This window comes from Rhopilema esculentum, chromosome 9, assembly GCF_057945365.1.
Source record: "Rhopilema esculentum isolate cy_ngs chromosome 9, ASM5794536v1, whole genome shotgun sequence".
Taxonomy (NCBI): Eukaryota; Metazoa; Cnidaria; class Scyphozoa; order Rhizostomeae; family Rhizostomatidae; genus Rhopilema; species Rhopilema esculentum.
The window spans coordinates 11,156,287-11,227,584 of NC_142823.1; the positions used below are offsets into that span (position 1 = coordinate 11,156,287).

At 36.5% G+C, this 71,298-nt stretch overlaps 5 protein-coding genes, 1 long non-coding RNA gene and 1 other non-coding gene across 10 annotated transcripts; 1 reads left to right on the forward strand and 6 right to left on the reverse strand.

Moving 5' to 3' along the window:
• Positions 1 to 3,588: 3,588 nt before the first annotated feature.
• LOC148959647 (uncharacterized) lies at positions 3,589 to 4,850 on the reverse strand. Its single transcript, XM_089110210.1, has 2 exons — positions 4,630 to 4,850; positions 3,589 to 4,482 (listed from the first exon to the last, which is right to left on the reverse strand). Exons 1-2 carry the CDS (start codon positions 4,848 to 4,850, stop codon positions 3,756 to 3,758), a joined length of 948 nt encoding a protein of 315 aa, XP_088966336.1. The 3' UTR covers positions 3,589 to 3,755.
• Positions 4,851 to 12,852: 8,002 nt separating this feature from the next.
• Positions 12,853 to 22,074, reverse strand: LOC135685025 (uncharacterized). Of its 4 annotated transcripts, XM_089110247.1 has the most exons (8): positions 19,502 to 19,625; positions 19,073 to 19,129; positions 18,856 to 18,903; positions 18,055 to 18,094; positions 17,861 to 17,916; positions 17,496 to 17,615; positions 14,607 to 14,655; positions 12,853 to 12,978 (listed from the first exon to the last, which is right to left on the reverse strand). In XM_089110247.1, exons 1-7 carry the CDS (start codon positions 19,520 to 19,522, stop codon positions 14,626 to 14,628), a joined length of 372 nt encoding a protein of 123 aa, XP_088966373.1. In that variant the 5' UTR covers positions 19,523 to 19,625; the 3' UTR covers positions 12,853 to 12,978; positions 14,607 to 14,625. The 4 variants fall into 4 exon arrangements, with proteins under 4 accessions (XP_088966373.1, XP_088966372.1, XP_088966371.1 ...); XM_089110246.1 differs by lacking the exon at positions 14,607 to 14,655 and having other exon boundaries at positions 12,863 to 12,978; XM_089110245.1 differs by lacking the exons at positions 12,853 to 12,978; positions 14,607 to 14,655 and adding an exon at positions 21,958 to 22,074 and having other exon boundaries at positions 15,565 to 17,615; positions 19,502 to 19,601.
• A 735-nt stretch (positions 22,075 to 22,809) lies between these two features.
• Positions 22,810 to 26,536, reverse strand: LOC148959648 (uncharacterized). Its single transcript, XM_089110144.1, has 4 exons — positions 26,437 to 26,536; positions 24,288 to 24,370; positions 23,300 to 23,506; positions 22,810 to 23,172 (listed from the first exon to the last, which is right to left on the reverse strand). The coding sequence occupies exons 1-4, from the start codon at positions 26,534 to 26,536 to the stop codon at positions 22,810 to 22,812; spliced, it is 753 nt and encodes a 250-aa protein (XP_088966270.1).
• A 2,564-nt stretch (positions 26,537 to 29,100) lies between these two features.
• On the reverse strand, positions 29,101 to 30,843 carry LOC135685022 (uncharacterized). Its single transcript, XM_089110252.1, has 4 exons — positions 30,704 to 30,843; positions 29,903 to 29,942; positions 29,709 to 29,764; positions 29,101 to 29,463 (listed from the first exon to the last, which is right to left on the reverse strand). Exons 1-4 carry the CDS (start codon positions 30,776 to 30,778, stop codon positions 29,101 to 29,103), a joined length of 534 nt encoding a protein of 177 aa, XP_088966378.1. The 5' UTR covers positions 30,779 to 30,843.
• An 85-nt stretch (positions 30,844 to 30,928) lies between these two features.
• LOC148959649 (uncharacterized) lies at positions 30,929 to 31,397 on the reverse strand. Its single transcript, XR_016144084.1, has 3 exons — positions 31,295 to 31,397; positions 31,083 to 31,195; positions 30,929 to 30,960 (listed from the first exon to the last, which is right to left on the reverse strand). It is a non-coding gene; the product is annotated as an uncharacterized LOC148959649 (long non-coding RNA).
• A 29,707-nt stretch (positions 31,398 to 61,104) lies between these two features.
• LOC148959650 (uncharacterized) lies at positions 61,105 to 61,485 on the forward strand. Its single transcript, XM_089110265.1, has one exon. The coding sequence runs from the start codon at positions 61,105 to 61,107 to the stop codon at positions 61,483 to 61,485; it is 381 nt and encodes a 126-aa protein (XP_088966391.1).
• Positions 61,486 to 61,854: 369 nt separating this feature from the next.
• On the reverse strand, positions 61,855 to 62,429 carry LOC135690404 (uncharacterized). Its single transcript, XR_016144065.1, has one exon. It is a non-coding gene; the product is annotated as an uncharacterized LOC135690404 (transcript).
• Positions 62,430 to 71,298: the final 8,869 nt, after the last annotated feature.

The window sequence follows — 71,298 nt, forward strand, 5'->3', positions numbered from 1 at the left end:
GAAGTTGTGGCTTCCCTGGGAATTCCCATGACTCAATCATTTTGCAATCAACCTCTTTGTGGAAGAAGATAAAAGATGGAAAAATGATTCCAGAGATCTGCCAACAAATAGATGCTGTTAAAATCCCCCCTCTTATTCTTGGAGATTCTGCCTTCCCCTTTGAATCATTTTTAATGAAACCTTACACCAATGCTGTTTTGACAAAAGAACAACGCTATTTCAACTACAGACTGAGTCGTGCCCATATGGTCATTGAGGGAGCATTTGGCCAGCTTAAAGGAAGATGGCGGTTCTTGTTGCGAAAGTCTGAGGGCAATGTCTACGAAATCAAAGTTGCTACCTTAGCCTGTTTAGTTTTACATAATATTTGCCTTGATTGTGGAGACACTCTGCCTTCAAAGCTTGATGTATCAATTGACCCACAAAGCAGTCAAAGAAGAGACAGAGCAACAATCCGTGATTATTCTCATGAGTACCAGCAGAAAGATTTTTGATGCACGTGATAACAAGGCAGTTCAAATAAGGAAGACTCTTGAGTCCAAATTGGCAAAAGAATTAGCTGAGACTTCTAAGCAATGATCATAGATGAAAACACAGAGTTGAACACAGTGACTTTTCATTATTCTTTGTTAACAGTTATGGTTCCAATTTGACTTTTAAGATATTAACCTTTAAGATATTAACTTTTAAGAGTATTTTGTTAGATAATAAAGTTTTCATAACTCAACATCACAATTTCGTGAAAGTTTTCTCAGATGTCTCATTGACACTACACGCTTTTTTTTTATAAGGAACCGTTTATAAGGAACCTACATGTAGAAGGTCAAAAAACTTAAGGAACTTTTACTACTAAAGGCCAAATCCCTAAGGAACTTTTTAATTTTGAATATATTTATATTTCCGCACAATTTACAATTAGGAAGCCGGTTCCATTGATTTTCAGTAAAACCGGCCATGCTCATGGGGCCAAGAATCAACATGAGAAATTTCCGTTTTAACTCACCTCACATGCAGCTGTGCTTTGTTGTGAATTCACACTTTAGGTGTTTTAGTTTTAGTCAAATAGGTTAGTCACAACAAAATAGAATTCTTATTCTGTGTGTGTGGCTGAGTATTACAGTAGTTGCAATATGGGAGATAAGAAAAAGCAGTCAACGTTGTTCAAGTTCGGTTTTTCTAAAAAGATACCTCATCGAAATGAGTTACAAGAAGTCCCTGGTCGTTCGTTTGTTGAGGATGATGATGTAAGTTTGTATCGTTGTGACACATGCAACAAGCATTTCAAAAGTAAGTCTGGCCTTACGATGCACGTGTCTTGGTGCACTTCGAAAAAAGACAGTGAGAGAGAAAAAGAACAACCAACTAAAAAAATCGATGAAATTCCATTGATCTTGGAAAGTAGCACCGAGGCTGTTGAGCCACAAAAAGAACCAACTGCTATTGATGTGGATGAGAACATCGAAGAAACTGTAGAGGAATGTCAAGAGATAGAGAAAAGTGCTAGAGCGTCAGAAGCAGGAGAAAGCAGTCAGCACCATCGAGAGAAGAAGAACAGACTATCTTATGACACCGAATTTAAGCTAAAAGTTATCGAGGAAGCAAAGAAAAACCAAAAGAATGACGTTGCATTCAAATACAACATCTCTAAATCGATGCTATCGACCTGGGTTAAAAATGAGAAGAAAATTACTGATGCAGCCGCCGATAGCCACAGGAAAATGATGAAAAAGATCAGACCCAGCACAAGGCATAAGCAAGTCTTCGTGATGCTTCACGAAAAGTTCCTACAAGCAAGATCAAAGGGGATGCGAATATCTTTTGCATGGCTGTACGCAAATGCTAGGAAGATTAACCCCGAATTCGACCAAAGTGCCCAATCAGATATTAAAGCTATCCCGAAATCTGCAGTCTTCAACTTTATCAGGAAGTACAAAATCAAGTTGAGGAGAATTCAGCGTAAGAAAAGGGCTGAGAAAACGAGCTTCTTGCCAGGCATGATTGGTTGGCACACAACTTTGCGCGAAGGCTTGATCAAGACAGGAAACGCAAAGCCTTCCTATGACAGCAAATGGGGGAGATTCCGACCATCTAAACGCTTCAACGTTGACCAAGTTCCTATGCCGTTTGCGGTCGATTGTAAAACAACATACGAAAAACACTTTCCGCGCGGAGAACAAAGAAACCATCGAACCTGGGTCAGGTAAACCGCTTTCTGCTTTTTGTTTAAACTCTTTCCAGACCGGGCCTTTTAAAAAATTAATTTGGAAATATTATAAAAATTGGGGGGCTGCTCATTTGTCCACTCCTTCTAAAATTGCTATCTTTAATTCTTTTTCAGCACACCGGGACTGGGGCTTGATAAGCGGCAGTGCACGTTACAAATCTGCTTTGCAGCCGAAGGACTGCCAGTCAAAATTGCAATTATTTTCCGTGGAACAGGGAAAAGAATCAGCCAGGATGAAATACAGGCATACCACAAAGACGTGGATGTTTACTGGCAGACAAACGCCTGGGCAGACATCAATTTCAGCATCGACTGGGTGAAGAGAACTCTGAAACCAGCTGTCCAAAATTCTTCCGAAACAGGTGAAAATGAAGAATTCGTTTTTTTCTGCGACAACTTAAGTGCGCAAACTAATGATCTGTTTCTGAGTGAGGTCAGAAAATTAAATGGTGTTGTTTGGTTCGGTTTGGCCGGTGCGACAGACATCTGGCAACCTGTAGATTGTGGCTTTGGAAACATGCTGAAGTCTTTGGTTCGAACCCTCCAAGATGAGTGGCTGCAAAGTGACGAAAATATAGATCTTTGGCTTGGGAACAGTGTTGAAAAACTGGATGTCAAGAAGCGAAGAATTCTAATTACACACTGGGTTGGTGAGGCATACAATAGGCTTTCCAGTGAGAGCTATGCCTCATCACGGTACAGATGCTTTGAAAAGACAGGCTGCTTAATAACGGCTGATGGGTCGTAGGACAAGAAAATTCAGCCTGAAGGTCTGATTGGGTACTCAATACCACCACCATTGCCTGTGACTGGCCCCGAAAATCCACTGTCTGTACAAATACCAGAGGCCTCAGCAGCCTGTGAGGAAGATGTAAGTGATGAAGAAGATGAAGGGGATGAAGAACTTGAGCCTGACGAGCTTGAGCATGAAAGAGTAGACCATGTAAAAGATCGTGTCTACGAACATGAGTTGATTAATAAAAAAATACGCGCATTCTACGACGAATGGCACACTGGACAAGTGAAGTGGTTCAACACCAAGCTGGGAGAGTTTAGAGTTCTTTTCGAAGACGGTACTGAAGACTACATTGTGTCAGACGACATCAATGGAGTGGATATGCAACTTCTTTAATGACTATTATTATTAATTTTATATTATATGAAGCTTCTTTGTGTTTTAACTTGTTATCTTTTCTTAAGTTTATAGCAAAACGCTGAATTTGATTGTTTTTCTTGCGTCTGTACTAATTATTGTCCACTAAATGCCAACTTAAAATTAAGGAACTATTAAGGAACTTTTAGAACTACAAAGTGGTCAAAACAGGTCTCAAAATAAGGAATTTAAAGAACTAGGCCCGAGCTAGGTTCCTTATAAAAAAAAGCGTGTATTCAGTTCTTGCATGAAGCTGTTATAAGCAGAACTGCTGCCAGCCATGTGATTCATGGTATTATGATCATAAGGATGTTGCTGGGTGACTGGATTCATGTTGCTGTAATTCAGAAATTGCTGCTGCTGTGGTGGCATCGTTTGTTAGTTCATGATCAAAGAAATCACTGCAAGTTCGTGTTTCCTTTCTCTTTCCTCTTGTTCCCTCATGAATTTCAAAAAATCACTCATTGGGTCTTTTTCAGCAATGTTTTTCATAAGGCCCAGCATCTCCTTGAATTGCTGTTCCTTGGGGGGACTCTTTTTGGTGCCCTTCATGACTGGGATGAAAAATTCTGGTGTTGATTCAGCTGGAGCAACACACTCACTTGTGGAATCAAAAGATCGCTCACTTGGTTCGATGGCTTGTTCCGGCTGGCAGCTTTCTCTTGTTTTCACCAGCTCTAGCAGCTGATTGAACCAAACTCCGTAATTCTTTTCTTCTTGGAATCTCTTTATTCCACTTGCAGTTTTCATTACAAGTGCTGCTTTCTTGCACTCCCCAACTACCTTCTTAAATTTATTACGGAGCTGGATTACAGTGTAGTTGCAATTCTCATTTCTAGCATGAACACGCTTTTTAAGTTCTTTTAAAATGTTCTCATATATTTCACCATTTTTTTGATTTTTGACATTCTGGAAAATTAGTTTTTTCTTGAAATATTCATTGGATACAATGATATCAATAAAGTCAGCAAGTAAAGTGTCAGGCCAACTTGTCTTTCTGCCAGATTTCTTTTCTTTCTTTCTTTTTTTTAATGGTGGCCCATCAGCATTACTCTCATTCCCACTTTCAAAATCTGCTTCCTCATCTTCTTTGTTACTGTTAGGACTAAAAGCAGAAAAATAAAAGTGGTAGGCAAGCAAAGTAGTAGTAATTTTTAATGATAAGCTTGTAATTTGGCCTATTCAAGAATAAGAACCAGGAACCCACTAAACTAATATTTATTCAGAAAAGGCTTGAATATGAAATACATACCTTGATGGTGATATCAATTCAACTTTTGATGACTCAAACTGTTGCACCTTACAAACAGAACAGTAGCCTACACTCCGGCATGGAATCCAGCCTTGGGTTTCTTCATCTAACTCCTCCAAACAACAAACTGTACAGACTGGTACCCCGCAAGTTATGCAGATATATTTAGTCTGCTTCATACATGATTCGCAATTGTCTATGTTTCGTGAATTTGATGCCATGATCGTTATACTGAATATGAATTGAATAAACTTCTAAATTTTCAAGAACACGAGTGAAAGTGAAGTGAACGATGACTCGTCGGAATGGCGTAAGTTTGTCGTTGGCGCATTTTTCCTATCTCATCTGCGCATGCCTAACCTCGTTTTAACGTTCAAAATAATCAAAAATAATTTATGCGTTAGGTTTGGCACATGAGAAGCACGACGTTTAACTTGGTGTCGTGCTACTGCCGTGCGGCACGGCAGAACAAGTCGAGCCAAAGACATTCTGTCGAACTTAATCGATTCTGTCGAACTTAATTAAGTTAAACGTCAAGCTTCTCATGTACTTAATTCAGCAATTAGGTTCGGCGCATGAGAAGCACGACGTTTAACCTGGGCCTAATTGCTTAAAATAAATATCGACCACACAATGTTTACAACAATTAGAAGAAAATAGTAAATCACTAATAATACGAATATTTCAACAGGATAAAAGCTTCAACCAAAATTTTGCTGATTTCAATGCCTGTCTTTCTTAAAAGAAAAGAAATGTTAAAAATCTAACTTACAATTTTATAACTATGAAAAAATATTACGTTGAAAGTCCTTGTTTATTATTAAAAAGGCTAATTTATCAGAACATTTCCATTTTTAAAATTAAGTTGAGTTTTTCTTTAAATTCCTTTTATTTTCGGCATTTCTTACGTCTGAATCCTATGTTTCATACACACCTCTTTGCAGTAGCCCTTCATCCAATTCTAGCATACCTGCATATTCTCGACAAAACTACCAAAGGGGGCCATTTCAAGTGCCCGTGTTTTGGGAGCAGAGCTGTGAAAAAAGGGATATTCTTTCTAAAATGAGCAAATGGAAAATATCACCAAAATTTTGCGTTGAACCACAAATGTTACAAATTATATATATATTACCGACCAGCTTTCCTGAATGCATTCAGTTTAGAAGTTGAACTCTCTATGAAATCTTTAGGAGTTGAACACTGTTGTAAACACAATTTACAGCAACTCCGCACATCTTCTAAGGGACATTGATCAATCTTACCTATCCCCAGCAAATCTTAAATTGCATGCAGATGCCATCCATGCAAAAGGGGCAGCCTTAGAAAATTGCTGAGGTTTTGTAGATGGCACTGTCAGGTCAATGGGCACAAAAGAGTCCATGCATTGAAGTTTCAATCAGTTGTGGTTAGGAATGGCCTTATTGCAAACTTTTTGGGCCCGTTGAAGGATGCAGGCACGACAGTCGTATGCTCACTATGTCAAGGTATAAGGCCAACTTGAACAGCACTTTTTCACTGAAGAAGGACAGCCCCTTTGTATATATGGTGATCCTGCCTATCAGGGGCTGGTCCAGACAAAAATTTGACATTCTCAAAACTCATTACAGTCAACTCTCACCTTACGGACACCCCAATATAACAGACACCCCCCTTTTACGGACACAAAAAAAATCCCCGACTGAAATACAAAGAAATGACTGAACATAATTCTCACTATAACGGACTCTCGCTATTACGGAAATGCGGACACTACATGTGGTCCCATTTGAACATTTGAAATATTTAACTCTGGATAGAACGGACATATGCTGAACATAACTGTCAGATTAAGTGTTAATTAAGAATATTGTTAATTAAGTGTCGATCTTAAGCATCCATTGTACAATCTTTTTCCGCGGAATTTTAGCCTTGTGTTGATTTTTAGCAACAGATTTGCGTTTTCCAGGTGGTCGTTTCAATGACTCCTTGCTTGATATCCCTTCTGATTCTAAACGTAACGCCTTTTTTGCAGTCTCACTGCTCTTGACCAGGATATCGAGTCTCTTTAAGAAATCTGCTTTCCCATAAAATTTAAACATAACTGGAATCTCGAGTCCCAATCCAGCCCCTCTGTTGACTCGCTTGCCACAAATAACTGCAACCCCACTGTTGCATTCTCCTTTCAAAAAAGAAGAAACAATTTGAGATAATCCAAAGGGGATGTGCCCAACAATTCGCCCATTTTCTTCAATAATTGCCACAGCATTTCTGTCTCTACCATTTTCTGGTTCTCGTTGAAGTACTAATGGTTCTTTAGGAATAAGAAAATTAGCCGAGAAATACATGTGTGGAAAGACGCAAATAAGTAACATCATCAAAAACAAGGTATCAGTAAGAGAACAATATGAAAAAGGACTTCCTCAAGGAAAGAAACGAAACCGTACTTCTCAGTTTTCAGATTTAAACGATGCTGTCTGGGAGTGGTATAAAAACAAGAATGATCAACTAATTCCAGTTGATGGTCCAATGATCCAGGAATTTGCATCTCAAGTTGCCGAAAAGCTAGGTTACATTGATTTCAAAGCCTCAAGTGGTTGGTTGACAAGATTCAAAGAACGACACAATCTTTCACAACACAAAGTTTGCGGATAATCTGCTGATGTTGCAGTAGATACAGTGAAGTCTTGGAAAGAGCGGCTTGGCTCAATCATTTCTGGTTATGAAATGCAAGACATTTGGAACTTAGATGAGACTGGCCTCATCTATCGTGCTCTTCCAGACAAATGCCTTTTTGCCAAATCAAAGAAATGTAAAGGTGGTAAGAAATCCAAAGAACGTCTGACTGTTGCCCTGATGACCTCTGCAACTGGAGAAAAGAAGAAACCAAGTTATCGGAAAGTATGCCAATCCAAGGTGCTTGAAAAATGTCCACAGAGAGGACCTTCCTTGTCAATATTACAGCCAAAAAAATGCATGGATGACCTCCGACATTCTGCATAAGATCTTGAGTCAATTTAACAGGGAATGTAAAGCGAAAAAAAGATCAATTTTGTTGTTTCTCGACTCAGCTGGTTGCCATCCGTATGATTTGAAGGGACGCTACTCGAACGTCAAGCTCGTGTTTTTTCCTGTAAATTGCACATCTGAGTTGCAACCTCTTGATCTCGGCATTATTCAAACTTCAAAGTTCATTATAGAAAGCTTTTGCTACGCTTCATCATCGCAATGACCTCAAGTGAAAGGAATGCCTCAGAGATCAGCAAATCACTCAACGTATTACAGGCAATGAATTGGGTGGGAGAAGCATGGCAAAATGTTAAGGTGACAACCATCAGTAAGTGTTTCAATTCTGGGGGAATTTCCAGCAATACACTGATAGAAGACGAGGAGGCAGATCCCTTCAGTGACCTCGATGAAGATCTCGAAAATCTAATTAAAGAAGTTTCACCCGAAACCACCATCACTCCATTTACATACCTGCTATCAGATACCGAGCTGCCTATATGCTACTGCATGGATAATGAAAAGGAACTGCTAGATTGTTTAGTGATAAATGGGCAAGTGGAAGTGGTTATATCAGATGATAATGATGATGATGATGATGATAATGATGATAATGAAAGTGAATTCGCATGCCTCAGTAGTAAAGTTGCAGCACATGCACTGAAAAAGCAATCACACCAGACGACACTTGAAGAGTACTTTTTACAACAATAAAACTACAAACTACAAAATGATACAAAATTTATAAACTCCAGCACTACAAATCTCTGTTAACAAAATTACACGATTTGCTATTGATTAAAAAAACTTAATAATTTTTCAACCAATAAATTAGTGATTTTTTTCTCATCCCGCTATTACGAACTCTCGTTATTGCGGACGCAACATTTTGGTCCTGATGGTGTCCGTCTGACCGTATAACCGACTGACCATGCCCATGACCATGCGTATAACCGACAGACTGTATAACCGACTGACCATGCCCATTTCCCGGAAATGTCCAAGAAATTGTTTTCTTTCTTTGATGGATGCAATGATTAAAATTATTGTAATTTTAAAAGGAGAAATAAAAACAAACAATAACAAGTGGCAGACACCCAGAGAGGATGAAGGGGGGCAGTTGTCCCCCAACATTTTGGGAAGACAGGGGTCTTTTATTCTAAAAAGAATGGACAAATGTGATGTCACCTTGTCAAAACAATAGGCTTGCCCCCTCATAATATTGCCCAAAAAACAACAATGATGCAACATTAAAGAATTTCTCAATAAGCATAGCAACACTAGCAAAATAACACAAAGATCAAGACAAAATGTGTGTGGCAAATGGTGCTTGGTTTTCTAATGGTTTAACATGTGGAATTTTATAGAAAGAAGGCATATGATGATTGCATCAAATCTTTAGGCATATGATAATTGCACTGCACATCCAAATTATTGATAAAAATTTAAGGGCACAAGACTCATCATAGAAGAGAATTATTAATAAAAGTTGACCAATTGGGTAAATAAAGAATTGGGAAAAAACCCTTTTTAGTAACAAAAATAGACTGCTGAGGCTAGTCAACTTCTTTCTGGATGCTAACTATCTTAAACGCATCAAATCTTTAGGCATATGATAATTGCACTGCTTTAGAGTAAAATATTTCTGCATCAAAGTCAAAGTCTGCATATCTGTTTTAGATTTGTTGTTCATCATTTGGAAATACACGGAAGAAGAATTTCTTTGGGATGACTGTCTATTCAGTAGATCCATCAAATTTAAATTTGAATCTTCTGAGGCCTGACACTTTATACTAAACTTCCCTTTGCTTAGCTTTCAGAGGCACTTTCTTACGCCAAAGAAAATGAATATAATTTTTTGGCTTCATAATCTTTCATTCCACAGGAATGTTAACCAAAGTTAGCTACTCCATTACTTCAACTCCTGTCATACTACATTACATCATACCAATTACTGCATTTTGACATGCATTAAAAACAGATTCTATCTGCTTTTACTGTCTGTACTAACTTAATGTAAAACATACTTTTTTGGACAGCATTTTCAGTTCCTAGTACCATCTTGTTCAAATAAATATATCTCAAGATTTTGACTTCTGGTTTTGCATTCTCAATAAACCTTGTTCGTCTTTGGCTTAGTATCAATAAAACAAAAAAGGAGATGCATCTCCAAAACAAAAGTGCAGTGTATGACAAAAGAGCCCATGTAGCTCATATGATTAACCACATAAAATTTCCAAAGATGCAACAAGTCAAATGTGTTTCAAAATAGAACACAATAGACCACCATAACACAAAACCTTTCACCAAAGGCTGTCACAACAAATCCTATTCTACTTGGTAACAATATCAGTAACAAGATTGTAAGAAAGTAATGACTCCTCTAACTGTTAAAACCTCTCTTATCTCTTTTACAGTTAGTTCTTTAAATTAAATTACAGCAAAAGTGAAATTCAACTTGCAAATAAATAATATGTTATCTAAAACAAATTAAATAGCTATTCAAACAAACTAAAATGCATCCATAAACATTATATTACAAAGATAGGCAACCATTGAATCATTGAATGAATATTTTAGTTCTAGTAAAATTCAGAACAATGTAACTTTTGTGAATTCTACATTTAAATCACATTACACAAAAACAGAAAGAAAATGGTCTTTTTACCACACCTGAGTCGCTACGCCCAGTAACAGCAGCACAAAAAGAACCCCTATTGTCAGCACAAAATTTATCAGCAGTACCTTAAAGTCTGACCCTCTCTCTTTCAGCACGGTTCAGTTAGCAAAATGAAACAATTCTTTTGCCACAATAAATGTCGAAGGTTGTGTGTTACGATCTGGTTCTGGCCCCTAGGCTCTCCTGGCAGACTTGTAAGTAACCATTCTCTAGTCAGGGAGAAAAAAATACGCTTCGATTGTATCCAAAGCACAATTGATCAATAACTGTTTCAATCTTTCCAATACACGCATACTTGCAATGGGTTCTTGTGAAATTATTCTCATACTTTAATAATTGTTTCAGAAGTAAATTATATTTTATATAAATAAACAGTTTTAAATAAATAGTTTTAAATAAACAAAGATGATGCATTTTGGAAATTTTTTATTATTGTCATCATCATCATCATCAGAATTGCACAAGCGCAAAATAAAGTTTTTCTTTTATTTGCCGTGAGCAAGTCGAAAAATTTCTCCGCAGTAATCCAAGGGATCTGTTTGCTTTCCCAACTACCAGATCAACTGTCTTATTCCAATGCATATGGTTACAAATATATACACCCAGATACTTGTAAGACTGTAATCACCATGAGTTTTCTTTATAATATGTTTCACTTATGAGCTTTAAATTTAACAGGATCAAGGTAGTTGCCAGACCTTTTTGCTCGTTTGAAGAGCCTCTCCTTTTTAAGGAATCTCCTTGCGAGAATAAATTAAAATTAAATAAATTAAAATAGATTAAATTAGATTAAATTAAAAAGAATAAATTAATAAGTTTAAAGAACTAATAATTACTAAGGAAATAAATTAAGAAATTGGTTGTCGCTAAATTGATGGCTCCATATGAATTCAGAAAGGTAATCTTCCACCATTTCTCGGTTTGTTGAACCGTACATTGCCTTGAACTTCGCTTTGGCCCTCTGCCACATTTCCTCCACTCTGTTCATTGTTGCCCCTGTTACTTGCTACGAAATTCAAGGTGTGGTTAACTGTGCCGAGGGCAAACCCAAGCTGTGGCAGGTTCGGATATTCTGCAGACATATCGGTCCATATCGTTGTGTTCGGTTCCAGCCACTGCTGGATGATCGGCAGTAATGTAGCTTGGTCCCTTGCAGGGACCGGTAACAGGAACCCTTTCTTTGTATCTTCCTCATACACGCCCAGTATCCATGTAGGTGGCCATGCTCGTAATTTCGTCGCACAAACAATGTGTTCATTTCCCCTTAGACCCTCTGGGTGGTTCACAAAAGGCTGAACAGCCACGTCTCGACAAAACTGATTCTAGTCAACAATTGTGTGCCCTCCACTTTATTTTAAGCCCCCATTGTCATCTGCAAGACAGAAAGCCCCCTCGAGCAGCCTGCACTTGTAGCCCACAGGTATGTCAACCTGCCACAGCTTCAAATGCAAGCTCTCAAAAAAGCTGCCTTTTCGGATGTTTATCGTTTTTCTACAATTTGGACATCTCCAAATGATACCATCAATGCTGCGTCTGTATAGACCTTTTCTACAAGGTACCTGGCATACATCGCACTCTTGTTCTGTCAAAAGCAGCCTAGGTTGCCTGCACAATGCAATTGTAGCCTCCTCGTTGTCTTTCAATTGACATCAAATTTCCATCAAGATGAAGGACTCAAATTCTTGCATTGTTGGCAGTTGTAGAACCTGAGCTTGAGCCATCATAATGTAAAAGCACTTAAGTATACTTGCAACTCAATCTATATCGTTAGGTGTCGCTATGAGTGGTCTGCAATCAAAAGAACCCATTTAATGACATGGGGTGATGCCCAGGATGGTGGTGACTAACATTTTCTGTATGTTTCATTCAAATGAATTGAAACTTGGCTTATTAGGAAATTTGACTTAATTGCTGACATACTTTTCTATTATAGTATGGTTGGTACCATACTAATAAATATTTCTGGTAGTGTTAATAATGTTTTGGATATACTTCCATCCGATCTCCAATGGCTTAAACTACTTTTTCACAGTAAGATGATAAGTTAGACACTCTTTAACAGGATTTGCCAATGGCGAGATTGTGCTTAAAGTAATATATGATCTACCCAGGACAGCAAAGACTTGTCGGTGCCTTTGAAAAAATTGCATCACAGACTTTCCATTTGATCGTTAGTCAAATGAAAAATCTGTGACATCAAATTAACAGGCAATTAAAAAGGATTAATTCTTGCTGCTTTGTACAGCTTCAAGCAACTTGTAAGGTCGTTTACACGATCACATTCTGTGATCACATAAAATATGTGATGCAAATATGACCTGAATATGATGGTGTAAACCGGCCTTTAGTCACCTTGCCCGTGTTTATTTTTATTCTCCCTGGCTTTCTCCCGCTGTTTCCCCATGACTCGGACCTGCAGTGTGGTCCTATGTGCTCTAAAAAGAAGAATAATTGATTAATAAAAACTATAACTAATTTTTTGTTGAGAAATGCTTATAGTTGGAGAAAATTATCAAATGCAAAACAGAATATAACGGAAGAGACAACGTAACGTAAGTTACCTGATGCAATCAATTTTGCGGTTTTGATCATCAGTGAAAAGGAACTCCATATCCTTGTTGATCTCGAATCGACGGGCTACCCTTGATTTAAATGGAGCAGCCCCTTCTTCTCTTTTCCAAATTATCCTTTGAAAAATCAGAGCGAAAATGAGTTTGGCATGTTATACAGTAGACTACATTTATTTGTAACCACATTCTAGACTTCATCATATGTGCATAAAATAAACTCATTTTTGACAAGCGAAATCTTTACCAAATAAAATGTGTTTTACAAAATATTTGTAAGCAAGAATTTATTTATACATTTATCTGTAAACATACCTTAGTGTGACCATGATGTGTAACTTTCACAAACTTCATTATTAAATTTTTGTCTTATTTCAAAGTAGCGTACTTCTGTTGCAGGTGTCAATTATTAGTTATGTGTAGATAAACCCCCATTTTATAGACAATCGTATGAGAAATTCTAATTATATCTATTGAAAACACTACTCCCATTTTTTCCTACTAAATGATAAAGATAAATCTATTTTAGAATAGAAAAAAACATACTAAACCACCCGACAGATAAGGGGGACATCAACACAGACTATTAAAGACATTGTTTTGTGATAAAGAAGAGAGAGGATCTATGATACTTGTATATGCTATGTCATTATTTTTGTGCTGCTGTACCATTAGTTGACCTGAGACTGACCACGTGAAGTTACTTGTAAAAATAAATGCTAGGGAAAATAATTTGTTTGGCTGCCATTGTGACCACGAGGAAAGAAGGTGACCCCCTGTAGAGGATGCTTACATAACACAATGTTATTGTGTGAAAAACAACTGTATTGTTATCATCCAGTCAGGGGGTCGCCTGAAAGTCGCAGGGGTAGAGGCTCCCCCCTTCCAAGCAATAGTCACAGCAGTGCGAGTAATGTTTTTATCATGTGACCTGTGCGAAGCTAATTTTTTCAAATTGAGGTTAATACTCCGCTGTCTTTTCCGAGGCTAATCTATGTACCCTAACATAGGGCCACTCGCAAGCCCGCATAGCAGGCTTCGTAGGGGAGCTAGTCTTTCATTAATTGAAAGTTGCTCAAAACAATTTGCAAGCCCAGGTCTAATCGAGTTTGTGTTCTTAAATTTTCCATAAAACTTCATTCATTCTTTCCCGGATGACTCATGGGGCTTGTTTCAATATTTTGCAGGCTAATCTAGAAGCTTAGTTCTTTATTGTGAAATGTTCTTTAAAGCTTGACAACAACATATTTCTGTTTGCTGCAACCAACTCTTATCTCTTTGACACATTTTCAGGATGTTACTCTCAGAAGTTTTTGTATTTATTTACGATCAAATGTTAAAATTTTCTTGTCATACAATTTTGGATCTCCTCAACTAATGGGTCTCGATTAAATATTTCCTAGGCTCTTTTTCTCATGGTCTAGAACTCTCATGTTTGATATGAATCCAACATGAACTACATAACTTTCTTCAGTGTACTCGAAAGCTATTACAATTATTAATTATAATCATGGCATACAATGTTTGTAACTTTTTATCATTGAGTATTGATAAATGGCATTTACTCGTTGTTTTAAAATAAAGATTGACTTTTCAGAAAACCTAAGATCTGGTGCAAATCTAGAGACCATGCCTGTCAAACTAGATTTGGATGGCAAATTCAGCAATTTTGCAAGAAACCTATAAGCCTTACCACTGATGTGATGAATAGATGTGATAGAGCCCAAGCTTTGAAAGAATCGTCATACCTTATACCTTTTTTCTTTTTCAAGGAAAGTGATACTTGTTTGTTGATAACTGCAAGAAAATTGAACAATGTTTGGACCGAGCGATGCCCCACATTTTATTAGGATTAAAAATTAGGTTCAATCCCTCTAGACTAGGAAACTGATAGTGCAAGATATCCATTGCAGCATTAATTACCGAGCAACTCAAGGGTAAACTCATTTAGATTTCATTTAGATTAATTTTACGCTCCTCAACTTTTGCACTATTCGCCTCTGGATTTTCAATGTTACTGATATTTGGGGTGGTATCAATCGAGAGAATATTAGCTGTCGGATGTATTACCATATTATGACTATCAATAACATTACAGCAGTCAAGGTCATAATCAGATATTACAATAGCATTGTCAGAATCAAGGGGTTCCTTGATGTCTAAGGGAAAAAGATCATCAATAGGCCCCTCTGTATTTTCAGATATTGATATTTTGCGGACACCTATTTTTTTAGCTGGGTTTCAAAACTTTGTTTTGAGATAAGGAATGATTCAGGCGAATGCTGGACTGTACAAACTGTTGACAAATTCTTCATAGTCGGGTTTTGATGGTTGGTTTTCCTTAGAAAATTAATCTTCCTCAAAGCATGGGACTGGATCTACCGATGCTGTCCCTATGAAGGAGCTGTCAACGGATTTGTCTGAGCTATGGTCGTCATCAACTTGGTCCTCTTCTCTTGAATGGGGAAGAATTGCAGGACCAAAGTTATCGTATTTAGCAACAGGTCTCATTCTCCTTCCCACTTCAGAAATAACTTGCCTGTTTTTGGGCTTCCTTTGTCAAATCAATGATTGAACGGAACATAAATATATGATTAGATGGAGACATTTTATTGAGAAAGTATCTGTTTAGGTTGAACAAGGCGTGAATTTGTTCTGCAACTTGACTATTATTTTGACAACAGAGCTCATTGATGCAAGCTATTCTTGGCAGTGCCTCAACTTCATTAAAGCTGTTTCCCTCATGAAGTCAGTCAAAAAGGGCCAAATAGTATGCACTACCGGTGATCAGATTTTCTAGCTTTGCAGATGAATTAATCCAAGGAAACGATAGCTGTAAGGCTCCTTCATTCGCCATTTAAAAGTTCTCCGCAGTAGCCTTTGCAGCACGGCCTACTTTTGGTGAAAAGAAACTGTCAAAATTTATGTTGCCAAATGCAGCAACAAGTGCTCCATTTATAGATATTTTTGACCTGTATTTCAGTCAGTCCACCTCAACATTTTAATCAGCCCTATGAGCTTTAAGGTGCTCGCAATTATAAATTATCTTCCTATCCTACTCTTTTAACCTAAAAGAGGTGCCCAATATGACAGATTCGGACCCATTTTTAGAGAGTCTAGTTTTCTTGAACATAATCTCCATTGCAACGTCATCCCAAAATTTTTGAGAATCAACTTCATCGGCATCATCTTCATACAAATCGTTTTCAGCAGGAGGAGTATACCTAAATGCAATTTTACGATTAACATCAGTGATCAAGATATGGGGGTAAAAAGCAGTTAAACTTGTAACTATGTTCGATAAAGCATTCAAAATGCAAATAGGAATTCAAAGTGAGGTTGCTATAGATCTTGGTCTTCAATACAGCCTCTGCCACAACACATGTTTTGCCTATCGCTTAGTGATTCTTTAGACACTCACGCAGAAGATTGCAAAAGTCTAACCCAATCAGAAGAACATCATCAAAATTGTGGATACAATCACTGTATTCCTGATACCTATAAAATATGCTACAAGTGTCGCATTTAACAAAGAATGTCTCAATCGATTCTAAGTAGCTGAAAAAGGTAAGTATCCTGGCATTTCTAGTTACTCTTTTTGCATGTGCATGTGTTAACTGTTTCCTCAGACAAAACTCTATACTTACCACTAGAGGCCAATTCAATTAGTTTGTCTTCATTCAATGTAAACGGTTGTGGATAGAAAGGATTATAAACTAGCATCAAATGACTGCATTTCCTTTCATTCATGCCCGACTGCCAGGCAGTAGCCATCTCTTCTTGACACCTTTCATTTTCACAATTGATTAACCCACTTTTAAGTAATTTTTGTCCTGCAAAGGATAGCCCACACCCCCATGTGATGTATTTTTAACCATGTAGAAACCTTCGTGTTTATCACTGAAAACTGCAGTGTGTGTGTATTCTTGGTTATGCCACCTTCTTTAATGGCGATTAATACTCTTTTTGGTAACCTTTCTTTTGCAATAATCACATTCTATGCGCTCAATGTTTTATTGTCTTGTGGAAACAACAGTTTTCTCTTCTAACACCTGTTTGTCCTTTTTATATGATAGTTTCTTCAAACCAGTATCATCTTTGTTAATGGCATGAATTCTTTTTGAAGATCGAAAATGTTTTTCTAAATGACTTTGAAATCTACATTTCCTTTCTATAGTTGCAGAACATTCTGTGCAGTGATAATGCATTTTGCCTGTCTTGGCTTTTGGAATGTCCCAAGCGCAAGAATCTCTGTAATATAAAACCCTACTTTCTATCTAGCAGGCACAGACGGTAAAATGACATCCAGTAGGGTTCATTTTACCGTTGTACCTTTCTCTGCTAATAAACGTTTTTCAAGCTGTTGTCCAACGTTTAAGCAACAAATTATCTTCTTATGGCTTTTTAAGCAAGTATCTTGTAAAAGCTTTGGCGTCGCTCAAAATTATGTCTTTAAAGTAGATACAATGAGAATCATCAGAAGACCTATTCAGTAACATGATAAAATGGTTCAAAAGATCACTTGAAAGCCAACGGTTCCCTACAAGAAATTTCAGGCTAGACACTGGAAGATGAAGAGAATCCATAATTTGATCATTGGATGACTCATAAATAAGGTCAATAAACCTCTTAATTACCCCTACATTAAGATCTGCCAAGCCAACTGGACGCCTAGAAAGGAAAGTTGCCTTCTGCAGCCATGCCTTCTCCTCCAGCATCTCTTTTAACCTCATGCAGCCTTTAGCACATTTCTTTCTCTAAATATCACAAAAAAGAAGGAACATTTCTTCAAGTCGAAGAATTTGCTGCGTAAAGTCTGCCTTTAACTAAAAAAATTTACTATGTGAATAGTAAAAATGTCATTTATGGAAATGCCCAAAAATGCTTCCTGCTTAGTTTGAAACATAAACGAGCCAACTTCTCTATACCAACCTGGATTCAAACATTTTAAATGAACATATACATGAGACATTTCTAGTTATATAAATGAAGTTGGCCATACCTTTTTTTCATTCACAGATGCCAATGGACCAGATGCAGCATCTATTCTTTCTGCCTCTTTAAATTAAAAATTTAATAAGTTGATAAGACCAAAAGTATACTGTTGGCTTAAAGGAATATCGGTTAGGGTAAAGTATTAACTAGTGATATGTTACTTTTTCGCGTTGTGGAGCTACAATTGGAAACTGTACTTACCTCCGCAAGATAACTCGTCCAAAGGAGAATCGCTGTATTCCTTCGATGAGAAATAACTTCATCAACATCTAAAACTATTTGTATAGAGAGGATTGGATAAAAGAGGTTTATGCGCTAGATTATTTTTCAATGCAACGAACAGTGAATAAATTTCAAGGATGTTTTATAACAATATAAATATTCAATCGGATTTCAGGTATAAAGGTCCATCACTCTTAAACATTTACACGAAGCGATGTAAAGTGAATCAATTTTGACCCTCAATCATTGAAGCTAATAAGCGGATACTACCTTCATGTACAAGAAGTGCATCCATAACTTTCAGCTGTATCAGGCAAAGAAAATTCCAAGAGGAAAAGTGTAAAATAATGGATTTCGAAAAGAGTGGTCCTTACCTTGAAAATCTTATGCTTAAAGACATAGAAAGTACAACTTGTGGGTCATTTTACCGAGTTTATTCGAAAGCAATTTGCAGTTTGATTAAATACAAATTGATGATGAGCAAGTACAAATGCAAACCACAAAGAATTTGTCATGTTACCAATGTATAGCAGGCAATCCATCGTGATCCTGCAGCTGCCTTCAACTTGGTTACTGCTATAAAACACTTGTTTGTAAGAATTGGCATGCAGATTCAACTTTGAAACTGTTCACACATTTCGGGCATGGCCAAGTTTGTTCGCAATAATTTGTTTGCAAACATTTTTAATCAAATGTATAATGATGTTACAACAAATAAATGATCATGTAGACGGACATCAATACCCTTTATTTGAGAACAACTTCAAGAACTCTTCTCACCTGTTTTCTGTCTGTCCCTGCTTTTCCGTTTTCTCTCTCTCCTCGCAACTGCCAAATAGGAGTATACGTTCACATAAGATTATTCTATTCATGTTTTTATCTTATGCCGTATAGTTAGAAAGTACAAAATAAGCTTGGTATGGACGGAATATGAAGAATTCAGTTTAGATGGAGAAGATGCTAAGCAATACTGCTACTGAAAGGGCAACCGCTTCACCTTTCCTTTTTTTTGCTTTCCTTGTGATGGGGGACACTTGTCGTCTGGAGACTTTTCCTATGAAATAAATAAACTTCTAGTTGAAATATTCTAAAGTGTAATTGCTCAAAATAAATATCGACAACATAATGTTTACAACAATTAGAAGAAAATAGTAAATCACTAATAATACGAATATTACAACAGGATAAAAGCTTCAACAAAAATTTTGCTGATTTCAATGCCTGTCTTGGTTAAAAGAAAAGAAATGTTAAAAATCTAACTTACAATTTTATAACTATGAAAAAATATTACGTTAAAAGTCCTTGTTTATTATTAAAAAGGCTAATTTATCAAAACTATTCCATTTTTAAAATTAAGTCCAGTTTTTCATGAAATCCTTTTTATTTTCGGCATTTCTTACGTCTGAATCCTATGTTTCATACACACCTCTTTGCAGTAGCCCTTCATCCAATTCTAGCATACCTGCATATTCTCGACAAAACTACCAAAAGGGGCCATTTCAAGTGCCCGTGTTTTGGGAGCAGAGCTGTGAAAAAAGGGATATTCTTTCTAAAATGAGCAAATGAAAAATATGACCAAAATTTTGCGTTGAACCACAAATGTTACAAATTATATATTTATTACCGACCAGCTTTCCTGAATGCATTCAGTTTAGAAGTTGAACTCTCTATGAAATCTTTAGGAGTTGAACACTGTTGTAAACACAATTTACAGCAACTCCGCACATCTTCTAAGGGACATTGATCAACCTTACCTATCCCCAGCAAATCTTAAATTGCATGCAGATGCCATCCATGCAAAGGGGGCAGCCTTAGAAAATTGCTGAGGTTTTGTAGATGGCACTGTCAGGCCAATGGGCACAAAAGAGTCCATGCATTGAAGTTTCAATCAGTTGTGGTTAGGAATGGCCTTATTGCAAAAGTTTTTAGGCCTGTTGAAGGATGCAGGCACGACAGTCCTATGCTCGCTATGTCAAGGTATAACGCCAACTTGACGCAAAATTTGACATTCTCAAAACTCATAATAACCGACTGACCATGCCCATTTCCCGAAAACGCCCAAGAAATTGTTTTCTTTCTTTGATGGATGCAATGATTAAAATTGTTGTAATTTTAAAAGGAGAAATAAAAACAAACAATAACAAGTGGCAGACACCCAGAGGGGATGAAGGGGGGCAGTTGTCCCCCAACATTTTGGGAAGACAGGGGTCTTTTATTCTAAAAAGAATGGACAACTGTGATGTCACCTTGTCAAAACAATAGGCTTGCCCCCTCATAATATTGCCCAAAAAACAACAATGATGCAACATTAAAGAATTTCTCAATAAGCATAGCAACACTAGCAAAATAACACAAATTGTGCTTGGTTTTCTAATGGTTTAACATGTGGAATTTTATAGAAAGAAGGCATATGATAATTGTATCAAATCTTTAGGCATATGATAATTGCACTGCACATCCATAAAAATTTAAGGGCACAAGACTCATCATAGAAGAGAATTATTAATAAAAGTTGACCAATGAAATTACTAGAAATGCAGGCACTTGCAGAGTATACAAGCCATAGAAACTTGGACAAAAAATTGGGTAAAAACCCTTTTTAGTAACAAAAATAGACTGCTAAGGCTAGTCAACTTCTTTCTGGATGCTAACTATCTTAAACGCATCAAATCTTTAGGCATATGATAATTGCACTGCTTTAGAGTGAAATATTTCTGCATCAAAGTCAAAGTCTGCATATCTGTTTTAGATTTGTTGTTCATCATTTGGAAATACATTGAAGAAGAATTTCTTTGGGATGACTGTCTATTCAGTAGATCCATCAAATTTAAATTGAATCTTCTGAGGCCTGACACTTTATACTAACCTTCCCTTTGCTTAGCTTTCAGAGGCACTTTCTTACGCCAAAGAAAATGAATATAATTTTTTGGCTTCATAATCTTTCATTCCACAGGAATGTTAACCAAAGTTAGCTACTCCATTACTCCAACTCCTGTCATACTACATTACATCATACCAATTGCTGCATTTTGACATGCATTAAAAACAGATTCTAACTGCTTTTACTGTTTGTACTAACTTAATGTAAAACATACTTTATTGGACAGCATTTTCAGTTCCTAGTACCACCTTGTTCAAATAAATATATCACAAGATTTTGACTTCTGGTTTTGCATTCTCAATAAACCTTGTTCGTCATTGGCTTAGTATCAATAAAACAAAAAAGGAGATGCATCTCCAAAACAAAAGTGCAGTGTATGACAAAAGGGCCCATGTAGCTCATATGATTAACCACATAAAATTTCCAAAGATGCAACAAGTCAAATGTGTTTCAAAATAGAACACAACAGACCACCATAGCACAAAACCTGTCACCAAAGGCTGTCACAACAAATCCTATTCTACTTGGTAACAATATCAGTAACAAGATTGTAAGAAAGTAATGACTCCTCTAACTGTTAAAACCTCTCTTATCTTTTTTTACAGTTAGTTCTTTAAATTAAATTACAGCAAGAGTGAAATTCAACTTGCAAATAAATAACATGTTGTTACAAATTAAATAGCTATTAAAACAAACTAAAATGCATCCATAAACATTATATTACAAAGATAGGCAACCATTGAATCATTGAATGAATATTTTAGTTCTAGTAAAATTCAGAACAATGTAATTTTTGTGAATTCTACATTTAAATCACATTACACAAAAACCGAAAGAAAATGGTCAGGTAGCGGTGTAAAATTAAGTATTTTAGCAGCATCCAGAGGGGCCAGTCTGCAAACAGAAGAAACTTTTTGCAGTAATTTACCACCTGAGTAGCCAGGCCCAGCCCAGTAGCAGCAGCATAAAAATAACCTCTATATAAAATTTATCAGCAGTACCTTAGAGTCTGACCCTCTCTCTTTCAGCACGGTTCAGTCAGCAAAATGAAACAATTCTTTTGCCACAATAAATGTCGAAGGTTGTGTGTTACGATCTGGTTCTGGCCCCTTGGCTCTCCTGGCAGACTTGTAAGTAACCATTCTCTAGTCAGCGAGAAAAAAATACGCCTAGATGGTATCCAAAGACAATCCATCAATAACTGTTTCAATCTTTCCAATACATCCATACTTGCAATGGGTTCTTGTGAAATTATTCTCATACTTTAATAATTGTTTCAGAAGTAAATTATATTTTATATAAATAAACAGTTTTAAATAAATAATTTTAAATAAACAAAGATGATGCATTTTGGAATTTCGAAATTTTTTTATTGTTGTCATCATCATCATCATCAAAATTGCACAAGGGCAAAATAAAGTTTTTCTCTTATTTGCCGTGAACAAGTAGAAAAATTTCTCCGCAGTAATCCAAGGGATCTGTTTGCTTTCCCAACTACCAGATCAACTGTCTTATTCCAACGCATATCGTTACAAATATATACACCCAGATACTTGTAAGACTGTACTTGTAAGACTGTAATCATCATGAGCTCTCTTTATAATATGTTTCACTTTCTTTCTTTGAGCTTTAAATTTAACAGGATCAAGGTAGTTGCCAGACCTTTTTGCTCGTTTAAAAAGCCTCTCCTTTTTACGAATCTCCCTGCGAGAATAAATTAAAATTAAATAAATTAAAATAGATTAAATTAGATTAAATTAAAAAAAATAAATTAATAAGTTTAAAGAACTAACAATTACTAAGGAAATAAATTAATAAATTGGTTGTCGCTAAATTGATGGCTCCATATGAATTCAGAAAGGTAATCTTCCACCATGTCTCGGTTTGTTGGACCGTACATTGCCTTGAACTTCGCTTTGGCCCTCTGCCACATTTCTTCCACTCTGTTCATTGTTACCCCTGTTACTTGCTACGAAATTCAAGGTGTGGTTAACCGTGCCAAGGGCAAACCCAAGCTGTGACAGGTTCGGATATTCTGCAGACATATCTGTCCATATCGTTGTGTTCGGTTCCACCCGCTGCTGGATGATCGGCAGTAATGTAGCTTGGTCCCTTGCAGGGACCGGTAACAGGAATCCTTTCTTTGTCTCTGCCTCGTACCCGCCCAGTATCCACTGCTCTCTCCAAGGTGGCCACGCTCGTACTTTCGTCGCGCAAACAGATTTTCATTGTTTCCAACAATGTGTTCATTTCCCCCTAGACGCTCTGGGCGGTTCACAAAATGCTGGATAGCCACGTCTCGACAAAACTGATTCTAGTCAACAATTGTGTGCTCTCCACTTAATTTTCAACTTCCTCATCGTCTGCAAGACAGACAGCCCCCTCGAGCAGCCTGCACTTGTAGCCTACAGGTATGTCAACCTGCCACAGCTTCAAATGCGAGCTTTCAAAAAAGCTGCCTTTTCGGATGTTTATCGTTTTTCTACAATTTGGACATCTCCAAATGACGCCATCAATGCTGCGTCTGTACAGACCTTCTCTACAAGGTACCTAGCGTAGATCACACTCTTGTTCTGTCAAAAGCAGCCTGCACCATGCAATTCTAGCCTCGTTGTTTTTCAATTGATGCCAAATTTCAATTAAGTTGAAGGACTCGAATTCTTGCATTGTTGGCAGTTGTAGAACCTGAGCTTGAGCCATCATAATGTAAAAGCACTTAAGTATACTTGCAACGCACTCTATATCATTAGGTGAAGCTATGAGTGGTCTCCAATCAAAAGAACCCATTTAATGACATGGGGTGATGCCCAGGAAGGTGGTGACTAACATTTTCTGTATGTTCCATTCAAATGAATTGAAACTTGGCTTATTACGAAATTTGACTTAATTGCTGACATACTTCTCTATTATAATATGATTGGTACCATACTAATAAATATTTCTGGCAGTGTTAATAATGTTTTGGATATACTTCCATCCGATCTCCAATGGCTTAAACTACTTTTTCACAGTAAGATGATAAGTTAGATACTCTTTAACAGGATTTGCCAATGGCGAGATTGTGCTTAAAGTAATATATGATCTACCCAGGACAGCAAAGACTTGTCGGTGCCTTTGAAAAAATTGCATCGCAGACTTTCCATTTGATTGCTAGTCAAATGAAAAATCTGTAACATCAAATTAACAGGCAATTAAAAAGGATTAATTCTTGCTGCTTCGTACAACTTCAAGCAACTTGTAAAGTCAATTACATGATCACATTCTGTGATCACATAAAACATATGATGCAAATATGACCTGAATATGATCGTGTAAACCGGCCTTTAGTCACCTTGCCCATGTTTATTTTTATTCTCCCTGGCTTTCTCCCGCTGTTTCCCCATGACTCGGACGTGCAGTGTGGTCCTATGTGCTCTAAAAAGAAGAATAATTGATTAATAAAAACTATAACTAATTTTTTGTTGAGAAATGCTTATAGTTGGAGAAAATTATCAAATGCAAAACAGAATATAACCGAAGAGACAACGTAACGTAAGTTACCTGATGCAATCAATTTTGCGGTTTTGATCATCAGTGAAAAGGAACTCCATATCCTTGTTGATCTCGAATAGACAGGCTACCATTGATTTAAATGGAGCAGCCCCTTCTTCTCTTCTCCAAATTATCCTTTGAAAAATCAGAGCGAAAATGAGTTTGGCATGTTATACAGTAGACTACATTTATTTGTAACCACATTCTAGACTTCATCATATGTGCATAAAATAAACTCATTTTTGACAAGCGAAATCTTTACCAAATAAAATGTGTTTTACAAAATATTTGTAAACAAGAATTTATTTATACATTTATCTGTAAACATTCCTTAGTGTGACCATGATGTGTAACTTTCACAAACTTCATTATTAAATTTTTGTCTTATTTCAAAGTAGCGTACTTCTGTTGCAGGTGCCAATTAATAGTTATGTGTAGATAAACCCCCATTTTATAGGCAATCGTATGAGAAATTCTAATTATATCTATTGAAAACACTACTGATAAATCTATTTTAGAATAGAAAAAAACATACTAAACCACCCGACAGATAAGGGGGACATCAACACAAATTGTTAAAGACATTGTTTTGTGATAAAGAAGAGAGAGGATCTATGATACTTGTATATGCTATGTCATTATTTTTGTGCTGATGTACCATTAGTTCACGTGAAGTTACTTGTAAAAATAAATGCTAGGGAAAATAATTTGTTTGGCTGCCATTGTGACCACGAGGAAAGAAGGTGACCCCCTGTAGAGGATGCTTACATAACACAATGTTATTGTGCGAAAAACAACTGTATTGTTATCATCCAGTCAGGGGGTCGCCTGAAAGGAGCAGGGGTAGAGGCTCCCCCCTTCCAAGCGATAGTCACAGCAGTGCGAGTAATGTTTTTATCGTGCGACCTGTGCGAAGCTAATTTTTTCAAATTGAGGTTAATACTCCGCTGTCTTTTCCAAGGCTAATCTATGTACCCTAACGTAGGGCCACTGGTAAGCCCGAATAGCGGGCTTCGTAGGGGAGCTAGTCTTTCATTAATTGAAAGTTGCTTAAAAAAATTTGCAAGCCCAGGTCTATTCGAGTTTGTGTTCTTAAATTTTTCATAAAACTTCATTCATTCTTTCCCGGATGACTCATGGGGCTTGTTTCAATATTTTGCAGGCTAATCTAGAAGCTTAGTTCTTTATTGTGAAATGTTATTTAAAGCTTGACAACAACATATTTCTGTTTGCCGCAACCAATTCTTATCTCTTTGACACATTTTCAGGATGTTACTCCCAGAAGTTTTTGTATTTATTTACGATCAAATGTTAAAATTTTCTTGCCATACAATTTTGGATCTCATCGACTAATGGGTCTCGATTAAATATTTCCTAGGCTCTTTTTCTCATGGTCTAGAACTCTCATGTTTGATATGAATCCAACATGAACTACATAACTTTCTTCAGTGTACTCGAAAGCTATTACTTTTATCGATTATAATCATGGCATACAATGGTTGTAACTTTTTATCATTGAGTATTGATAAATGGCATTTACTCGTTGTTTTAAAAGAAAGATTGACTTTTCAGAAAACCTAAGATCTGGTGAAAATCTAGTGACCATGCCTGTCAAACAAGATTTGGATGGCAAATTCAGCAATTTTGCAAGAAACCTATAAGCCTTACCACTGATGTGATGAATAGATGTGATAGAGCCCAAGCTTTGAAAGAATCGTCATACCTTCTACCTTTATTTCTTTTCCAAGGAAAGTGCTACTTGTTTGTTGATAACTGCAAGAAAATTGAACAATGTTGGGACGGAGCGATGCCCCACATTTTATTAAGATTAAAAATGAGGTTCAATCCCTCTAGACTAGGAAACTGATGGTGCAAGATATTCATTGCAGCATTAATTACAGAGCAACTCAGAGGTAAACTCATTTAGATTTCATTTAGATTAATTTTACGCTCCTCAACTTTTGCACTATTAGCCTCTGGATTTTCAATGTTACTGATATTTGGGGTGGTATCAATCGAGAGAATATTAGCTGTCGGATGTATTACCATATTATGACTATCAATAACATTACAGCAGTCAAGGTCATAATCAGATATTACAATAGCATTGTCAGAATCAAGGGGTTCCTTGATGTCTAAGGGAAAAAGATCATCAATAGGCCCCTCCGTATTTTCAGATATTGATATTTTGCGGACAACATTTTTTTAGCTGGGTTTCAAAACTTTGTTTGGAGATAAGGAATGATTCAGGCGAATGCCGGACTGTACAAACTGTTGACAAATTCTTCATAGTCGGGTTTTGATGGTTGGTTTTCCTTAGAAAATTAATCTTCCTCAAAGCATGGGATTGGATCTACAGATGCTGTCCCTATGAAGGAGCTGTCAACGGATTCGTCTGAGCTATGGTCGTCATCAACTTGGTCCTCTTCTCTCGAATAGGCAAGAATTGCAGGACCAAAGTTATCGTATTTAGCAACAGGTCTCATTCTCCTTCCCACTTCAGAAATAACTTGCCTGTTTTTGGGCTTCCTTTGTCAAATCAATGATTGAACGGAACATAAATATATGATTAGATGGAGACATTTTATTGAGAAAGTATCTGTTTAGGTTGAACAAGCCGTGAATTTGTTCTGCAACTTGACTATTAATTTGACAACAGAGCTCATTGATGCAAGCTATTCTTCGCAGTGCCTCAACTTCATTAAAGCTGTTTCCCTCATGAAGTCAGTCAAAAAGGGCCAAATGGTATGCACTAACGGTGATCAGATTTTCTAGCTTTGCAGATGAATTAATCCAAGGAAGCGATAGCTGTAAGGCTCCTTCATTTGCCATTTGAAAGTTCTCCGCAGTAGCCTTTGCAGCACGGCCTACTTTTGGTGAAAAGAAACTGTCAAAATTTATGTTGCCAAATGCAGCAACAAGTGGTCCATTTATAGATATTTTTGACCTGTATTTCAGTCAGTCCGTGATATAGTCTCTTGGACTTTCAGAGTGAAGCAAGAATTTTGAGTGCATATATTATTCCCTGATCAGATGATACTGTCAAAAACCACTAGAAAATCCAAATATTTTCCGAAAAATCTTATAAAATTTAAGATTGTTCTTACCAAGACCAGTTATGATGTCATTTATAATATAGAGTTTCGTTTCTTTTGAGGACACACCTAATTTTCCGTAAGCAATCATACATTCTTGGATGAGTGCTCAAGCAGTGTTTCCAGCAATCGCTCTTCAGACATCTCTACATTCCACCTCAACATTTTAATCAGACCTATGAACTTTAAGGTGCTCGGAATTATAAATTATATTTCTATCCTACTCTTTTAACCTAAAAAAGGTGCCCAATATGACAGATTCAGACCCACTTTTAGAGAGTCTAGTTTTCTTGAACAATACCCCCTGCTCATCATCTCCATTGCAACGTCATCCCAAAATTTTTGAGAATCAACTCATCTTCATTCAAATCGTTTTCAGCAGGAGGAGTATACTTAATGCAGTTAAACTCATAACTATGTTCGCTAAGGCATTCAAAATGCAAATAGGAATTCAAAGTGAGGTTGCTATCGATCTTGGTCTTCAATACAGCCTCTGCCAGAGCACATATTTTGCCTATGGCTAAGTGATTCTTTAGACACTCACGCAGAAGATTGCAAAAGTCTAACCCAATCAGAAGAACATCATCAAAATTGTGGATACAATCACTGTATTCCTGATACCTATAAAATATGCTACAAGTGTCGCATTTAACAAAGAATGTCTCAATCGATTCTAAGTAGCTGAAAAAGGTAAGTATCCTGGCATTTCTAGTTACTCTTTTTGCATGTGCATGTGTTAACTGTTTCCTCAGACAAAACTCTATACTTACCACTAGAGGCCAATTCAATTAGTTTGTCTTCATTCTATGTAAACGGTTGTGGATAGGAAGCATTATGAACTAGCATCAAATGACTGCATTCCCTTTCATTCATGCCTGACTGCAAGGCAGTAGCCATCTCTTCTGGACACCTTTCATCTTCACAATTTATTAACTCGCTTTTAAGTAATTTTTGGACATGCAAAGGATAGCCCACACCCCCATGTGATGTATTTTTAACCATGTAGAAAACTTCGTGTTTATCACTGAAAACTGCAGTGTGTGTGTATTCTTGGTTATGCCACCTTCTTTAATGGCGATTAATACTCTTTTTGGTAACCTTTCTTTTGCAAATATCACATTCTATGCGCTCAATGTTTAATTGTCTTCTGGAAACAACAGTTTTCTCTTCTAACATCTGTTTGTCCTTTTTATATGACAGTTTCTTCAAACCAGTATCATCTTTGTCAATGGGATGAATTCTTTTGGAAGATCAAAAATGTTTTTCTTAATGACTTTGAAATCTACATTTCCTTTCTATAGTTGCAGAACATTCTGTGCAGTGATAATGCATTTTGCCTGTCTTGGCTTTTGGAATGTCCCCAGTGCAAGAATCTCTGTAATATAAAACTCTACTTTCTATCTAGCAGGCACAGACGGTAAAATGGCATCCAGTAGGGTTCATTTTACCGATGTACCTTTCTCTACCAATAAACGTTTTTCAAGCTGTTGTCCAACGTTTAAGCAACAAATTATCTTCTTAAGGCTTTTTACGCGAGTATCTTGTAAAAGCTTTGGCGTCGCTCAAAATTATGTCGTTAAAGTAGATACAACGAGTATCATCAGAAGATCTATTCAGTAACATGATAAAATGGTTCAAAAGATCACTTGAAAGCCAACGGTTCCCTACAAGAAATTTCAGGCTAGACACTGGAAGATGAAGAGAATCCATAATTTGATCATTGGATGACTCATAAATAAGGTCAATTAACCTATTAATTACCCTTACATTAAGATCTGCCAAGCGAACTGGACGCCTAGAAAGGAAAGTTGCCTTCTGCAGCCATGCCTTCTCCTCCAGCATCTCTTTTAACCTCATGCAGCCTTTAGCACATTTCTTTCTCTAAATATCACAAAAAAGAAGGAACATTTCTTTAAGTCGAAGAATTTGCTGCGTAAAGTCTGCCTTTAACTAAAAAAATTTACTATGTGAATAGTAAAAATGTCATTTATGGAAATGCCCAAAAATGCTTCCTGCTTAGTTTGAAACATAAACGAGCCAACTTCTCTATACCAACCTGGATTCAAACATTTTAAATGAACATATACATGAGGCATTTCTAGTTATATAAATGAAGTTGGCCATACCTTTTTTTCATTCACAGATGCCAATGGACCAGATGCAGCATCTATTCTTTCTGCCTCTTTAAATTAAAAATATAATAAGTTGATAAGACCAAAAGTATACTGTTGGCTTAAAGGAATATTGGTTAGGGTAAAGTATTAACTTTTGTTATGTTACTTTTTCGCGTTGTGGAGCTACAATTAGAAACTGTACTTACCTCCGCAAGATAACTCGTCCAAAGGAGAATCGCTGTATTCCTTCGATGAGAAATAACTTCATCAACATCTAAAACTATTTGTATAGAGAGGATTGGATAAAAGAGATTTATGCGCTAGATTATTTTTCAATGCAATGAACAGTGAATAAATTTCAAGGATGTTTTATAACAATATAAATATTCAATCGGATTTCAGGTATAAAGGTCCATCACTCTTAAACATTTACACGAAGCGATGTAAAGTGAATCAATTTTGACCCTCAATCATTGAAGCTAATAAGCGGATACTACCTTCATGTACAAGAAGTGCATCCATAACTTTCAGCTGTATCAGGCAAAGAAAATTCCAAGAGGAAAAGTGTAAAATAATGGATTTCGAAAAGAGTGGTCCTTACCTTGAAAATCTTATGCTTAAAGACATAGAAAGTACAACTTGTGGGTCATTTTACCGAGTTTATTCGAAAGCAATTTGCAGTTTGATTAAATACAAATTGATGATGAGCAAGTACAAATGCAAACCACAAAGAATTTGTCATGTTACCAATGTATAGCAGGCAATCCATCGTGATCCTGCAGCTGCCTTCAACTTGGTTACTGCTATAAAACACTTGTTTGTAAGAATTGGCATGCAGATTCAACTTTGAAACTGTTCACACATTTCGGGCATGGCCAAGTTTGTTCGCAATAATTTGTTTGCAAACATTTTTAATCAAATGTATAATGATGTTACAACAAATAAATGATCATGTAGACGGACATCAATACCCTTTATTTGAGAACAACTTCTAGAACTCTTCTCACCTGTTTTCTGTCTGTCCCTGCTTTTCCGTTTTCTCTCTCTCCTCGCAACTGCCAAATAGGAGTATACGTTCGCATAAGATTATTCTCTTCATGTTTTTATCTTATGCCGTATAATTAGAAAGTACAAAATAAGCTTGGCATGGACGGAATATGAAGAATTCAGTTTAGATGGAGAAGATGCCAAGCAATACTGCTACTGAAAGAACAACCGCTTCGCCTTTTCTCTTTCTGCTTTCGTTGTCATCCAGACACTTATCCTACGAAATAAATAAACCTCTAGTTAAAATGACCATGTTCTAAAGTGTTATTTCTTAGAATAAATATTGACAACACAATGCTTACAACAATTAGAAGATAATAGTAAATCACTGAATCTTACGTTTCATTCGCACCTCTTTGCAGTAGCCTTCCATCCACTTCCAGTGTACCTGCATATTCTCGAAAAAACTAGCAAAGGTGGCCATTTCAAGTTCCCGTGCTTTGGGAGCAGAGCTGTGAAAAAAGGGATATTCTTTCTAAAATGAGCAAATGGAAAATATCACCAAAATTTTGCAATGAACCACAAATGTTACAAATTATATATTTTATTACCTACAAGCTTTCCTGGATGCATTCAGTTTGAGAGTTGAACCTTCTATGAAATCTTCAGGCATGGTCAACTTTGTTCGCAATAGTTGCTACATGACCGAAAATTTGTTTGCAAACATTTTCAATCAAATGTATAATGATGTTACAACAAATGTATGATCGTTTAGACGGACATCAATACCCTTTATTTGACTAAAATTTCTAGAACTCTTCTCATCTGTTTTCTGTCTGTCCCTGCTTTTCCGTTTTCTCGCTCTCCTAGAAACTGCCAAATAGGAGTATTTGTTTATGTAAGATTTTTCTATTCATGTTTTTATTTTATGCTGTAGATGACAGAAAGCACGGAAGATGAGTCAACTAAAAAAAAGAAAACCATTGTTACGAATTGATTTTGAAAATGTAATATCGTAACAAGAGTGTTGTTGCAGAATATGTTGAGAAAATGGATTGGCTTCTAATCATATATTCCAAGCCCCATTTAAACACAATCTAGATTTTCAAAAGAAAGCTTTTAAAAATTTAAATTTACGATGACAAAACAGAATAAATTTGCATAACAATAGCTTGCGATCATTTATGCGCCATTTCTCCCCTCTCAAAGTGGTGTGATACTTTCGATACCCTAGTGTAAATGTGAATTTGTTTCAATATCCAAGTAATATAATGTGCATATTCTTCATTTTTGTTACTGAATCAGGAGAATTATTTTATTGAAATTTAAACGCTGCAGTACTCAAACCTTAACAATATAGGTAGGCCTGATTCCATCATTAAAACAAATTATAAATTGTTTTAAACCAATATAAAACACTCACCTGCTTGACTTGAAGAGTATTAAGTCATCAGATGCGTTTCTTGATGCCTTTCAACCCACTTGAATAATTGTGCATTAAAATCACCTTGTTAATATTTTGATGTTTGGAAATTCCGGCATTGTTACTATACGTTTCATCTACTAGTGAAAGCCCCATAGATAAAATATAATATGACACTTTCATATTATATTATTGCGAAGTCTCAAATATGTCTCAAATTGAGAAAGCAAAACTAAGAGGAGTTGAGCACCCGAAGGGCTCAGACCGCAAACTGAAATGATCTTCAGGCCCATCTGAGTTTCAGACCAGCTGTGCACCGTGTTTAACACTGTTGTAAACACTATTTACAACAACTCCGCACATCTTCTAAAGGACATTGATCAACCTTACCTATCCCCAGCAAATCTTAAATTGCATGCAGATGCCATCCATGCAAAGGGGGCAGCCTTAGAAAATTGCTGGGGTCTTGTAGACGGCACTGTCGGGGCAATGGGCACAAAAGAGTCCATGCATTGAAGTTTCAATCAGTTGCAGCTACGAATGGCCTCATTGCCAATCTTTTTGGGCCCGTTGAAGGATGCAGGCACGACAGTGGTATGCTTGCTATGTCAAGGTATAAGGCCAATTTGAACAGCCACTAAAGAAGAACAGCCCCTTTGCACATATGGTGATCCTGCCTATCCAAACAGGGTTCACCTGCAATGTCCTATCATAAGAAGGGGACCTTTAACAGAAGACTAACAAGTCTTTAATACCTCAATTAGTAGGGTTCGTGTTGCTGTTGAATGGGTTTTGGGGACATTTCAAACTATTTTAAGTTAATAGATTTTAAGAAAAACCTCCAAATTGGAATGAGTGCTGTTGGGAAAATCTGTTTGTGCCCTTTTAAGAAATGCCCTGACATGTTTATATAGCTCTACAACATCAAGCTTCTTCAATGTTAAACCTCCAAACATTGATGATTATTTTAGGTAACGTTGATTCTCGAGATATCAACAAAGATTCTGGCAGAGGAGACAAATTCATCTAACTCATCTTCACAAGACAACAGAAACGACTTTTGTAAAAGCCACCAATAGTACCAAGACCTGTACACACACAACAAGTCATGGCATTGTTTAAGGCAACTTTTCAAATCATTAAAACCGAAAAACATTGTAAAAATTTTACAAGGGGGCCTATATCCCTATTATATATCTTCATCAGTACCCATAACAAATTAAAATAAGTGGTAATTCAATGGTCATAAAATGTAGAAAAAATGAAGCACATTCCACAGCAGATAAGTCAATTGTAAGTACCCAAGGCCAAAGTGTGATATTTTAGAAATATTGCAAATCAATAGCCACAAAAATGTATCATCATCATAACCAATGTTGCCTGTTTGAGTTATTTTTCAAATGGGACTTATCTGAAAAGTGTTTTTGTACAATGCTTTAAATTGCAAATTGATCATAGTTGATAGAAAAAAGCTGAAAGGTTCCACCAACTCAAGCTTAGCCTAAATGTTCAAGAATTTTGTGTTGTTACTTGATTATAGAGTCAAAATCTATGTTGTGCAGCAAAGTAAATTAGATTGCCACTGCAAATTTTAACATCGAAAATCATTTCAAGTTACACTAAGGCAAAGTTTAAAGATATTTCATTTTGTTCATGTTTCATGATTCGCCTTTTGAAGGATGTTTCATGGTTCTCCTTTTGGTAAAACATTTTTTTAATTAAGAAATCATGTCAAATCTCGTTCTGTATTTACCTTTGAAAATATATCTGAGTACATAAAAGTGGGATGAAACTGAATAACAAATCACCATAATTTTTGTGACATTGAGAAACTACTTATTTTTTTGCAACTAATGATAAAGAAACTACTAATGACTTATTGTAATCACAGCATAAATTTATGGAAATTTAGAATAGGCAACAGCATTTATCAGCATTTTACTAGATTTAAATGCAGGTTGATAAATTTTTCTGAGTTCCCAATAGGATAATTGTATGCCATAAGGCAGGTTACAAAAGTTCGAATCATTTTTCTGTACCAGGCAAAAGTAAAAGTTACACATGACTAATTTTTCAGCAATCCATATCTGCACATTTTGCTGAGAAATTGACTGAAGAGTAACTGCTGTTGCTAAATCAAATTAAGTAGTCTGGTTTCTCTCTTCTCCATGATTAGAGGTTCCTTCCTTTTATCTTCCCTTTCCCTTTTTTTAAATGACAACTCCTGTTTTTTAGCTCATAATGTTGCTCTTGTTCCTTTTCTTTCAACCTTAATTCTCTTTCTCGTAGATCTACTTCAGCCTTCCTCAAATTTACTTCCTCATCGTGCCTTACTTCCAAATTTACTGCTGTATCCACTCTTCTTTCTCTTCTATTCTTCTAAACTCCACCTTCAGATGTATCCTTGTCCCTACTTCCTCCAATACTTTCCATTGCCTTCTTTCTAATGTTCTCTGCTGCTTCTCTCTCTCTCTCCACCTCTTTTCACCTATGCCTCTATCACCTTGTGAAAATTCTTCCTCTTCTCCCTCCATTCTCCCATTTATAGATTCAATAGCCCCATCTAGTTCAGACATTTTCTTATATATCCCACTTGCCCTCTCCCCTTCAGTCTTTTTGCTCTTCTTTGTATCGAAGATTGGCACTGGCTTAGCTGGTTACTCGTATTGTGAACATAAATCGAAAGTGATTCCATCCTTTCCATTAAACTTTCATCCATTCTAATTGAGATGAGAAAACTAATTAAGTGACTAAAATGTGTCTTCGCATAAGGAAGCTACCTATACCTGATTACCACCTAAAAACTTATGCGTAAATTTGCTTCAGGGTCCATGAACAATTCCAGACGATTTGCAAGTAAAGTTTGCCATCACACCACAGCCTTATTTCATCATAGTCAAGTTTTTCCCTCAAAAGATATAAAAAATTGAAAAAAAATAAAATGTCAACTATGTTATGCTGATTTTTCACTTGAAGCTGGTTGTGGCACTTGTAAATTGTAGAGGAATGAAATAAAGTCAGACTATTTCTTCGGGGTATTTGTAAGTAAGAAATTTTAAGCACTTCCTCAAACACAATGCTCAACATGCCACATGTAACCTGGGCTATGTTAAGTTTATGGCAGTAAATTCGGAGAAAATTACTAACTTAAACCTGTAGCAAAAGAAATATCCCTTCCATAATGCTAGTTGCGTTACTGCCATAATTTTGGCTAATCTTTTTTTTGGAGATTGATAAAATGATCTAGGACTATATGTCCATGGACATAGAAGTAAGGGTGCCCAGTGGCCATGAAGGTCAGTTTGCCAATTATTTAAAAGTGCCCCCTTATTAAGAGAAAGTGCCAATTGCACCAGGAAGAGCACCATCTTTGCCGGAAGAGGTAGCAATTTTGTCCAGAAAGTGCAATTTTTCACTAATGAAACCGTTTTTGTATTTACCATAATAAGTTTTAATGCAAAAACAAAAAGATGAATTAGCTGAAAATAGTACTGAGTAGTTTTAATTTCTGCACCTGATTTTGATTAAAGGCATCATTTCCACAACCAGCACACATTTCCCCGTCACTGCAGTCTTTTCTTTGTTTTTGCAAAGGTTCATCACTTGGCCCATTGAATCAACACTAAAAGAAAAGTACAGTACAGATTAATTCACTATTTTGAAACTGACCATGATAAATGATATTTTCTTGTGAGGACTTTGCTGCCTCCCCCAAATTACTTTCAAAATCATCTTCGTTCTTGCTTTCACCATGCTAAAAATTCGAAAATTTCATCTTCATCTCCCACTCAGTGATATGCTACCCGGCCTGGAGATAAAAGTGTGTACATTACATTACCGACCTGGTTCGCCTCTTTTTTTGTTCTTTGTTGGCGGTGGTTTTCCCCCGTCGTTTTCCTGTGCATCTTGTGTAAATTGTTGCTTTCTCTTTGAAAAAATTATAGAAAACAATCAATACATTGCTCTTTTGGAAAGTGGAAATTGAAAAGTGGAATAAAGAGAATTTGAAAATCTGAAATACTACATAAAGGTGCAGAAAACATATAAATATCCTTACCTGATTCAAAGTATTATCAAACCATTATCTTTTGTGAAGACAAACTGTTGGTTTCTTGGAATCCCGAATTTGCAGGCAACCCTCGCCTTAAAGGAGCGAAGCTCTTCTTTCTTTCGCCAAGATATCCTCTGCAAAAAAAATACAGAGAATAAATTTATTAGATAGTCGAGATTTCCTGTCTTGCAGACTAAATCAATTGAGTGACAGATTGAATTGTTGTTTGCAACTTCCTGTGGGAATAACAGATCCTCATTTATCCTACATGAACACATCGTTTGAAATTGGAAAGGCATGAAAAATAAGAAGCATCGGAAAAATATATTTGTTGCCTTGAAAAAATATATTTCTTCATATCAACACATTATATTGGTAATCATAATAATCGTGCCATTTTTCATTTTTTTTCATTTTAAAATTATTTATGCACGGTAGCCCTGTCAATCATGACTGATTTTCAGGGGGCCGTGCCAAAAACTTTACAAATTAAAAAATCCACGAAGATTAATAACGGAAAAAGGAAACTAATTACAATCATAAATAATTTATCTACAACTATTTACAATAAATTAACAACAAACCCTTTATCTTGTTCCTAAAAGAAGATAAAGAGGGAGCTTGCTTGGCCTCGCGGCTAAGATCATTCCAGATTTTTGTTCCACGAAATGCAAATGCTTTCTGTCCATTACTAGTTTTCATGAATGGCACTAGCAAGTCAGTTTCGGCATTTCTAAGGTTGATAATATTGCGTTCAGAATTTCTAACAAATAAATGCGAGAGATAATCAGGCGCGAGACTATTAACAGATTTATATATAGTTGTTGCAGTCTCACTTCTGAGCATATCCCTCACAGTGGGTCATTTTAACTCTGTAATCAAAGCTTCAGCAGGAGCATCGTAGTTTTATTGCAATAAATGTTTTATATGCCTTAGTTTTATTGCAATAAATGATGTTTACAAAGTGGCTCATTCTGATTCTTTTGTTGTATCCTTCTTTACCCAGGCGAAATTGATAGATAATGTAAAGAAAGTACGATCTTTTTGCTTGTCATCCATGGTGTACTGGAGGGGAACAGGAACCGATTCACCATCAAAATACATTGGAAATAAGAAAAGGAGAAATCAAAAAGTGCCTTTGAGAGATCAGTTTTTGCTTGTCCTTATAAGATTTCGACTGGGTTTCATGAATGAGGAACTAGCAGCCAGATTCAGAATCTCGCCTGGTGTATGTTCAAATATATTCACCAGTTGGATGCTGTCAGCTCTCGATGAAAAAGACAAGAATGGTTGCAAATTTGAGGATTCATGTTGAAAGACCCATCAACGGAACAAAAGAATTCAAAATTATAAAAAACCTTATGCCTATAAACATGTTACCTCTAGCAGATGACATTATACAAGCATGTGCTACTTTATGCAACATTCAGCCCCCACTGATTAAAATAAAAGAAAACAAGTGAATTAAAGATATCTCTCTCACTACAGTAGATCAGTAGATGTTTTAGCTATTCAAGAAAAAACTCAGTTCAGTTTTGTGTCTGTTTCATCCATGCCTCTTAATTGTAATAAGAAACTTTGGTAAATGCAATCAACAAAAATGCTATTTGTCGTGCATGCAGGAATCCAAAGGCACTGTTAAGTCTATTTCTCATGTAATTTACTTAGTTTCTGCAACCATGGTACATGGGACATATGGTTCAGGTAATGTGAAATTTTCCAGGCTAAATGGTTATCACACACCTTGAAAAGTTAAGGCATGTGATGTTGTGTTATCCCTAAAAAGTAGTCCTTTAAACTTTTAACTATAAAATATCAATGTAAAAATGTTTTGGGGGTATTTCACTATTTGAAAATAGTGTTTGAAGTTTTTATAAACCAAAGAAATTTTACTGAATTTTAGAAAAGTTTCATGAAAACAAAAAATTTCAGCAAAATCCCTACAAGATTTTAAAAGAGTGAACGAGTCTCCTCTGCCTCCCGGAAATGATATCAAGATAAAACACACAAAAGAAATTAAACACATTTGAATTTTAGAAATACAACTACAAATTCCTTTCAAACTAGCTAGCCACATAGCAGAAGTTTAAAAAGTTTAAAAAGAAAATTCAATCATAAATTTGGCTACATAAAGGCCCTAAAGGGCATACAAGATGTCTGTTTATGAGATACTTTGTAAAGAAGCACAAGAAGAAAAAAGAATAGGGAGCCAAAAGACAGTCAGACATTAAAAATTTAGTCAAAATATCGCTCTGCACCTGCAGTAAAAGTATACTTTGGGACTGTTAGGTGTGTGTGTAGGTTGAGTGTAGTTACAATAATGATCCCCAGCCATGAACTCATCATTATTTTCATGTACATTTTTTTTATTTGAGCGTAATATCAGCGGTATAACCTCAGATATGTTTAGATGGAGCAGACCTGCCTGACTTTTACAACAGTGTATTCATTCTCAGATGTGATATCATGTCCAAAGCTACCACCAAAATCCAATTAAAGCTTATGCAATAAAGTTCATGGATACATGCAACACGCAAAACAGTAAATGGACTGAGGCAAATAGTTGTGTAAAGGTACTTAACCTTATTCATTAAACAGATATGGAACATAATAGTTAATGTAAAAGTCCTCCAAAGTGTGTTTTGACTGCAACCAGTTCATCTTGTCAAACTAAGCTTCTCAAGAAAGCTGACATGACATGTCGATAATCCAACTGAAGCTGTTTGCACTTGACACTGTGTGAAATATTTATGGTTTTTTGTCAAAACTTTTTGTCATCTATGGTTTTCAGAAATGGTCTGACCACCAAAGTCATATCTCACTGCAGGAACACCTAGGTTCAAATCTTTCCCAGAAATCTTATCGAATATTGTTAGAATATTTACTTCACTGGCATCCTTGGCTCTTTGTAATGTTGCACATCTAGCTTTAACACTGTGTGCTTTAGATGCAGTAATAACATGCTTTCTAAATAGATTCCAATTTGTGTTTTCATGTTGACCTCTGGTTAGTTTTTCTATGCATTTAATTAATCTTCATAATGGTAACTGTTGGAGCGTCCCAAAGAGTCTTACCATTAAGAATTGAGCAATAAGCAATTAAGCATTAAGCTTGTGTGAACACTCATAGCTTCTGCTCCTTGCGATACCTGAGAATCCACTTTGGCAAGGCAGTAAGCAAGATAGAATCAGTCTCTTTGCCAACTTTTTTCAAGCAGCAGCAACATCTTCGAAGGTTAGCATGTAAGTGCTCTTTGCTATGGGAATAAAATTTCTCTTCTTAGCTGTGTTTAAGTCTGCCTGCTTTTTTCCTCGTTTGCAAAAATCTTCTCTTTTCAACTTCAAAACTGTTATTCAAACCCCTTCTCCAAGCTGACCCAACATGGAAGAGAGCAGCAGCTACATTATTGCATGTTTGAGACATGCCAGCCATACAAGTACAATGAGTTACTAGTATTTTACCAGTCTCTTTACAGAGACAGTTAGTTTGTATGGAGTGTCATTTATTTTCTATGAGGGTCTACTTCAAAGGTGTTAACCATCCTTGTGATAAATGGCAGTAAGTTTTTGAAGTTTTGTAGTCGCTGAAATCAGAACTAGCAATCTCATTAGGAAGGAAAGCTAAAAAGTTGAATATGTCTGGGTAAAGAGTGATTGGCCAGTACCTTACCCTATCTTCCTCACTTAGCCATCCTTGGTCAAGCTTTTGAACTGGTTTTGAAAGTTGTGTTTTTGTGAACTGTTGGCGGGACTTCCAAGAGTTGTTGGTTAGGCCTTGGTAGTTTAAATGGCTTTGTGAGTGCTGTTGATGGGGGTTAAACTGGTAGTGTCGAGGTGGTGATTTGGAGATTGTTGCAGATGGCATACGCAAGGAAGCCAACGACCGCATTATTTCTTGTGAAGATGAGATGGTTTTGGCAGCTTCGAGGACATTGTCACCAAAAAGGCAGTTAGTTATCAGAGTTTTTGAGCTGCACAATGAGTGGAAACGTGGATTTATGGCGGATTTTAGTAAATCTTGTCTTCAGAAGGCTGATTCAAGAAGGGCGTTACCCAATAAAGCAACTGATGCATCAATTTTGTCATTAAGCTCCTTGAAAAGAAGATAAAACTCATCCGTGTTGGAATTGAATTACAAAAGTGTTTGCTTAACATCAACCACCCCTGTCATGCCCGTAGCAAGTAAAAATTGGGCATTTTGAAGACTGTTATCATTCTCCTTTAGTTCCTTGGGAAGCAAAGCCCAGGGATTGGGGTTAATTGTAGGCAAACTGGGTGCCGGGCATTTTTCAGGACGCCTAAAGCTGTCCTTTAACTTTGCAAGCTCTGTGTTGAGGATTCGCTTACGGCAACAATCCTCAACATATTTTGCATACTCTGTAGAGATATTAGGACCATGAACCTCATCCTCTACAAATTGGAGCTTCGAGGAATCTTGACATTCTTGTTGAAGAGCAGCCGTAATTCCCATGTCGAAATTTTGACAAAAAGGGATGAAAGTACCCTCTCTTGATTCCAGGGAGAAATTACTTCTCGCTGTCCGTGATGTGGGCTTATGCGCCATTGGCATGCCGACATCCAGAGACCCAGTAGGATCTTGAAAAGTGGAGAACTGATCTCCAAGGGGAAGGATAGCAAACTGATTGCTAGTTGTTTGTTCGAGAAACTGATTCTTCTTTGGTAAAGGTTTCTGTGGCTGCCAGACTGACTGCCATCGTCAACACAATCTTTCTTGTTTAGTGGACTGAATGAATCTTTAATCAGTGTCATTAACGAAGACTTCTCATTTCAAAAACTGTTGACTGCAGATTGTTGAACTGTGTTTGCAAAACAAACTTTCTTTTGGTCCTGGAAGAAGTCTTGCTTGGTTTGCTTTCGGTCAAAGTTTGCTCTTCATGCGTTGCATCCATTTTATGGTCGAATTGAATTGAACGCTGTAAGTTAGCGAGTTGAAACTGGCGCTCTGAAAAAACTGATGGGAATGGGCAAGCATGTCGAAATTATAGTTTATGTTTGACTTTTCAGGTTGCACCCAAATTTATCACCACTTATATTTCTAAGTCTGGTGTTAGACAGCCCAACCTCAATCTACAAGATGAAATTCAGAGAAATAAAACTAATATTCTGAATCTAAAACGTTTGTTTACACGCCAATGATCTAAAACGCATTTGTTTCTCACATTCTTTGACAATTCTTAGTTTGCCTCTACATTTCTGAAATTGACCAGCAGACACTGAAACAGAACTCAGAAACACATCATAAGAATATAGGTAAGCTATATAGGAAACGTTTTGGCCGCTTTATGAGCAATTCGAAAAAACATATTTCTATTTTATCCGACTTTTCTCTCTCTGAAACCCAAACATTTGTCTTAGATAATGGTCTTGAGTTTTGTATCCCACCACAACCAATTAAAAGAAAGGAACTTTTTGCTGAATTCAAAATTTTACATGCTTAACTTGCCAGACACATCAATCCTGATCCTTTGGAATTTAACAAATTACTAGTTTGACTAAGCGATCTGGTGTATGCTTACAGCAGCTCTCCCATCGACCAGTCAGGTTTTATTTTGCATAGAGAACATTTTCAAGTCTTAAAATCCCTACAGTCTAATAATGACATCTTTATTGCAAAGCCCGATAAAGGGCCAGGAGTGGTTATTTTGAAAAAAATGGACTACATTCAAAAATGCATTTTGGAGCTGGTTAACTCAAAAGTGTTGACCAACTAATTTTACAATAGGATAAGACCCACAGGTTCACAACATCCGAAAATTTATGGCCTCCCTAAAATACATAAGCTGAATGTTACAGTTAGACCCTTCTTGTCTATGATTGGTTCAGCACTACACCTTGGTTCAGCACTAAAACTTGAGAATGGCTTAAGTTTGAAGCTTAAAATAATTGTCTTTTCTTCTCTTTCAATGATCTTATAAGCCTAGCAGCTGCTTCATTCATTATGTTTTCACATACTTGTACTGCCACTTCCTCAAGATTCTTCTACTGTTTGTTGTAAGCTGACTTTGATACAGAGTTTGGAAGACTCAAAATGCCACAAAATCTCTCCAGCCCAGCACATCCAGTTTCCAGTGAAGCAACAACTGATCTACAGTTTATTTCATATGTGGTCTGTCCCCCTTTCTTGTCTGCCTTCTTAGATCCACTGAGCTTTTCACTGGTCTCAAGTGGTGTACTTGTGTGACAATGGCTACATGTAAGAACAAATTTCTCTGCAAGACCAAACTTATTGCTAAGCAGCAGACTTAACTGTGCCTTTGGATTCCTGCATGCACGACAAATAGCATTTTTGTTGATTGCATTTACCAAAGTTTCTTATCCATAAGGCCATTGTCATCGTCATTGTCAGCACTGCCAATATTGCTACTGCCAGCACCCTTCGTTTCTTTTGATCCGGAAATAGATCTTGTTATTGAAGCAAAATTGTCTGAATCAAAGGAAGAGTTCAGAAGTTTATGAAATGAAGCACTGTGTTCTCTGATTTTTTGCTTTGATCTGTTGTTGCTTGTGAAGACGAGGCAGGCAGTCCATCTTCATCAACTTGGCAATGGCCTATGTTATTCAATTTAATGATAGATTAATTAAATACTGTGGTTATAGTTTTTTGTGAGTTCTCTTTGTCTCTTGCATGCCTTCTTCTGGTTTTTGTTTCTTTTGAATGTCTTTGCTTCGTAATCCTGACGATGACGATAGGTTCAGGTCTGAAAGAGGGAAGAAATTTTTTTGTAGATTTTATTATTGCGTGGAACAGTAAAGTGCTGGGAATTGAGAGTTGGATTGAGTTTTTATAGTAGAAAGTTTACAATGTACAAAATGAAGAGAAGTGTTGAATTCATAAAGATATTGGTAGATCAACAAAGTCAATGATGAATAGAGGGTTGCTAGTAAGTTCTTACCTTATTTTATGTATATATTTTCCATCGGGTGCTGCAAGGTGGAATCTGGTGTTTCGTTTTATTTGAAGGCATCTGGCAATTCTCACTTTTGTTTTGGAAATGGATTCTGGTATCAATTGTAATTGCTACAACAGAAATAAATGTGAAAATTGGTGATTACAGGAGTGTTTTGGAAAAGAGGAATGGGATAGTTTGGAAAAGAACATTAAGGGAGTGGAGGAACGTAACAATACTTGCCTTTGATTTGCTGCCAAGTTCGACGGTAAATGTTTTTGTTATTGTTGGGGAATAGCTGTGGAGAGATGTATATGGGATAAGAAAATTGGGAAATTTTCTGTCACGAAATGAATCTTGAGAAGATAACAGTCCTGAAATTAACTTTTATAAAAAAGCAATGTAGAAGTTTTATCATATGTTTTGCCAGTATTTGCGAGATTGAAAGAGTTTTTAAAGGTAATAAGAATTTATCGCTCACTTTTCTTGATTCACGGCCAAAGGTTGTGTGGTTTAAGACATGGAGCATTGTTGGGTTTCTAAAGATTCGGGTTCGTATTTATACACTTAAGGGATAGGGTGAGTTTAATGGAGATGGGAAATATCAATTTTAATGTTGGCGTTAACTGCAGAAGATATTCGATTGTTGGGGTGTCTTTATGCTCTTGGTATCCGAGGAAGGGATGTTGCTAATGATGTCTGAAGATATTCTTATTGGTGGCCGGATTACTCAGTTGCTGAAGAAGGGCCAGGTTGAGGTTCTTGCGACTCCTCAACTTCAACCATTGAGAGGAGCTCTTCGTTTTTACTTGTGTCGCCCAAATCGGACACCAACTGCTCCTCTCTTTCAAATTCAATTTTTGGGCTTTTCAAAGTCTTTTCAAGGGCAGCAATTCTGGAATCTGTGGACATCAGATGACTCTTCATTCTTTTAAGCTCCCTTTGTTGTTTTTCAACAGGTTTTGGTTGTTCATTAGCGTCTTGATTAATGGACACGAGCATTAGTCTGATACTATTTATCTGGGTTGCTGTTACTTGAAAAAGCTCTGTTGTCTTCATGGCCATCCTGTGGTGAAAGAAACACAGGTAGCAATTGAGTTCCGGAGTATTGATATGCGAAGTTAATGAAGAAATGTTTTTGATGTGGGCTTTGGTTTGATGAAGACTTATAAGGAGTAAGGAGAAATGCAATTTTTAAATCGATATACGCAATAAGGAAGTCAATAGGTACTGAAAAAGTGAAGGTTCATTGCGAAAATGTGCAAATAATAGCAAATAACATGTTGGCAAATATATATTCGCTAACTGAAATGTTCAGAAAAAGAATTTTCTTACTTGAAAAAAGTTGAAAATCCGAAATTGTGAAGTAGGTACGAAGGAACGGTTGGATGGGCCTAAATGCAAAGCAAGGATTGTGCACTGAAAATTATTACTTGTAGAGAGAGGAAGGGAATGAATGCATAAAAAATCGAAATTTTCTTTGTTGAAAAAAGAAGGCAATGAGATAAAAATAAAGAAAAATTGTTGAACTTACCGAGTTCCATTTGTGTGAACCTGTTTGGAGATCAATCGATGAAGAATCTGAAATGTCTTTATAGTTATAGGTCTATATATACCTAGCCGAAAGTTTAGAATGTACATTTCATGTCTGTAAAATTAGTAACCCTTATTGTATCATAATGCGTTTGAGGTCTCAATTATTCCGCTATTTCAGAAGTTACTCGTGCTTTGTGTATCGTTAAGAAACGCTTTTGTTTGTATAAATAGGCTTGCAGGAAAATTCTTATTTTTAATTGAGAAATTTAAGATATTATGTCTCCTGTTATCATGTGCCTGATGATAATATGTAATTTTGATTTCCATTTAAGGAACGACTTAGGGCGTTTTTTACGTATAAAAGTAATCATAAGAATCATCCCATATCATTGAAAAAGTATTTTTTTAAAGATAAAGTTTTAATTTGCTTTGGAAACGACTAAGGGCGTTTTTTGCTTCATGAAAATGATGTCTAGTAATTTTCATGCCTAAAACAATAGCGGGGTATGCTATGACGCAGCAAGTTTAGCAAGTTCCACTGCAGAGCTTTGCAGAAGGAAAGGTTAATGAGTAACAAAGTACGGCTAATGATCCGCACTGACAATCAGGTTGCTACTTAATGATCTCGCATTGATGATATAGTTGTACTAAGAAGGGAAACATCCTGAATCCTCCGCAACTAAAACAAACTTTCTTGTAAAGTTTAATTTTCGAAAATTTCAGAATTTCTACATCCGTGCTAAGTTCAAACGTATGTTTAGGAGTCCTCAGTGTCCCACCTCGTTATTCCTAATACTGTTTTCTTGTTTTTCCTGTTTTTTAGCTGTTTTTGGTAAGCAAGAGTTAATTAATTAATCAACTTGCCAAAAAGCAATTTCGAAAGACCTTCTTGATAAAAGGGACCTTGAATAACTGAAAGAATTGTTACGTATAAAAGTAATCATAAGAAGCATCCCATATCATTGAAAATTTTTTATAAAGATGAGATTTTCGTGAGCGGTCAATTCTTTGTTCCAGTCTATTAGGGGCGGGATGGTAGGGGCCTGTACCCCCACACGGACCAGATTTGGTTAGTTTTTCCGTTAAGACTGCTCACGTTGATGCTAAAGTGTCCTCTTTAGAAAGATTTTTTTCATTTTAGAAATAATTGTGATTTTCATTTAAATCCAAAGCCCCTTATAAAAATCAGGAAGAATTTTCGACTGTTTGACATTTAATTTTTTCGATCTCACCATGTAAACAAAGATCCCAAAATGTAATGTAACAACTCAAGCTCAAAAGTGAGCATGATAACCGTGAACGCTTAGTTTAGACAATGAGATCACATTCTTAATATATATAACGATCAAACTCTTGACGAATCACAGTCGAGCCCGGGCCTTAACACAAAGATTTGTACAGTGGTGTTCTGTACATTACAGTACAGGGCAAAATCGTGATAATCATAACTTTTGCTCGTACCATCTCGAGTTTTTGGGAAAAAGATGTCCAATTCCACTGGTTTTTTCCCAAAATTTTGAATCGAAACTTCCATTCAGAAGGGAGAAGTGAGCCATGACACAGCATCGTTTTTGTGTCACAAAAATTGATAATGATTCGCAGAGCCTTGGCAAAGCAGGTCTGTAGAGATAATTGCCCTCCGCACAAAGATGTGGTTTTTAACGACCTCAATTACAATGCCTAACACACTTAACGACCTGATGTAACCTTTTCTCTCGAGAGGCAATTAAGTTCGCAAGCAAGACAACTTCCGTCGAAAAAACCTTGTTTCGAGAATTTTTTAAGGAAGGACCGAGAAAAGAAGCAAAATGCCAGAATCCTGTCGACGGACAGGGTCGAATCAAGAAAAGAGCGGGACATTCCAAAGAGTCCTTTAAACTGATCAGACACGAACAGGGGTCAAGTACCTCTGACTGTGATCACTGTTGTTTGCCCCTAATTTGTATAGTAGCATATAAGTACATTGAGAAGTTTGCATATGTGTGTAATTTCTTCATGACGCGCTCTACCATCATCAGCAAATTTGCATAATCCCTCAAAGTCACCATTCTTTTTTATCCAGCTCTGCACTCTGTCAGTCTTTAAGGTTTTTATCAGAGTATCTTTAATTAGCGAATTTTCATGGGATTCTTTATATTTCTTCTGAACCTTCGAAGCAAATGCGAACATCAAAACTATTCGCCCCCAGCTAATTTCATCTTCAAGTACGATATTGTATGTAACAGTGTTTTGCAGAGATTAGTGGGTATCATCATCAAGTGTAGTTATCAGTTTTGTTAAGGTACAAATTGTATATAAATCAGTAATTGCGTTGGTAATTGCCAATGCAGTCGTTGCTTCAATTGTGCTTTCATCTTAAACATCACAATCCAAGTCAATCTTTGCAATCTTCTCAATATTTGCATCAGCCATTGTTTGGTGTATATAGAACCGTCGGCTGTAGAGCTCAGATGAAATGAGGATTACAACTCTACATATATAGATATATTATATTGTGTGAGAAGAGAGAACCGCAGGATAGGCTGTCCGCCGGATTCTGTTAATCTTGCAATGAGTGTTGTTATGAAAGATATACAAGAAGAAAGCAATACGACGACGAGAATCTAATGTCACGAAATAAAATTTTCAAAATAAATTAAATTTATAGAATATACCAATATTTGGGCCTGGCATACAGGGCTTCATCAGAGTAAATGAATGAACGAGTGAATGGATTTGAAATGTGAGATGGTGGTGCCGGATTCTGGCATACAGGGCTTCATCAGAGTAAATGAATAAACGAGTGAATGGATTTGAAATGTGAGATGGTGGTGCCGGATTGGTGGATGTTGAATGGTGTGAATGCAGCACAGTGGAGAAAAAATGGGATGATGGAAGTGGGGGAGGGAAGGGTGGTGGGTGATGTAAGGGGATGTGGGTGGTGCTATGGAGATTGATGCAATGAGATGATGATGATGGTGAATATGAGAAAAAAAATTTGTGATTGAACTGAGAATAATGGAATGTTGATGATAGTATAGTGGTGATGATGATTATAATAGGTAGGGAAAATGTGGTGTGGGTTGTGAGGACGGCGTGATAGGTGATAAGTAATTTTGTAAAGTTAACAGTCGGTAGTTTTGTTCATGCCGTTGGGGGTGAGGGTGTTCGTCAGGCCAATGAGATATTGCTCCTTACCTCGACGAACACTATCTCGTTTGTCATTAAGTCTAAGTAGTGGTGTGATGGCAAGGTCGTTGATGGTGTTTGCTGGGCTGCAGAAATGTTCTGCAACTGCAGACTTTTATTCTTTTTTGTTGATAATGTCTAGTCGGTGTTCATTAAATCTGTCTTTAAGTCGTCTGCTAGTTTGTCTGATGTATTTGCAGTTTTTGTTTCCGTTATGTAGACAGCGTTTGCATTGTAATGCGTATATGACGTTGGTGGAGTTGCAGTCCAATCGTTGTTTTAAGTCGTAGTTTTTGCCAGTGTTAAAAAAATTCAATGTTGTATTCCCGTCTGCGATATGTTGGCATATTTAACAGTTACGTTGTGAGTGGCATTTGTAAGAACCTATGGGATCACTGGGTGTGGGACAATGGGATCATAGGTCCATTTGTGTGGCATAGGTGAAAAACTCAGATTAAGAATTGAATTGCTGAGGTGATAATTGAATTGCTGATGTGATAATCGAATCACAAACATGATAATCAAATTGTTGATGCAATATTTTATAACGATATAGTTCTTCTTATGACGGTGAAGTATCAGGTCGTTGGCTGAGCGATGGGCTATTATATTAAAGCACAACAAAGGAACACTGTGAAACATCACACAACGCGATGACAGTGACGCACATTTCCGGGAAAGGCGCGACAAACAAACATGTGACATTAACACGCAACATAATCAAAGATCTAGCTGAACATAATAACAATAATTACTGAAGTTTACTAATGTTAAAACGTTACACCATCCCCTCTCTTTAAAGTAAATACGCCGATGAAATTTTCTTAAAAATTTAAAAGTGACTTAACATAAAAGGTCCATAGAAGAGTCATTGAGGCCCGTAGGCATGAACTGGCAAGCAAAGGTAATTCATACAACATTGCTTGATATTTCCAAATCCATAATGACATCCACAGAAATAAAAGTCAAATCCGAAGGATCCTGCCGTCCTTTTGCTGCAGCCCTCTATGGCCAGCACCCCTAAACTGTATTCGTAAAATAACGTCCTCCTAAATCACCAGAACTTCATCGTCTTCTACTCCATATTAGAGGAAAGGTATGTTGGTTGGTTGGCAATATTTTTCAAAATAAAAAATAATAATCAGCAGTACACGAATAGATCAATTCCAAATTTCCATGTCGACCATCCTCCTCCTCGCAAAATATAAAAAGGAACACCAAATAACAAAAAAGTTTCAATTGATTCTTTTCGTCACCGCCATCCGACTCTACTTCTCTACTTCACCACCATCCGACTCTGTCACCAAATATTATGATATGGTTCTTGTCATGATGATGAAGTATCAGGTCGTTGGCTGAGCGATGGGCTAGCCCAACGGGCCTAGCCCCAAGTAGATAGCACACAAGAGATACTTGTTCTTTGATGTTATGTTTATCGTTAAAACAGTAAGACTAAATTATTCTAAGTAGGATTACATTATATTAAAGCACAATAAAGGAACACTGTGAAACATCACACAACGCGATGACAGTGACGCACATTTCCCGGAAAGGCGCGACAAACAAACATGTGACATTAACACGCAACATAATCAAAGATCTAGCTGAACATAATAACAATAATTACTGAAGTTTACTAATGTTAAAACGTTACAATTTGAACATCATGAAAGTAACGATAAAAGTGATTCTTACAAACAGTAACCATGCAGATGCCTTATACCACATGTCCACCAGCATGGGGGTTCATAGCAGTGTAATTCCTATATAAGTTTGTTTTTACATCACGTCCTCCTCGTAATGTTTTTACGCACCCCCTCCATCTCTTACTTTTATATGCACCCCGTAGAAACCATGCATCATTTTCACTGGTTAACAGATGTATCATAAGAAAATACTTCAATGATAAAATAAGCAACAGTTTCATGATTAAGAGATTAAATCTTACAGAACAGTGATGAATAGCTGTAAGATTAAATCTTACAACTATTCAACTCTTTATATAACATTTTTTTACTCCTTAGGACACTTGTCCTTTACCAACATAAAGTTAAAGTCAGAGTCCAAATACACTTCATGAAGGTCTCATACTTCATATTAGGTAATAATAAAAACGAGTTCTGATTGGTTAAAACTGACGTAATATGCGAATCATAGGGGAGAGCTTATAAGTAAGAATTAGGTTGAGTTGATCAAATAAAAAGAAGTTTCAATCAAGAAGGGCCTCAGATGTACAAATAGTTAGGTTATCTGGATTTATCAGCCCAAAATATCATTTTGCAGGTGCAACCAATATATTTTTTAAAAATTTAGTAGGGTTTTCTTTTTATTGAAAAAGCTTTATGATAAGCCAGTTTGGTAACATAATGTTTATTGATTTTTTTAGTGGTAAAATTGTCTCCATTTTAAAGCTGTGTAGAGATTGGCATAAAACGTAATTGCTTAATATTGAAGTTGGCAAGAAGCAAATTAAGATTTTATCATGTCACCCTTGAAGTAGCTTTCAATTTCCAATCAATGCATGTATCACACGCCAACACAATATTTGTCTTATTCAAAATACTTTGTTGATTTTCTAGGTGACCAAATTTTAGCAGACAGGGATTCACCCTTGTTGATGACTTTGCTGCGGCATGCATTGCGGAACTTATCATTCCACAGTTCACAAAGGGAAAGAAACAGCTAGATGCAAAGTCAGTTGAAATAACAAGAAAGATTGCCAATGTCAGGATCCATGAGAGTAGGTTATAGGTCTCCTGAAGAATCGTAATGGGATTCTGTCCCAAGGACAACTGCTGTTAAACCTCATAAAATCAAAAAAAGAGGAAGTTTGAGGAGGAGTACCACACATTGAGAAATTAGTGACAGTCTGTTCAAGTTTAATTAATCTATCACCTGGTATTGTATACAAAGAAACATAATGAAAAAATATAGAAGTTTTGAAATTGTTAAATAGTTATTTCTTTTTCTTGCAGTCCTTACAGTACCATGCACCTTTTGGTGGTCGCTTAAGATTTGGCTTGATACATTTGAAGTGTATCCATTTGAATTTACATTGCAGATTATCACATCTAATCATCTAATCATGCTTTCGTTGCTCTCTGGTTGCTGGTAATAGCAAAAAACCTCCTTTTCTATTTCTTGCTGTCCTTCCATGAATGTTTCACTTTTTTCTAGTTTGCGCAAACTAGTTCATGCTAAACTACTTTTTGTGGTAATCGATCAAAAACTTCATAGAGTTTTTGAAGTCTTCCTTGTAAGAAGTTGTAAGTCCTTTGCAAAAATGAGGACCTGAAACAACAAAGTGACAAACCTTGATCCCATAGATTTGCATTTGCATTTGGACTTGAGTCTAGTATCTATGGCTACTTTTCAATTCTAAATCATTGTCCAGACAAAAAATGTTGTCATCAAGACACTGTATGATATTAGTTTTATCTTGGTGTGTGTATGGGCACTTCAATTAAAAAATCACCATGGCAGTCCTAATGATCAATGGCATCAGCTGAGGCCCCCAGAAAAGGATGCTCTTGATCCAGCATCAATCCACACCTTGATACCATTACATTTGTGTGAAGTGCTTTTAATTGTTCTTGATACTTTTTGAGGGCCTTTGATTCACTCTCCTGTCCCCAAAGTACTGAAGGAACATAAAGCGGCTTGGACTTGCCACATATCTTCAATACCAGAGACTTTTCTGGCTTATCTATTTTCGAATGCAGGATGTCATGTACCAAAGAGGCAGTTATCCTTCCCACCCTGATTTCATGCTAAACCAGTGACTTGCTTTGGCTTCTTGTAGCAGACTCAATATAGTGAATATCTGCCTTGCTAAGTTTCTGGGCATAAAGATCTGCCCTTTTCTCCTCATATTTAAGCTCATCTTCGGTAAAGAAGCTCTTTAGTGATTTTGGCAAAATTGATCTTCTCTAACATTGGCTTTACGGTGGAATGTTGTAGAAAAGTTTTCAAAAATACTTAGTGCAACAGGTTGCTCCTTTGGTTCGAAGTTGTACAGTCTTTGTAAAAAAATCCTTCTGTTCATCCACTGTGAAAGGAGCATTTGAGGGGGCTTTTTCAACTGAGGCAGGGTTGTTCTTTTTTTAAAAAAAGTTATCTCTTCTATAGGTGCTCTTTCTATCACTTTAGCAAAGTCATTGTTCCATTCAAATGGCTTTGAGGTGCAAGCTGAATAGGTATACCCCAGGCGCACAGCTGCTTCAACTTTAAACAGAACTGCACCAATGTGTGAGCACCAATCACCAAGCCTTATAAGAAAAATCAAATCAATGTGCATCTAAATTGCAGATGATAAAAAGGGCATATGATATAAAAATATTTATAGATTTTAGAAAGCTTTGGCCAGGGCTTACTGGAAGTTTCTTAAATAGCATCAAGATGACTATTCAATGCTCATGTGTACAAAGTCAATAGACTAAGGTCAGTATTAAGAATTGTAAGTACACTAACACAATAACCTAAGGCACCTGAAGGGACATCTCTCGACACCCCTGTACCTTACTTAAAAGTGTCAAGTCGTGGTGACCAGCCTCTTTCGCTTCAGGTGGGCATCAATTTGAAAAAATGCATTAAAAAAGAATATAAGCACTTAAAGCTATTGTAAGTAATTAAAAAATCAGCTATAAACGATAAAAAACAGCTATAAGTAATTAAACACAAGTATAAGCACCTGAAACATCTATATTTAATGCAATAATGTTGAAAGTAATGGTAAATCACCTGTTAAACTTGCTTGAAAATTGTGTTCTTTCTTGTGCTCTTGCTTGCTGCAAAAACGGACTTGTTGCTTGTGTTTCAGTATTTTAAAGCAGTCTATGCGCGCTCGAGTTCTAATATTCGAAACCAATCAGATTCCTCCATCATTCACATTTCTTGTGGAGCACACCATATTCACAAACACTATATACTTCGATTTTCGAATTATGAATTGCAATATTCAACTATTCAATCAGACTATTCAATAATTCACATTCTCATATGAAGCCCGCCCATTCAAACAATCCAATCAGATCCACCTATTATTCACATAGACTTGGTAGTTATAGGAGATCTAATACCCTGATGCCAAATCTGGTATCAGCATCACCATAGGATCTACTGCGCATGCGCCAAACTCAATTTGCTCTGATTGACTTGAAACTTGGTACATATAGGTAATCAAATACCCTGAAGCCAAATCTTGTATCCGCATCACAATAGGATCTACTGCGCATGCCCAAAACACAACATCTCAAAATACTTTTTCAATCCCAAAAAACATCTCCTCATCCTACACGACATCCTCCTCCGCAGTGATATCCTTCGCAGCCTCCTTCAAAACCTCCTCTGGAGCAACATCCTCCTCCTGCATACCATCCTGCTACACAGCACCCACTGCGCTGGTATCCCCCCCCCCACCTTTCCTACTTAGAGCTACAGATTTTGTACATTTTGAAAAAGAATATTTTGCTGGTACACATTTTGGGTTAATTTTACATTTATTCAAAATCTTACTTTATGTGTTTCATAGGGATCTGGAAAAAGGACTCTAGCAAAATTAGTTCTTGCTGGGACAGTTGATGGACGGTTACTGCGCAGAACAGCTGATGCAAAGAAAGATGAGAATATTCTCCTCCTTATAAGAGACTTTGTGGCCATTGAAGTCTGGGAACATCAACATTGTCACCTTGATTATTGCAGACCACTCACACGATTTGAGAAGGCTGATGCACAAGATCTTCTCTATGGCAATTTTTGCAAGTTTGTTATTGAAGAGAAGTTGCTTAAGAGAAAGAAGATTCTCAGGATGTCTAAAATTCATAATTTATTTCTGAAAACAGTCAATGAAGTATAATCCATGGATCCATCAAATTATCGTCCCTTCAATCTCAAGACGAGGTTGCAAAAAAAGTTCCCACAGCTTGTTTTCCATAAGGCTCATCTAGGAAATCAAAGCAAATTTGTTTTTCTTGAAAAGCTATCCCAGGAAATGGAGCCAGAATCAGATTTTGACTTTGATGAAAGTGAGTTTAACTTTAACAGCAAAAGTGGAGCCCAATGGCAATTTGTTCATTCAAAGGATATCTACATGGTTTCCGTGGAACTAAGAAAGGCAATTAGAGAAGCACCAAAAAGATTTTGTTCAAATTAGCCAGCAACTGCATTCACATAACTTCAGATTCTAAGATCGTGCCTACATCACTGTATAATTTTATTGCATGAACTGTTTGGTTTTCTGATGAACCATGTACCTACAGCTGTGTATCACTCTGTGGAGAGCTTGATGTCAAAGTTACAAGGCTCTGTCTAGTTATGATATTTCTTGCATCAAAAGGTAAAGTGCAAACGCCAAAGTCCCTATCCTTCTCAATGGCTGTAAGACAGCTAACAAGATCCCCAGAAATGATTAGATTAGTCATTCATGTAGCGTTTAGGCCACTGTTACTTATGAATCTGATCTAGCTAGGCTTGCAATAAAAGTTGACAGTCTAGTTCCTAAGGGTTTTGCTAAAGAAACTTTCACAACTCTTGTCTATGACATTAATGATTTCCAAGAATATCAGACCCTAATCACTGCCAGGATCATAATTCAGAAAGAGAGCTCCTTTCTTGAAGAAGAGCCAGCTTCCTTTTGTGAAAAAGGAAAAGATCTGTGGAGGCACTACCTGTAAATATTCCGCCATACAATCTGTAAAAAAGAAAGTCACCAGATTTTGTTGATGCAGGATTGCTATTGTTCAAGGAAAGTGATCACAATCACCATCCGTTTTATGCAAGCAAAATTGACTTTGCCTATATCGTGTTGAAGTTTACACAAAACCATCAAAGATTCGAAGGACAATGCTGTTTGAGGAACAAGAAAAGTCATCTCTGTCACTCAGGGTAGATTGTTCACATTCAAAGCGTGCAGAGGTGATAGGCCTATGCTCACTGATAATTTGTTCCCCTCCAAGTCATGTTGACTAACGTTCTACAGAAAATTCCCAATCTTGTGATCATGACCAGTGTAAAAGCAAAGTCCAGCTCTCAGTTGTTATATCTGTTGACTGGATGTGTGGAATGAAATTAAGGCCATTGTTTTTCCTGTTTTCAGAACAATTGTATAGTTTTGTATCTTGCGGATTTATCAGCAAGCGATGATTGTGCTTGAATTTGATTGGGTCCTTAGAATCTCAAACCAGATACTAATTGGCTAAAAGACAATACTTAGACAGAGACAAGATTTATTGTGCAAGGTCTCAGAACCCAAAATCTGATGCTAATTCGCACAAGTTTCGTATTAGTTCTTCTTTGCAACAGAGAGTAAAGTCTGCACGCAGGCTAGCCATTCTATTCCAGAGTTTAAAGATAGCCATTGAGCTTGCAGTTTAATACCTTGTACTTGTGTTTGATCAAACAATCTTTTCAAAAGTCCGCCAAATCTGGTGGAAAAATAATTCTTTTAAATAGAGCTTTGTTATAAGATTGGGAGACTTTCATACTGTTCTGTCATTTTGCGGTGTAGTTGCAAAGCGATTCACAGATGCAAGTTTATAGGTAATAATTTGTTTTTTTATCAATTCTTTTAAAATATGTTTTCATATAAAAGTTGCAATTTTGATGTTTAGACTATTATGGTATTTATTAGGTTTTATGTAAGTTCGTATTGATAGTGAAAGTTAATTTGATAGTGGACCAGAAATCTGCTCAGCAGCAATGATAATCAAAGAAACTGAAATATCATCCAGGGAAAAGGGGGAGAGAAGTAGGAGTGTTTGGGAAAACAAAGGAAAAATAAAAAAAGCACAGTGCAAAATGTTGCATGTTCCAAGTAATTTTTGTAGTGATTGTAGCAGATTCATTCCAAATGAATATTTCTCCAATTAGTGGAAAGATAACAACTTGGGTGAATTAATTGTATTCATTCCTGTACAGTCAGCCAATTTGGCCAACAAGGCAGTGCATCTAAAAGCATATGCCACATGGAATTTGCAGGGTGTTTTCGGTGACAAGAGTCATAATCGACTTAACATAAATTTTTGTATTATTTCTTAGCATAGAGTTTTCAATCTATGTTCTGACGTTTTAAACTCTGAAGAGTATCAGACGAAAAGCTTTAGTTTACTAAATGTTTGCTTTTTTCAAAGCCATTTACAAGTTTTGTACCACACCAAAAGATTGTTAGAAATTTTTGTAGAGACACCATCACCTCCTGCTTCATCAGTCACAACTTTATTCATCCTACAACTCAAACACTGCAATGAAAGAGCTGATAGGAAAATCTCCTCAAGGTGCATTTTTGTGTCGTATCTTTACACGAAGCACAAGAAACAACAAGTTTGAGCGGAGTATTGGAATTGCCAGAACCAGGTGATGCAGTGATGTCAGATAAAGGTTTTGATGTGGAGGACTTACTGAAACAAAAGAAGTAGTTCTTAATATTCCTCCCTTTCTACAAAAACAGGCAGAATTTCAACCAGTGGATGTGCAAGAAACAAAACTAATTGCCAAACTTCTTATACATGTTGAGAGAGCAATTAAAAGGATAAAAGAAAATCACTTTTTTGATTCAGGCATTCCACTCTCTACATTACGGTCATTTAACCAAATGTATACAATTACAATGCTTGCTTACTAACGATGTTTGCTAAAAACCTATTACAAAAATTAGTGGGTTTTGCCTCTTGACAGAATTTTTCCTCAACAATTATTTGGTGACAAATAAACAAGCTGTCATTGATGCAGCTCCAGAACTCGCATCGTTGAAGCCCAGTGAGGCCAAGTTGACACTGAACTTGGAAAAAGTAAATAAGGTTGCTTTTCAGATTGTCTGCTCCAGTGTTGGGGTTGAGTTCAAGATAACCAACATTGCAAAAATGTCCCAGTTTTACCACCTTTATCTCGATAAGGCCAAACAATTCGGATAAGTAACAAACTTTTTGATCAGGGCTGCACCCAAGCCAAGGAGATTTGGTATTAATAATCTGCCTTGACAGAAACAAGTTAACTGTGTTTTCCTTAGGTTCTGTGCATAAATAGTAGCTGCATATTTACCTAAGCTTAGTTGTTTAACAAGAACCTTAAAATAGCCAATTATTTGGCAACAAGTCTAAATTTGCTGGCTGTAATTCTTTTCTTATTTAAAAATTCCATTGTGAATGGAGAAACTGTTTTATCATGGACGTCAGTCACAATTTCCTCAGTTTCATCATAAGAATCTAACAATGCTTGCTTGTTCTGTGAAGTAAAAGAGAAAATGGTTCTCAAACCTGTCTCCTGATGTTTCTAAAGAAAGGTCTGGGCAGTCAGTACATGTTTCATCATTAATAACATATTCCACAGAATAACTCTGTTGGTAAGACAAAACACTTCCTTCAGGATTATTTCAAAACTTGCAAGCCGCAGTTGGTATCTGATTAATGTGGCTTTCGCTTGACAGAAGGGTAGCCACAAGTGGCTCAGGATCAAGCCCAAGAAGGTTTTCTTTCTTTAAGATGTCATAGTATTGTGCTGACGAATACAAGTTGCTTTTGATTAATCTTCTGTAATCTGCACCAATTTGTGGTTTTTCCACCAAAATATCTTTTAGGGACTTTTCTTACCTCATGGTATGCTCAAACTTTACTTCATGCTAGTGCAAGTGAGCCCATCAGGAATTGCTGGTAAACCAACGTCAAAGCAGGGGTAAGGGGGTTAGTCTATTAGAAACAGGGAAGATATACAAAAAGCACAGATTTAGCAAAATATGTAGGTGTCCAAAGGAGTTTTGGCAGAAATTGAAGCTGCTCACAATGCGCCAGGCAAAACAAAATACCAATTGAATGATGACAGTATCCACTCAACCCAATCAACATATGAGCATTTGGCTGATATTGCATTGCGTTTTGAAAAAATAAATACATTTAAATAATGCGGGCCTTATTTTCTTCATTGATCTGTAACACCTTGTTTTAATTGTAGCTATGTTTTAATTATGGTTCACTAAACATGAAGATAACAGACTTGAAAATTAAACATTTGCAAAATAGTGCCAAGATAATCTTAAACAACTTCAGAGAAATTATAGGAATAGTATACACTTATATATTAAATCAATGCACTGATTATTTATTGCAAGATTTCATGAAACTATGCCCAAGAAATTATGAAGTCCAAATTCGGGATGTAGTTTGGAAAAGACACTGCACACAGATCAGACAAAGGTACATTCCAACAATTTTTATAGACAGGAGAAGAGAGGAAGTTCTACCAACAGAGATTCCAACTACAACAGAAGAAACAATTCCACTACCTGCACAAGTACAAGGACTGAGTACCAGACCTATCACGTCAACACCTACATTAAAAGAAAGGAAGGGTAAGGAAATGACAACTGAACATGAATCAATAAATCAAGCATAAGAAAAGAAGCAGTACCAGAATCTAACATGAAAGAAATTTAATCCGAACCAAGATACCCTCACAGAGAAAAAAACCAGACAGATTGGTGATTGAACATTTGTTCTTTACTGATTTAATGTAGCAGTTATCCGTTAAGTTGTCATAAAATGATTAAAAAACCGAATTTTATAATTTATAGTGAAAATGCTCTGTCATCTATGCTAAACTGATTCACAAATATTCTCTCAAATATCTCCAACTTTTACCCCGAATATAAAGCATTGAAACGAATTTTTCAAATTTTCTAGTTTGTCCTGCCTCCAAATTTTGGAAAATTACGCCCAAGAGATTCCCAAAAGACCAAAAATAAATCACAAACGCAGCTTTCTAGTTATCCGATCTTCAAAGAGAGTCAAGTCATCTACCCCCACAAATCATGAGGCAAGGGATGGTTTTGTTATTGTAAGCATGGCATCCTTACAAGTGTAATGTTGTTTCCAAAGCCGCTTTGACAATCAAGAACTTGTTAGAGAGAAAGATATTGGGTTTCCCACTTCATGATATTGCCATTTCAAAAATGTAATTGGAAGGGAGAGAAAATGACATCATAAACCCTAGTAAATTTATTTCCAGGCCAAAGCCACAGAATAGAAATGACCAGAAGGGACACTCGTGTCAGCATCCTTTGTTGCAAGCTCACTCAATTTTTTCTGGCGCCGCGCTGTCTTTACATACAATTCTCGTTTTCAACCGTCATGAAAGGAGGCTAGTAGTCTAGGATGTCTTGCAATCACAGGTGTGATGCAGCAAATTTCAAAACAAGCTCCTTTGAATATCACTGAGGCTGCACTTCATACAATCATGAAGCAAAAGGAGAGTGAATAAAAACACAAAGGCGCTTAGCTCGTTAAGGATCGTGAGTTTGGAAACGATATTTAAATTCCGTGTTATCTAATAGTCAATGCTACAGTTGTGAGATGCGAGACCGCCATTGATAGCAGTATTTTTCAGTTATAAAGCAACAAATACAGGGCAAGTTACTAGTTTAATTCTTTATCTGATTGTTTAATTTGTTTTCTTAGTCCTATCTCGCATTATTGTGTTGTTTTTCATTGATGTGCTTTGTTCATGCTTATTGTTTTACATACTATCCTCGTTTTGGTGACGCATGCTCTAAAAAACTCACTCTCAATCGATTGACCAGGAGTGACCCTTCGTGTCATTTTTATTTTGTGCCAAAATTCATTTGAAATCAATGTCAGAATGATAATGAGCTTCAGGGAGTTTGGTCAGGGCCTGGCATCTAAGTACCCACTTATGTACACCTGGCATCTAAGTACACACTAAGCAATGTTGTTAACATGCCTCCACCAATGTCAAAGCCAGCATATAATAATGCTGTCAAACTACTACAGCTATGTCACACTGAAGTAGCTGTTTGCAGCATGAAAATGCTGCTAAAGATAACAAATCTTTGCTAAATCAGAGCAATGGAGAAGGTCAAGTCAATTGTAGTGTCTTGATAGACAGAACTTCGCAGAGACATGGACATGCATCTCTCTGAATGGTATTGCAACAGCAATTGCTAAAGAATCTGGAGAATGTGTTGATTTTCAGGTTAAATCAGAGATTTGCAAAGCATGTGAGAAATGGAAGCTGCTAAAAGTAACAGAAAAGTTGGATGTATGGAAAGCAGCCCATAAATGCCTAATGAATCACAAGGGATCTTTTGGGCAATGGAATCTGCTGGGGCTGTTGAGATATTCAGGAGATCAATTCCTTTTCTGAATCTTAGGTTTACTGGATATACTGGAGATGGAGACAGCAATTCATATTCTTGATATAAGAAAACTGGAATGTGCTGGGCATGTCTAGAAGCCAATGGGCAGACACCTTAGAAATCTGCGAAAGTCTTTCTTAGGTCAGAAGTTATCACATGAAAAAAGAATTGTTGGCAAAAGGAGACTAACTGATAAGGTCATTAACACAATACAGAAGTATTATGAATTGGCAATTAGGCAAAATGTTGGCCAACTTTATGCAATGAAGAAAGCTGTTGGTGCTGTCTTGTACCATATTTCAGAGAATGAAAGTACTGAAGATCTTCATAAGTTTTACTTGAGGTCTGCAGACAGCTGGTGTTAATTCCAGACTGACAAAATAACTGAGAAAAATACAACAAAAGAAAGGATATCCGTGCCAAAAGCAATAAAAGAAGTTGTGACACCAATCTTTAAAGACCTCAGTAGTGATAATTTATTGGAGAGATGAGTCATTGAGAAAATTCAAATTAGTTATTGAATAAGCATATATGGCAGAGATGTTAAAAGAGAATGGTTTCAGCAAGAAACATTGTTGAGATGATCACTGCATCTGCAGTTTTATATTACAAAGATGGAATCACAGATTTAAACCTTGTTCTTGCCAAGCTTGGGATTGCTGCTGGTACATTCACCAATCAAATGGCAATAGGACTGTGCCCCGATTCTATTTATAGTTTCTTCCTGATCCACGCACTGAATCCTTGGAAAGGAGTGCGGACAACAATGTTTGGCCTAGTGTTAGAGTGTCGTAGAAAGACCTGTAACCGTGTAGACGATGAACAAGAAGACAGTCTCCAGACCTAAAGGAGCAACCAAGCATTGTTGCTGGGGTACTTTCAGATGAAACAACATTTATACGATTTCCAAAGCCTGGTCGTATCAAACCTAACATGTCTGAATGGGAAAATTAGCAAGAAAACGAGAGGACAGAGAAGGCAAAGCGATGGCAACATTCATGCGGGAGGAAAGATTTTTATTCATTAGACCAGATTAAAAAGGACACTTACATCTGCACACAACATTTCATTGGAAGGAAAGGTCCTACTGCTGAAAATCCAGACCCAATAACCGCGACACTGTCTGAGTCACAGGTTGATTCGTTGTTTGCAAGGTCTTTAAGACGGCAGAATTCTAAAAGTCGAAAAAGGAATGAGATGCCTGAACTTGAGATGGCAGCAGCCAAAAGAAAAATTAACTGCGAATCTGTAGAAGAATCTGTAGTCTTGCTAGACGAAAACCCCTGGGATTCAGGAAGTCGACACAATTCAGACATAGAGGCAGAGAAGGAGGGCAGTAGCCCAAGCCACTGTGATAAAGAAACACAGACTGTTTACAGCAAATATGAACTAGGTGCAAAAGTTGAAAATATGGTGCTACGAAATGAAATGAAAATATTTGGAAGTTCTTACATGAATACTGATGTACAAACATGCCCACAACTGATGGAATGCAAAGCTATTCTTAAAGATGATGCAAAGTGCAAGTATTTTACTGGACTATTTTCAGCTCAGTTTGAAGGCCTAGGATCCTGGTAATATGTTTCCACCTTCTCTTTCGGAGAATTGTAAATGGCTTTGTGCAGCTCCATTGGGTTCTTGTTCCTTCTTTTTCCTTTATTCCAATTACATGACAAAGATGTTTTTGGTACTTCAACATGGCAAGTATTCTTTGTTATATAATCATTAAGAAACAGCAGTAAGGCTGCAACATGGGCACACCTCCCTAATGACTTTGCAACACAAATACAGGAGGCTGACTTAACAAATCCACTTGACTTGCTCAAGGCAATCTGTGTACGCAATGGCAGCTCTTTCTTCATTGAATGATGAATGTGTGCTCGCAGCGCATAGCTGTCATAACCTTCATTGTCTTGAACATCTTCTAAAAATTTGCTTTTTAGCAGGTTACTTCCTTTTTTCAATGGTTTTGCTGTTGCAACTTGGAATTCTTTCTTTTTCTCCATAATCTGAATCACTGCTACTATCATTCCCAAAAGCGTCAGCAACCATAGGAACAGACTCAATCAGATAATAATAAATGTTTCCATAATTAAACATTGGTGGGATATTTCTGAAAGGAAAATCGTTCCAACTAGACTCTGACAATGTATCCTCTTTACTTGGCTTTATAGGTGAATCTGCAGCTTCAAGTTTGCTAGCTTTCGCTTCGTACCATTTACCACCATCAATCTTGGGATCAATTTTCATCTTGATTTTCAGACAACCTTTGACTCTTTTGATTAGGACTTTTTTTTGCCACTCTTTGTTGCTCCACGACACTCCAGCCATCTTGTCAGCTCTGTTACACTGCACTCTGATGGCTTCTTTAACAGTTTTGCACCTGGCACATCATCCTCGTTCAAAAAAACAACTTCAGTAGCAACCATCATCGATTTAATAACTTTGTTCTCGGAGAGCGTAAAGTTTTTCAGTGTGTTCACTCGCGAATGCCCTGCGCTGTGTCCGCATTCTCTTCCCATCGTGCATTGCGCGAAAAATCATGACGCAAAAGGGGGCAGAGTCCTATTGCTGCTGATGCTGCTGGATTAAAGAACTTGCGGAGAAAGTTTAAAAAAATGTCAAAAAAGAAGAAAAAACATGAGGGCCATTAGAAAGGGATTCCAGGACACTGACATGGCAAATGAAGGCAATGTTTATCAGTCTCATGCCCATTAGATTAGTAAAAACTTTGATTTGACCCTAGTTTTATGTTTAAAAAGAATTGCAACATAACCATTGTAGGTATCAGCCTGTAGTTTGGCATTCTTAAACTCTGTAAAATAAGCCGCATTTATAATTTTTTAATTTTTACAACAATATAATACGTCTTGATAATGTTTTTTGGTTCACCATGAAAGGTTTTATAGCTAGGTAGGTTGTGGTTCATATTTTATCCTTGTTAGAAGAGTACCCATATTTTTCTCTTATCATGATTCTTCAAGTGTAACTAATTAATTGTTTTGCATAATCTTTATGAACAACCCCTTCTTGAGTAATTAACTTTAATTTAGATGCAAGTGAAATAATTAATGCTTTAAATAAAAAATTTTCACCTAATGGTTATCTGCTACCTTAAGTTGTATTGTTTTTTTTCCTTTTTCAAAAACAATTGTGTGGAACATTGAACAGGGGGAGATATTGCCATGTATTGTGAAAAACTTCATTTTAAATGTCCTTAGAGAATCAAAATTGTATTAAGTCTAAGTGATTGAACACAAGATGTAGGTGTTTACACTGGAGCTAGGCCGGTTTGACTGCCTGCGATCTATTCAAAAGCATTATACAAATTGCTTGTTGTACTTTCATTTTCCCCTCCCATTAAATTGGAGGGGTATAGAGCTGCACAATACCTTCATCCAAATTTATTTTCACAAGTGACTTTGAACGGCTTTTTACATTTGTGTGCAGTACACTGTGAATGGAAGAGCCAGTAATTCTGCTTAACATTTGCTGGTACCAGGCAGTGGAAGTAGACTGATTTCTTGTTGCTTCCTCAACATTTTTTGCCTCATTTGGCGTGATACTAAAATTCTGCATAGTCCTGCTACAATTTATCATGACCCAAATTCTCAGATGATTGACTGTATAAAGCCAACAGTGTTTTTTGCTTTGTAAAAATTTAATGAATAAAATTAAATTAAATGAGCCTTAAACAGAGATATCCAACGCAGGACATGTCAGAAATAGAAATTATATTTAAAAACTCCATTTCTATCATCGTAGATGAACGACAATTCAGCAAATTGTTTTCTTTATCCTTGATCTTGTCTTAGCATCTTGTGTATAGAAGTCTAAATATGTAGCCTTTGGTACTGCAACATCTATTACATAACTCTGATTCCATTTGCAAGGACATGCAAATAAAATTGGCTGCTAAAACACAGATACTCTAGTTTATTGCTACTCAAAGTTGATGTGGTTTTTCTGTGACTCTGTAAGATGGTGTAACAAGGTATTTTGCCAAAAATACACCTGCAACCGGATAGGCATCAAAACCAGAATCTCCACTCTAGAGCCACAACCAAAATATGATGTATAGGTTTTCAAGCTATATATATACGGCATATACCTTCTTCTATACTGTATTTTTTGGTTTGGACCAATCACAAAGCCACATTTCAGCTTTTTAGTTGCTTGTCTGTTTAATGCCAGAAACCAATGTTGACAGCCCGCTGAGCTGTGAAAATATTTCATGTACTGCCACTCCTTCATAATGAACCTACTTCACACAACTACATGAATAAATGACCACACAAACAAAATGTCTAGCTCTGTCCAATAATCCTAAAACCATAGGCGTAGGAGATAAAGGGGCTGGGAGGGGGTTGTTGTCTATAGCTGCAGAAAAAGCTATCACATTCAGGCTTTATTCCGATAGTTCTATACTGATGACATTATGATATTCAGCAAGTTCCTTACATATTTAGCCCACCTATACGTCTAACATCTGCTATGCCCATGACTTAAACCTTATGATCGATAAGCATAAACATATCAAAGTTGCATATTAATGATTGAAAGAAATATTTTTAGAAATTACATGAAAAACACTTCCAGTGAGGCTAATTGCCAAATGTGAAAATTTTGACGATCGCTTCTTCTCACAATTACCATGTGCTTTTTCCTGCCAAATTGCTTTACAAAAGTCTTCCCTCGTTGGCATTTACTACAGATATACATGTATTGACAATCCACTATTTGTATGATTATAGTTGTTGCATGACTGCTTTTAACAAAAGCTACTTGGCAGAAAATTTATAAAAATGAACACAGAAATATAGACATCTTCCTGATATGGCACGAGATGTATCTTTTTAAAGTCGTGAGAAGTGGACAGCTTCATGTGCTCGCTGCTTGATATCATGTTGATATTTTATTTTGTGAGTAGGCCATTTGCGCAGAGGATAATTAAGAGATAACACAAAACATTGTTATAACAGGAACAATCACCATTATGGTCATCATCGACGTTATCATTAACATTTTCAGTAAAGCCATAATTGCCAAAAAATTTGGTGATACGTTCTTTCTACAATTAAAATAATACCCAAAGGAATTGTATGACATGCATTCAGAAAGCATCTACTCAAGCAACCCTGGTTTCCATATTCAAATTAGACCCACGGATATAATCTGACGAACCTTTAATATTTGATGAATCAACTACAGTAAACTTTTAAATGTTATGAATTTTTCATAATTTATACCTACACCGACAAAAAATCCTGATCCCCCGCAAACAGTTTCCTTGTCATACAAATATTCTTTTTTTTACTCATCCAGGAGAAAATTAATCACACATGGCTGGAAATTTGTTCTAGTCTTTAGCGTACAACGGTCGGCGAATTTGGGTTGGCGAAATTAATATTCGCCACTAATGCCTAGAGGCGCTTCCTAAATCCTATCGTCTTTTTTTTTATTCGCTGCATTATTGTCCAAGATTCGTTTTCGTTTCAGTTTTTCCTTTTGCATTTGTCACCAACCAACATTAAAGGGACTCCTTTCTGAGTCGCATGTCCATGTAGACTTGGAAAAGTCTCTTTCTTCTTTAGCAGAAGAATCTGCAAGAAATTAAAAAATTTGTTTAGGAAGCGGAAAAACTGTGTTTTCAAGCTTCCCAAATTTTCAGAAATGTAGGAAATTTGACTGTTATTTTAAATAAATGCTAATTTTGATATAACTGTTCGAACATATTCCCTGTCTATTTCTTCCCCCTCCTCCTCCAAACTGTTGATCTCATTGTGTCAAGCTTAACTGTTACTGTTGTCATACGATAGATATTGAACAACACACTTGAGCCTTAAAATGTCCAAAAAGTACCTGGTGGAATGGTTCAATCATGTCCAATCTGTATTAAACCTGAACTACTTGAAGAGTGATCCAGTTCATCGTCTGCATCATAAGTTTCATTAGCAGCTGTACCTTAAATAAAATATATTAGCAAACAGAGGTTAAATTTTGGTTGATTTTGTAATGTCTATTCCTCTAAGAGGAGATATTCCTGTGCCGTTGGATGCTTCCCCCTCCTGTTCCAACGGCCCTGGACTCATATCTGCCTAAAAAACTTAATTGGTAATGTAGTAAAGCTCAACCTTGTGTTAAAGATGTTGATCAAATAAAAAAGCCTTTACAAATAATTTCCTAAAATTTGATTTGATGCAGTTTAATAACATTGCTGATTAACATTAAAGTTACTGCTTTGTTGATTAAATTAATTTGCTTCCAAAATGGTTACATTTACTTTATCAAGTGAATAAGTTGAGAGAACAATTTGCACAGGCGTCACAACAACATCTGCATCTTCTGCATTCCAGTGGGTGCTGACGCCTAGGGGACCCAGGAGCATTGTACATAATTTTTTTTATAGCTTCTTTTGCCTGCGCAGATTTACTACAGGATTATTACAGTACAATAAGGCTGTGACGCCACTGATAATTTGCCATGGAACTACCTTTATCCAAATGGTCTTTAATACTTGTTATGATGGCAATCCATTTTCTGAGCCAAAGATAAAGTCATTTCTCTCACCAAATTTTTCTTCTTGCTCATCGTCCGCGTCATAATCTATATCACTTGCAGAAGAATCTGATAAAGTCAACTCAGATTCTTTTTCGCATTTACAGCAGGCATCTGTTTTAACAAATCAATCTGATTTAAAAATTTCGAATTAAATCCAAGCAAGCACGTTTGGGTGATATAGAGATAAAAAGCTTGATGCAATGAACAAAAATAATGCTTATTTTATACAACCTTTATTTATATAAATATATAAAAAATTAATAATTTTTTATCAGGATTAAGCTACAAATGAGGTATGGGAAAGGGAAAGTATCATTGATTTGAAAATCAACAGAAACTAGATTTAAGCCATCATTACTTAACTTGTTATAGATAGAATCCAATAGAAGGAATCACGAATCTTACCAGATTTGCTTGATTTGGTGGAGGAGGAAGTTTCGTCTTGTAAGTGCACCAAACTTTCCACTTTTCACTGTCACTGTCCATGTCAGCTTCATATCCACTCATAGCTTTTGTCGATATACTACTTTATTCTAATTTGGGTATGCTTCAAAAAATTTTGTCCTGCTTATTGGCAACCCTAGGCATTAATAGAGACCGCTCTCTCAGGTATTTATGATTAACAAACATCAACTTAAAAAACATAACTGCCAATTTAAAAACAAGAGTTTTGATTTTCCACTCAAAATACTTTAGTTTGAAACAAGTGCTTTATGCTATACCATAACCATCAACAAAATCTCATTAAAGTCATACAAGTGTCATAATGCTCTTAATGTATAAACGAAATATTGATAATATTTGTTGCTTTTTTATCGTGTTAAAATATGTAATACATACGTGTGAAGAAAAGTAATCTTAACAAATTGGCAGTTACATAAAAAATATGTTTTTTAGGCAACAATGTCAAGTCGCCCTGTCACTGAACCCATAATTATACTTAATCTTCTTCTCACCTTATCTTCACTTGCACATTGTTTTTTGCTATTGTTGACAATCTCTCCTGTTTCAACTTCTGGACCTAAACTAATGTGTAAATTGATAATGAGCTAATTTTTTTATAAAGTGCTTTATTCAAAGTAATGTGTATCTTTATTAAAATAGAAAAAAAACAAGCAAAGAAAGAAAAAAGTGACGTATTTTGAAAACCTGCAGTTTGTCTGCTTTATCATTACCAGTTTCGCGCTCCTCAACAGCAACAACCGCTTCTTTTTGGCTAACTATGACGTGCCAGCTCTGCATTTGGTCTAAAAGAGAGGATTTCAAGCAACTATGGAGCATATGTCCAAACTTTAGAGTCTAAGTTAACAAAAAGCTCTACTTCAAAATAAAATGCTGTAGTCTCATTAAAAGTAAAAATTTTTGAAGCAGGTACCTTTTTAGAAATAACAGTTTCTTCATTAATCATTTGATAGCTTTCGTTGTCAATGTAGGCTTGATGCCTATAAATATTGCGCCACTTCTCCTTCTCCTTCTATGAATCACAAAGTTCTTGTCATGTTCTGCGTATAAGGAAAAACAGCATTAAGTTACAAAATATTTGTTTGTTTAGGGACTATATCAATAAAGCATTTAATTGTTGTTCGCTTGAACCCAGCTCAAAAATCAAGGATACCGTATTTACTCTAATATTCGGGCTGCGGGATTAGCGTTTCAACCCAACAAAAAAGGCGGGATTATTCGAGAGGCGGGTATATTGGAGAGGCGGGATTATTTTTCAATGCCTTGAAGTCTAGTTTGAGGATACCTTTTCAACAAAAAAGTCTCTTTAATGTGATTGTGGCAAATCAGAGAAAAAATATGCAATTTCAACATGTATAATTAAATGGGGGGTGGGATATTCATTTTAACAGACAAGACAGAGCAGAAATTGTGCTTAATAGACAGTAGTACGAAGTCAAAAAAACAAAGGTCTTTTTATGCTGCAAGACTTGGATGTTTGATAAACTTGCAAAATAAGACAGCTCTCTGCCCTCTCCCATCTATGACATTGTCATGTGATTTAACCAATTCACTCCAAGCATAAGTTTCAATGCTTGATTTTCAACCCATACAAAATGTGTAAAGAATAGCAAATGCCAATTAAAAGTTCCAATCCCGCATGCAGGATTATTCTTACATTCTATGAAACACAAGCTGGATTACTAGGGGGGCGGGAATATTAGAGTAAATACAGTAAGTTAATAAGATTCTCAACAATTAATAAAATTCCAGTATGAAAACAGAAAGGTACACAAATGACAATCTTTTTAGATTTGTTTTGTAAAAAAGCTAAATTAGCAGTCAGGTTGTTCCATCGAATGCTGGAGATACAGAATTATTCTACAAGATACAAAATTATATCCATGCACCTGCTTTTTCATTTGCTTTGCCAGTGCAAACTGCAACTCTAAAAAAGATTCTTGCTGCTGGTACCTTGTAATACTCACATTTAGCTAAAAAGATATGGGTTTATTTCACATTAATCTTTTATGTTAATATTCTTTCTCACAGTGTCAATGTGACAAAATTTCGTCTACAGAATATATGAAGATTGTTTATGAGTCGCAAATTGAGGGGCTTAGATGAGCATTCTTATACAGGGCCTCCAGCAAAGGGGTGCCTGGCCTGAGCTATTAAGCAAACTCTTTGGTTATTGGTGTTGAATTTGCCCTTCAGCCCCCTTCTTTCAAACTTGCAGTTATAGATTATGTCCAAATTTTGTACTTGTTGCCAAACATGTTAGAAACATGTTTTTGTATACACCCTTAACCTTATCCAGTGGCTGTTTGATCGATCCAGTTTTTGAAAGACGATTGACTCACCCGGTTGTTTAATTTTGATTTTTCAATATGTCCTTTCGTTGATCTGTGTTGATCTTCTTCAAATTGCTAATCTAAAATAAAGCAAAAGGCAGGCACCAAGGAGGGTAGAAAAAAGTGGTGGTTCTGAAAAAGTGGGGGGGGGGGGGCTAAAACCATATAAAAAGAGGTTTTACTTTTAGTGTTTTACTTAATATTCAGCATTTATTGCTGAAGCCCATCAACACATCTTTCCTTATTTGACAACAAAATATATGTTTTCATTGTGTGTAACAGAAATGGAGAAATCGCAATGTGTACATACTTTGATTGTTACTACTGGTGGGTGAACCCTAAAAACTCACACTCTAAGTTTTTTACATAAACTGAAATGCATTTGAACCCTTCAAAAAGCAAAAAATGAGTCAGATTCATGGCATGACAATATCGGCCATCCCCCAAAAAGCAAAAATAAGTTGGATTTATGGCATGATTTCAGTATTTGTGTTTAATAAACGCATGGTTACTCCTGTGATTTCACTGGATGGTTGATAATGACTACCATTATAAAGAAAAAATATCTTCTTCAAATTAATCAATACTAATATGTGTCTTGCCTTCTTTTGTCTCCTTCTCTCTCTGCGACTCTCTTCCTCTTTCATTTTTTTGATGTTAAGACTTTCACAAACATTGCAACAAAATATTTTACAGAAGTATGATTTTTTGCAACCCAATTTTTTGCAACTAATTTCATCCGTTCACTATGTTTTCCAATTTTTTTACCATCATTTCAAAGTTTTCTTTCAAAAACGATGCAAAAATAAGTGTCCGTTCACTAATTTAAGAAGAGGGGATCAAACTCCAAGAGAAATGTTATATTGAGACCCCTGTGATGGTCCTTGAATAAAATCTCTTGAGCTGAGAGCTTTTATAATTTTTAAAAAAGGTAAAAGTGTTGAAGAATTAGTGAGACAAACAGGTGTTTCCAGATCGCATTTATTCAACAAACAAAGAGAGGTAACACACTTTGAAAAAATGTTAAAAGGCAAGGTCTGTTGGGGGATAATGTGGACAGGGAAAACATTACGAAGTCAAGACCCAAACTCGACTTTCAAAAATCATAATGAAAGCAGACTTGCATGCGGTTTTACATCGGACTGTATCTCGACAAACAAGCACTACGCTACCTACAAGCAAGAAAGGACTGATGACAGAGCATGACAAGTCAAAGAGACTAAAATTTGCAAAAACGATGCAAAAACGACCCTAATGAATTTTGGTCGAAAAATATAGCCTTCTATCTTGATGGGGTTGGCTTTTTTTACAAAGGAAACCCCTCTTGACCAGGCCTTGGCCCCTAAAGGCCGTTTGGTGTAAAAAAGTGAGGGCCTTATTCAAGGCTGCGCCAGCAAAGGACAGACCTGTGGCACAGGGGGGAAAAAAGTGAAAGTGGTTATTGGTATTAGCTATGGCAAGGGGGTTATTTGTTGCCAGATGTATGAAAAATGAACGGAGCTATTTTTGCATCGTTTTTGAAAGAAAACTTTGAAATGATGGTAAAAAAAGCGGAAAACATAGTAGGAACTGGATTCAAGATGGTGACCTTTCTCAAAATAGTAAGCAAGCCAAAGTGGTCATGAAGGAATTAAATTCGGAACTACTGTCAATTCCACCTCGGAGTCCTGATCTGAATGCGATCGAAAATTACTTTGGCATTGTCAAGCAGCAATCAAAATAGAGATGCAATAGAGAAGCAGTGGCGTAGCGTCAAGAGAAGCTGGTAATGCGCCGTAGCCCTGCAAAATATGACCAAAAATGTTTCTAAAAACGCCATTTTGGAAACCGAAAACAGTTTCTATCGTCTGAACAGTTGCTTTGACGATTAATTGAAATTTGCACTGTCGCACCCTTGATACACTCATCGAAGTTCAATGAATCCACCTTAGATTTTACCTTGGAAGTAATTTAGTAACCTTCATAGCCCTGTTTCTAAAGATCCCTTTATTGACTTTGGCTAGCAACCTTTGTTTATAGCACTTCTCATTTCCGG

What these genes read in the sequence shown, in the direction of transcription:
- LOC135685025 (XM_089110245.1), bottom strand. Translation starts at nt 19,522, where the DNA reads ATGAAGGGCTACTGCAAAGAG. An exon ending in CAGGGACAGACAGAAAACAG is followed by an intron (nt 18,095 to 18,855) that starts GTGAGAAGAGTT and finishes TTCTCATCGAAG; the next exon opens with GAATACAGCGATTCTCCTTT. An exon ending in GGACGAGTTATCTTGCGGAG is followed by an intron (nt 17,917 to 18,054) that starts GTAAGTACAGTT and finishes TTTAATTTAAAG; the next exon opens with AGGCAGAAAGAATAGATGCT.
- LOC148959650 (XM_089110265.1), top strand. Translation starts at nt 61,105, where the DNA reads ATGCCTGAACTTGAGATGGCAGCAGCCAAAAGAAAAATTAACTGCGAA.
- LOC135685022 (XM_089110252.1), bottom strand. Translation starts at nt 30,778, where the DNA reads ATGCGAACGTATACTCCTATTTGGCAGTTGCGAGGAGAGAGAGAAAAC. An exon ending in GGACGAGTTATCTTGCGGAG is followed by an intron (nt 29,765 to 29,902) that starts GTAAGTACAGTT and finishes TTTAATTTAAAG; the next exon opens with AGGCAGAAAGAATAGATGCT. An exon ending in CATCTGTGAATGAAAAAAAG is followed by an intron (nt 29,464 to 29,708) that starts GTATGGCCAACT and finishes TGTGATATTTAG; the next exon opens with AGAAAGAAATGTGCTAAAGG.
- LOC148959647 (XM_089110210.1), bottom strand. Translation starts at nt 4,850, where the DNA reads ATGGCATCAAATTCACGAAACATAGACAATTGCGAATCATGTATGAAG. An exon ending in GAATTGATATCACCATCAAG is followed by an intron (nt 4,483 to 4,629) that starts GTATGTATTTCA and finishes TTCTGCTTTTAG; the next exon opens with TCCTAACAGTAACAAAGAAG.
- LOC148959648 (XM_089110144.1), bottom strand. Translation starts at nt 26,536, where the DNA reads ATGGTAATACATCCGACAGCTAATATTCTCTCGATTGATACCACCCCA. An exon ending in TAGTGCAAAAGTTGAGGAGC is followed by an intron (nt 24,371 to 26,436) that starts GTAAAATTAATC and finishes TCTTCTTTTTAG; the next exon opens with AGCACATAGGACCACACTGC. An exon ending in ACGATGAGGAAGTTGAAAAT is followed by an intron (nt 23,173 to 23,299) that starts TAAGTGGAGAGC and finishes TGAAAATCTGTT; the next exon opens with TGCGCGACGAAAGTACGAGC.